Raw genomic sequence first — 72,089 nt, 5'->3', positions numbered from 1 at the left:
TAATATCGTGTCGTACCTCCTTTCCTCAGCATAGTGCAACAGCTCGTCGTAGCATCGTTTCGTTGGAAGTCTCTTGTAAAAATATTGGGCAATGCTGCCCCTATAGCCGTTCATAATTGCGAAAGTGTCTCCACTACATGATTTTGTGCATGAACTGACCTCTCGAGTAGATCACATAAATGTCCGATGGGAGTCATGTCGGGCAGTCTGGGTGGTCAAATCATCTGCTCGAAGTGTCCGGAACGTTCTTCAAAACAACTGCGAACAATTGTGGCCTGGTGACATGGTGCATTGACATCCATAAAAATTCCATTGTTGCTTGGGAACATGAAGTCCATGAATAGCTGCAAATGGTCTCCACGTAGCCAAACATAACCATTTCCAGTCAATGATAGTTTCAGTTGAACCAGAGAACACAGTCCATCCCGTGTAACCACAGCCCACGCCATTATGGAGCCACCACCAGTTTGCACAGTGCCTTGTCGACAACGTGGGATCTTTGCCACACTAGAACCCTACCATCAGCTCTTACCAACTGAAATCGGGACTCATATGACCAGACAGCGGTTTTCCAGTCGTTTAGAGTCCAACCAATATGGTCACGCACCCAGGAGAGGAGCTGCAGGCGATGTCCTGCATTTAGCAAAGGCCATCTGCTGCAGTAGCGCATTAACGACAAATTTCGGTGCGCTGTCCTAATGGATACGTTCGTCATACTCCCCACATTGATTTCTGCAGTTATTACACGCAGTGTTGCTTGTCTGCTAGCACTGAAAACTTTAAATAACTGTCTCTGTTTTCAGTCATTAAATGTAGAACGTCACCACTGCGTTGTTCGTGGTGAGAGGTAATGCCTGAAATTTGGTATTCTCGGCACCCTCTTGACACTGTGGATCTAGAAATATTTAATTTTCTGAACCTACACAATGTGATCAAAAATATCCGGACATCCCCAGAACCATACGTTTTTCATATTAGGTACATTGTACTGCCACCTATTGCCCGGTACTCCATATCAGCGACTCAGTAATCATTAGACATCGTGAGAGAGCAAAATAGGGCGATCTACGGAATTCAAGAACTTTGAACGTGACCAGATAATTGGGTGCCACTTCTGTCATACGTCGGTAAGCGAAATTTCCACACTCCTAAACGTCTCTAGGTCTACTGTTTCTGATGTGATAGTGAAGTGCAAACGTGAAGGGACATGTACAGCACAAAATCGTACAGGCCGACCTCATCTGTTGACTGACAGAGACTGCCGACAGCTGAAGAGGGTCATAGTGTGTAAGAGCAGACATCACACAGGAATTCCAAACTGCATCAGGATCCACTACAAGTACTACAACTGTTATGCAAGAGGTGAGACTACTTGGATTTCATGGTCGAGCGGGTGCTCATAAGGCATGCATCTCGCTGGTAAATGCCAACTGATGCCTCGCTTGGCGTAAGGAGCGTAGCCGCTGGACGATTGAACACTGGAAAACATTGTGTGTAGTGACGAATCATGGCGCATAATATGGTGATCCAATGGCAGAGTATGGGTATGGTGAATGCCCAGTGAACGTCATCTGAAAGTGTGTGCAGTGCCAACAGTAAAATTAGGAGGTGGTGGTGTTATGGTGCCGTCATGTTTTCCACTTTGGGGGCTTGCACCCGTTGTTGTTTTGTGTTTTACTATCATAGCACAGGCCTACATAGATGTTTTAAGCGCCTTCTTGCATCCCACTGTTGAAGACTAATTCAGGGATGGTGATTACATCTCTCAACACGATTGAGCACCTGTTTATAATGTACGACCTGTGGTGGAGTGGTTACACGACAATAACATCCCTGTAATGGACTATCCTGCCCAGAGTCCTGACCTGAATCCTATACAACACTTTTAGGATGTTTTAGAACGCCGACTTCGTGCCAGGTCTCACCGACTGACATCGATATCTCTCCTCAGTGCAGCACTCCGTCAGCATTGGGCTGCCATTCCCCAAAAAACCTTCCAGGACCTGACTGAACGTAACATCTGAGAGTGGAAGCTGTCAACAGTAGTAGGACAAAGTTCACACGGGACACTCTGTGTTGTTGCCAAATTTATAAAAGGTGGCACATCCAAGGTGGTGACGGTAGATATGGCAACGTCACAATGACGTCATGGTGGGAAGTTCAAATTTTGGCTGGAAAGTATGTCAGTTGGTCCACTAACATAAACCCCTCCCCTACCTCAGAAAATGGAGGGAAGTTCAAATTATGAAGGAAAAAAGGTGGCTCCAATAACCTACGAAAATGGAAGGAAAAAAGGTCACTTGGGCTACCTCCAATAACTTAAGTCATCTGACCGCCACCTCTTCCTTGAATTGGTGGGAAAAGGACTCAGTCTGTTCTGAGCTGCTGGATAGGAAGGGCTATACTTTATTTATTTTGAAACAATTTATTTCTGAATGGATTTGAAATGGTATATTTATTACACTGATACAAAACACTCACTCTGACGTGATTGCGGTCACAATACACAGCCTACAGATCTGCAAACTACTTGTAAATTATGAAAGTAATGCAGTACACTGATGTACAGACAAGCAAACAGCTCGTAAATTACCAAAATAATGCTTTGTACACCCTACAGATGTGCAAACTACTCGCAGATCACAGAAATAATGCATGTAAAACGATTTGCAGACACGCTAAACTGTTGAAATAATGCATTGCGCAGCCCACAGACTTGCAAACTACTCGTAAATCACCGAAATAATGCAGTACACTAATCTGCAGACACGAAAAGAACTCGTAAATTGTCAAAATAACGCATGTAAAAGGCTCTGCAAACAAGCTCACAACGCTTAAACAGCAAAAAATAAAGCAGTGCACAAACATACATTGCTTGTAAAAACGCTTTTGAAGTATCGTCAACCACAACGTTTCAGAGGCTCCAACGCTCGCTCACGCTGTCGCCTCTGTCAGCCACCACTGGACAGCTGAATGACGGGGTACAAATCATTGCTCTGAGGCTGCTGTCACCTACAGCCAGCACGTGAAAGTGGCATCTGTTTTCGGGGATACAGTTAGAATTCTTCGAGTGATGTACTGACGTCACGTGTTTATATGAATAAGAGCATAGTCACCCCCTGAACGCGCACATGTTTACTGTTGCTGACGCGATGCCTCTCTACCTGCGGTCCAGTGAAGACCTAATTGTCAAGTGAGTCACCCTCGTAGATGCAGCTAAAAGGTTCTCAATGTTATACTGACGTCACAGGTCTATGTAAATAAGAGCCAGGTCTCCACTCTGTACGCACTATGGAAATCTGTTGCAGTGCTTCCCTGAATATCACAGGGTGCAATCTTCAAAAAATGGTTCAAATGGCTCTAAGGAGTATGGGACTTAACATCTGAGGTCATCAAATCCCCTAGACTTATAACTACTTAAACTTAACTAACCTAAGGACATCACACACATCGATGCCCGAAGCAGGATTCGAGCCTGTGACCATAGCAGCAGCGCGGTTACGGACTGAAGCCCCTAGAACCGCTTGGCAATCTTTCTAGCGATCCTAATGGGTCATGTGAGACGTCTCTGGCCATGCTCATGTTTACTCTGGCTGATGCATAGCTGTGAAATGTCCACTTAGCGACTCACCATCGCAGGCACAGCTAAAAGGTTCTCAGTGTTGGACTGATGTCTCATGTGTCTGTAAATAACAGCCATATATACCTCTCAGAAATCATAAAGTGCTGTATGAATAGTACTCTGTCGCATTTGCAGGCGCTTTCGTGATGTCTCAGCTTGTCTGCGTGGAATATTCTTGTCCTAACAGGGCCCATTTACGAACATACCCCAGAATAATGCTGAATGCATTCCTCCTGATGGTCCTAACATGGAACCCCATCCATCATGTGTTACCCTTCCTGAAAATGGTTAAGTCCTGCTTTCAGCAAACATCTCACTGCTATGTAGACACTTGTATGTCCCAGCATGAAGGATGTCTTGCAAATGAATAGACATTCTGATTGTCTCTTACTGAATTTATCCTCCAAATTACTGATGCTGCTGGTGTGGAAGCACTGTCCGCTTTTTTCTTTCTGCAGACGAGACTTCCAGCGGCAGAACAATTTTGTACAGATCGCCATATTGCACTGACAGTTAAACCCTGCAAAAGTGTCCTACAGTCGTCAAATACGGAATAACTCTTGTTCAATTCTGCTACTGAGTACAGAAGCTTGAATATTTCAGCGTGAAACCGATCTCCAACCCAGCAATATATCAGTGCAAAATGTATCGATGTAGTAAACATACAATTCATATCCTGCGCCACATTAAATCGCCCCTTATGCATCATACAGACATTCGTACATATGCCACAAAGACAGATAGCACAAGCACATGCACCTCTTAGCACTAGATGTTTCCCACAAGGTCGGGTGACCATGCATCGTGGCCGCCGGCCTCATGTCAATGCGTGACCAGAGCGCCCTCAGTAGACCGTAGTCACTCTCAGAATTGTTGTTCAAAGTCGGAGTCGGTTCCCCTTGACACAAAGGCGTTACTGTTTCTGGCCCCAACCTGCTTGCTTGTTTGGTTTCTACACCCATCTCCAGACTCAGGGATTACAAGAACACTTGTATTTTCACATAGTTTGCCAGAATATTATACCACTTTCGCGATACTTCTCGATATCAAGCACATAGCAATATCGCCTTGCATAGCAATATCACTGGCACAGTATAATTCTGAAGATATAGATTGGAAATTATTTATCAAGGAACCTGAAACTTTAGCGAGGTGCAGCGTGCTGTAAACCACTGAGTAACTAGAAACATCTGCGAAGACCTTTACGTGAAACTTCGAAAAAAAAAAAAAATAGAGGAAATTGATATTTCCACTCACGAATACCGATTTCGGTGGTACAACAGATTCCAAATCATCCTTATAATTTACAAAGTCAACTAAGGTCTTTCTCAAGTCTAGAGAACCAGCAAACGTGTACTCCAACTATATTTGCCTGCTAGATGCACTCAACACACACCACAATCGATATTCTCTCAACTAAATAAAGACGGGAAATGTGAAGAAGCAGTCAATCGGACAATTTACATAGGAGGGAATAATGGTCCAGAGCAAACACATGTTCATATTGAATCTTCTCAAATATCCACGCAATCACGGAAGCTGTCCAACACATGCTAAGTATTAGTTCACTGTTCGCCAGTCTAGAGGACGACACGATTAAGTCAGCTGCATTCCTGCATCCCAACAGGCCTTTGCATTCGGACCGCTCCTCCTGTTAGCAGGAAAGGAGAATCATTCCCACCACAGGCCACCGCCGGCACGCCATGCACCCCTAGACAGAATCGTCTTAGTAAACATGGTTCAAACGGCTCTGAGCACTGCGGGACTCAACTTCTGAGGTCATCACTCCCCTAGAACTTAGAACCACTTAAACCAAACTAATCTAAGGACATCACACACATTCATGCCCAAGGCAAGATTCGAACCTGCGACCGCAGCGGTGGTCCTAGCAAACTGGCCACATACATATTTGATCACTATACTTAGAATTAAATATTACGTTCGCTATCTCAACTGAACGACATTCGGCAATGAGCGAAGTATCGGAAATAGACCCTGGTGACGGCTGTGGCTCTGGAAATATAAATATCTGTACCATTCTTATGACTTGACATACTTTCCCCTGTGCTATCACAGTATTCCACCTCAAATCCATACCTTCCTCACGACAGGACATAAGCATTCCCTTTGCACATGTCGGAACACACACTCACATACTTTATAAGCCTGATGCTCAAGGCGAACCTATCATGCATCCTCTACAACTATGTATAATTCTCCGCCAATAACTGATTACTGGCGATATGAAATAATACTGACCAAAAATCTGCGATAGGTGGACACGTCCATACGTTTTTCTTAAAAAGAGAGATGTAATCATCTTACAAAACGCCAGATGTTATAAAACACGATCGCAACACCTACTGTATGTTACAGTCACAAGCGGTCATGGTTCTACAGGTGCACACAAGTATCCATGTTAAAAGCTATACTGGTTTTATAAATCTAGATATGGCATTACCTCCAAATGAAGTGGGTTTTCCAAACAAATACCGCGACACTGAATGTAGACGGTGATCGCCGGAGTGTATATTATCAGACCTTCGCCGACTGTGTAACCTCGTAATAAAATTACCGAACTTAGAAAGTGATTTGGCTAAGGAACGTGGTATGAAACCGGTATCTGCAATTCCCTCATGCTCCCGCTAGATATTTCTCTAGCATTTGTAACACATTCTGTCTCAATGTCATGTCAGAGTTTCGGTGATATATCGACTGGGTTAAAGGCAGTGGTTGATTGAGAAGGATCATAAACAGTAGACGGTGTGGTGATTGAGGTCGTAAGAAATGTACAGGGGCTTTCCAGATTGCTAGTACTCCTCTCCCCATGAACCATGGACCTTGCCGTTGGTGGGGAGGCTTGCGTGCCTGAGCGATACAGATAGGTTCAACCACAACGGAGGGGTATCTGTTGAGAGGCCAGACAAACATGTGGTTCCTGAAGAGGGGCAGCAGCCTTTTCAGTAGTTGCAGGGGCAACAGTCTGGATGATTGACTAATCTGGCCTTGTAACAATAACCAAAACGCCCTTGCTGTGCTGGTACTATGAACGGCTGAAAGCAAGGGGAAACTACAGCCGTAATTCTTCTCGAGGGCATGCAGCTTTACTGTATGATTAAATGATGATGGCGTCCTCTTGGGTAAAATATTCCGGAGGTAAAATAATCCCCCATTCAGATCTCCGGGAAGGGACTACTCAAGAGGACATCGTTATCAGGAGAAAGGGAACTGGGGTTCTACGGATCGGAGCGTGGAATGTCAGATCCCTTAATCGGGCAGATAGGTTAGAAAATTTAAAAAGGGAAATGGATAGGTTAAAGTTAGATATAGTGGGAATTAGTGCAGTTCGGTGGCAGGAGGAACAAGACTTCTGATCAGGTGATTACAGGATTATAAACACAAAATCAAATAGGGGTAATGCAGGAGTAGGTTTAATAATGAATAGGAAAATAGGAATGCGGGTAAGCTACTACAAACAGCATAGTGAACGCATTATTGTGGCCAAGATAGATACGAAGCCCACACCTACTACAGTAGTACAAGTTTATATGCCAATTAGCTCTGCAGATTACGAAGGAATTGAAGAAATGTATGGTGAAACAAAAGAAATTATTCAGATAGTGAAGGGTGACGAAAATTCAATAGTCATGGGTGGCTGGAATTCGGTAGTGGAAAAGGTAGAGAAGGAAACGTAGTACGTGAATATGGGTTGGGGCTAAGAAATGAAAGAGGAAGCCGCCTGGTAGAATTTTGCACAGAGCACAACTTAATCATAGGTAGCACTTGGTTCAAGAATCATAAAAGAAGGTTATATACATGGAAGAAGCCTGAAGATACTGACAGGTTTCAGATAGATTATATAATGGTAAGACAGAGATTTAGGAAACAGGTTTTAAATTGTAAGACATTTCCAGGGGCAGATGTGGACTCTGACCACAATTTATTGGTTATGACCTGTAGATTAAAACTGAAGAAACTGCAAAAAGGTGGGAATTTAAGGAGATGGGACCTGGATAAACTGAAAGAACCAGACGGTGTACAGAGTTTCAGGGAGAGCATAAGGAACCAATTGACAGGAATGGGGGAAAGAAATAATGGGTAGCTTTGAGGCATGAAGTAGTGAAGACAGCAGAGGATCAAGAACGTAAAAAGACGAGGGCTAGTAGAAATCCTTGGGCAACAGAAGAAATATTGAATTTAATTGATGAAAGGAGAAAATATAAAAATGCACGAAATGAAGCAGGCAAAAAGGAATACAAACGTCTCATAAACGAGATCGACAGGAAGTGCAAAATGGCTAAGCACGGATGGCTAGAGGACAAATGTAAGGATGTAGAGGCTTATCTCACTAGGGGTAAGATAAATACTGCCTACAGGAAAATTAAAGAGACCTTTGGAGATAAGAGAATCACTTGTATGAACATCAAGAGCTCAGATGGAAACCCAGTTTTAAGCAAAGAAGGGAAAGCAGAAAGGTGGAAGGAGTATATAGAGGGTCTATTCAAGGGCGATGTACTTGAGGACAATATTATGGAAATGGAAGAGGATGTAGATGAATATGAAATGGGAGATACGATACTGCGTGAGGAGTTTGACAGAGCACAGACCTGAGTCGAAACAAGGCCCCCGGAGTATACAACATTCCATTAGAACTACTATCTGGTTTGCAAGATGTATGAAACAGGCGAAATACCCTCAGACTTTGAAGAATATAATAATTCCAATCCCAAAGAAAGCAAGTGTTGACAGATGTGAAAATTACCGAACTATCAGTTTAATAAGTCACAGCTGCAAAATACTAACGCGGATTCTTTACAGACGAATGGAAAAACTAGTAGAAGACAACCTCGGGGAGGATCAGTTTGGATTCCGTAGAAATGTTGAAACACGTGAGGCAATACTACGACTTATCCTAGAAGCTAGATTACGGAAGGGCAAACCTACGTTTCTAGCATTTGTAGACTTAGAGAAAGCTTTTGACAATGTTGACTGGAATACTCTCTTTCAAATTCTGAAGGTGTCAGGGGTAAAATACAGAGAGCGAAAGGCTATTTATAATTTGTACAGAAACCAGATGGCAGTTATAAGAGTCGAGGGACATGAAAGGGAAGCAGTTGTTGGGAAGGGAGTAAGACAGGGTTGTAGCCTCTCCCCGATGTTATTGAATCTGTATATTGAGCAAGCAGTAAAGGAAACAAAAGAAAAATTCGGCGTATGTATTAAAATCCATGGAGAAGAAATAAAAACTTTGAGGTTCGCTGATGACATCGTAATTCTGTCAGAGACAGCAAAGGACTTGGAAGAGCGGTTGAATGGAATGGATAGTGTCTTGAAAGGAGGATATAAGATGAACATCAACAAAAGCAAAACGAGGATAATGGAATGTAGTCGAATTAAGTCGGGTGCTACTGAGGGAATTAGATTAGGAAATGAGACACTTAAAGTAGTAAAGGAGTTTTGCTATTTGGGGAGAAAAATAACTGATGATGGTCGAAGTAGAGAGGATATAAAATGTAAACTGGCAATGTCAAGGAAAGCGTTTCTGAAGAAGAGAAATTTGTTAACATCGAGTATAGATTTAAGTGTCAGGAAGTCGTTTCTGAAAGTATTTGTATGGAGTATAGCCATGTATGGAAGCGAAACATGGACGATAAATAGTTTGGACAAGAAGAGAATAGAAGCTTTTGAAATGTGGTGCTACAGACGAATGCTGAAGATTAGATGGGTAGATCACATAACTAATGAGGAAGTATTGAATAGGAGAGAAGTTTGTGGCACATCTTGACCAGAAGAAGGGACCGATAGGTAGGACATGTTCTGAGGCATCAAGGGATCACCAATTTAATACTGGAGGGCTATGTGGAGGGTAAAAATCGTAGAGGGAGACCAAGAGATGAATACACTAAGCAGATTCTGAAGGATGTAGGTTGCAGTAGGTACTGGGAGATGAAGAGGCTTGCATAGGGTAGAGTTACATGGAGAGCTGCATCAAACCAGTCTCAGGACTGAAGACCGCAGCAACAACAACAGTACTACGCTTTCTGGTAGAAATTTCACCCAATCACATACCGTAAATGTATCCTATGGAGATGTCCTTTAATGATTACAGCAACTAGTGAACCATGTTTCATGCACTCTCATATCTCGATACGAGTCACCATTTTCGAAGCTATCTGCTACAGTAAAATCCCAATGTAGTCCCTATGCTTCTTGCACCTGCTGCCATTTATGCAAATTTGTGCATGTGATCATTTTAATTTAAGTCGGAACTGAGTAGAGGTCACAGATAGCTATATCTACCACCTCCTGCAACCTGTGTAGAAACAGAGTGACTTTAGTTAGTGCTACAGGACGGTGTTTTGACCATTTGGTGGAAATTGGAACATGTTGTCATAGCTCCGCCAACAGCGTACGATGAGTAAGGTCAGCGCCAAACGAAACCCATTCGTGCAACATGAGGTAGTATAAAAGAAAGTATGGGAAGGGGAGAGCGACGAGGACTTTGCTACTGCATTGTGGTGCATCTCCAAAGTACATACAGGTACTCCAGTCTGAAGCAGATCCGCATCTCTCATGTCCCATTCACGTCTATCAGCCCAACACGCTATCATCATTATCCTCTAGCGTCCAACAGAGAAAAATTACGAGCTATGAAAACTCCACTAACTACATCCGATAGAGAACTCGATAAGATTTTTACTGCATCTCTCTCCTCCCATATATAAAAAACAAATACTGTCTGCATGCTGGCACCGAGCACATGGGGCGATCCTATTAATTATACAGGAGTTGATCTACTGTGCGGACCAGTGTAAAGTTGCACTACCTGTGCTGCAGGAGGATGACCGTATCCCACAAACTATACTGTAAGTAGCAGGAGACCCTCCATGTGACCCTGTGTCGTTGTTTGAAACATTGTCTTTTGTGCCGTAACATGCTTCATACACTGCCATATCTTTTGGTTTTTCCGCCATGACTTTGAGGTCTTTGTCAGGTTCCAAACTGATCCATTGCTTCTCACAGAAAACTAGGCATCGCATGGTGTAAATTATTTTGTTACTGCTGCTACCATAACACACCACACACATACTGTATGATTTTAAATAAAAGACAGTTACAACATAAGGAAACTGGAACAGTTTTACGGTGTCGTGGATCGTTTCCAAACTGCTGTCTGAAGGTGATTGACGATCTCTACATTTAAACTCTTGTGCCACAATGACAGACTAGCTGATGGCTCTGCGTTCAATTTCGACGGATTCCTCATATTGAAGTCATGTACGCGATCACTGTTTCGGTGCTAGTCATCCCCAGAAGGTGTTGCCCCTCCACCAAAACTCTTTCTCCATCTTAAACAAGCGATGTCAGTCAATCATCACATGGTAACCAACAGGGTAACAGTGGACAGATGGAATGGAAAATGTAATAATAAGCATCACAGTAGATAGCGAGAACAACTTTAGAAATTTTACAGTACTTTCAACACTGACCAATAATGTGGCAGCAGGTTTTCTAATTTCAGTATCTCTACTTTGTGGGTATCATTGCGAATGTAGATAGATGACTGTGCAGTATGTCCATTCACTGTTAATTCTCGAACATATACATCATCAAAGTATACCAGACGGCGCTCTACATATTTCTAGCACCTCGAGCATAGTGCTTTATTTACAATATATCTCTATGAAGATGGGAGTCACAGAGCATTCCCGCAGTGTTAGGATAAAATTAGAGACTAAAAGACCACCTTGTACTGTCTTTCACCAGCCCATCCTGTAGCACCATTATCGAGTCAATCTGCAGCTAACCAGAAGCAGACCGCTACATTTCACATCTCGTGAATCAATGGAGCTTGCCGAGTCCTCGCCCATCCAAGTGCACAAGATTTCTCCAGATGCGCCCATGTCGAGGAGGTTATCACTTCTTATCGGTGCATAGTAACAGATTCCCAAGTGTTGTGATGTAATAGCAGACGGTTAAGAAGAAGAACAAGAAAGGGGTGATTTTTATACATGCTGGAACTCCAGACAGATGAAGTTTGAAACGTTTTACGTAAATCAACAACGCTGTCAGTTTTAAAGTATTATTCTAGTATCTGGGATCAGTACCAGGAGAGTACTGGTAAGAGAGAATATAAACACACACACTCCTAAGGATACATGGTTCTGTACTTAAAACAGGCTATAATATTAGATCGTTTGAGTTTCCGACCTTTCAGTCATGTGGAATGCAGCGCTGTTAATATTCCAATGTAAGAAATATATTTCCAGCGCATGACATACATCGTTCTTGCAGGTTTCTCTACGATAAACTATCGTAACAAACAGTAAAACGAAAAAACTACTTCCTTAAAACATCGGCTCTCTATGATACATACACAATATAGCTTTCCAGAGATGTATAGCGTCCACTGTTCACATCCGATCAGGGTTCAGAAATTATACTATGGCTACATCAGTCCTATATAAAATGACTGTTAGTAACGGAGAATACCTCTTACAAGGAAACAGATCAACGCATTGCAGTGGCGTCCGACATGCGAAAATACGTGTCATGCCGCCACTAACTCTGTAAACAGGACATCTGTCAAGTACATGTATACACGGGGATTGCAGTATCTCACAAACACCTATCGCTAACTTAGAGACATCTTAGTTATGAAACTGAAGTCTCGATTTTATATCCAAAATGCGACAGGGGAATGGAGTACATCGCATAAATCTTCGTTCGTTTAGAGGAATGTGTCGCAACAGGATGGTCACAGATTTCATCAGACATGAGATGGAAATCCTCTGATGACCGAGAGGTTAGTAGTTAACAATCGCAAGTAGGACAGTGCTCTATGTCACATACAGAACACGTGGTTGTATACGAGTCGAACGCAGGCTATGTCATCTGACTGATAGAACAGCGGAAAAAATGGTCAAATGACCTGCAGCAACATCTCCCTCTATAGAATGCATCATCGGTCTGCCATTAAATTGTACCTTGTTACAGCTTCACCTCAATCCATCACTCCGTCCACTTTCTGTTATCCTTCAGCGCAGATGCATATAAGTTCAGAGGCAGATGGTTCTCTGTTTTCCTGAAAAGCGTCAAATACAGTAGTCAACGCGCGTGTGTCACCATTGCCTCAACAGACATGCAGTAGAATGCTTCCCCGATAAAAAAAAGTGACTGTTTCCCTTGTTACCTTGGCTTCCATGTCGACGTTTTTTCGGATTCCTGTTACCTTGTGTGCAAGGTGTCCGTGGGAAGAAAGACGGCTGCACACAAAATAGTGCAATTCACCTAGGAGGGATGTATGACCCGAAGATCACGAGATTAGATGTGCCGCTATCGTGGATATTTAGAGTATAAAAGGATGCATGACAGCCGCAACCGATCAGTCTTCTGTGGTAGTTGAAAGTGTCAACATGGATTCCTCCAAAGTGCTTAACATGCCTCAGCTATTAGGGAGGAGGGCGAGACCAACCGTCCAAAGCTCTAGTTTATGGTTTCTACTGGAGAACCTTGACAGTCTTGTTTCTGACACTGGCAACATAAATTACACCGAAAATGGTACGCTCCTTAGCAAGAAGAATTAAAATGTGCTTACTCCTATTACAGAACCGCTTTGCGAAAACATTATGGTAGTTAAAATCTGTGATCAAGAGAGCTGTCAGGAGCAGTTAGAGAAGGGACGACCCGTAATGTTAAAGAAGGAGATGTGTGGCTCATGTAACTATTATCGACGTAGCAAATTCTCAAATTTCGTCACTGCAAGACATGGTGTCAAGGCGAAGCTACCATTTCTCCTACATGGAAGCGAAAGTGTGACAGCAAGAGGAATATTGGATAAAATCGGCAAGGAAGCACTGGAAACAATTTCGAAGAAATACAAAAATCCTGTAACTATACCATAGAAAGTGTAATAAGCCGACGTTAAAGTGGATGTTCTAATGGAAGAGATGCCCGGAAAATTGCAGCAGCTTTTGGAATTAGTCATAACGCAAGACTTTGCCGGAATTTTTAATAAACTGGAGATGTGCGATTGATTAATATCAACCCACGACTTCTGCATGGAAGGAGACCATCAAGGAAGCAGCAACGTGATTGTGAACAACGATAAGACAGCTGGAATAGACTGTTTAGTGTGGATGAGTTCCAGTTGTAGAGTAAATGTATATAACAAATTTATGTCAGATCACAAGTCCAGGAGTAAACAAAGTTATCGGTAACCATCTTATAGACTTTATAGCGGGAAACTTTTACGTCTTCTTTGGCTAAAGAGCATGACATTAACAGGCTGGAGGCCACTATATACAACTACAGAATGGATCGTGTGTTCGACCCGGTGCAAAGCTGTTTAAGTGTATTAGACATCAACAGGCAGTATTTACAATGTGCTCCACTTTACTCTGTGCCAATTGTGTCCATGTGAGGTCAACTAACTAATAATTTAGAGAACTGTGCCGTGTGGTGTTTAACAACGTTCTGCAATTTGTCTACTGGGGTAATAAGAACACCCGAAAATTGACTAGTGTGCAAGTAAGTCTGCCGGACGAGAAAAGCTTATAAGTTATGCTCTGTCTGCATACAGTTTTAATTATCTACCTGTAAACTACGTAGATGTTCTTAACACAGACTCAAACAAAGACAATATTAGTATTATGCATAAATGTTATGTTCAAGCAGGTGAAACTTATTTTTCTCAGTCTAAAACTCCGTTCTCCACAATACCGTCCGATATAGATATCGCCGAATTGGGAATATCGCCGAATTGGGACTGGTTTCTACAAATAATGTTATACCCCAAGTCTCAAGAAAAAGAACTAATGTATCAAACAGACTTAAAGCATTCCCCATTAACCCTACGACTCACTCTGCTAAAATTTCCCTAGTACTCCATCTGGGGTCATACATGACCCCAATCAATATATAATTGACTGTGTGTACTAATCATTCAGAGAACAACGTACTGTCGTTTAATACTGTTTGTTTACATTTTATTTATTATTTAGACTCATTTCACAGCTTTTTTAACCGGTATGTACATAGTAGAATTAAATGACATATGGCAGAGTAATTACATATCAGAAGTTACAATATTACTCTAAGTCATAATTTGTTTCACTCATAAATGTTTCACGATGGCTTCAAATTTACAGAAAATGTGATGAACAACTCAACAGGAAACATAATTCTAACCGGAATCCGTACCATAGTCATCTGCACATATTTTGCAAGTAGTAACTATTTCAGAATGTTCCTTGCCAATAAATTTGTTACACTTTTTGCATGTTGAACTGTATTTTGGGTCCTTTGATCGGGGGCGAATGGAGCATCTGCCTCGCTTTCTCTTATGATTGTCGGGTATTAAGTCTGGATGTCCATTGTCTAACAGATCATCAAATCCACACCGTTTGATACTGCGAATAATATCCTTCTTCCTTGCTTGTGGCAGACTCAAACGACGTTCCACTTGGGGCTTTGCCATTTCTTTGGCCAACTTCATTAGAAAAGACGTCTCTCTGTTTTTTCAACAGCAACACAGAAGAGTCTGTAGGCACTCAGTGCAGCTAGATCGACAAGATCATAAAATACTGCTAATGGGCAACGTTTTGTACCCTTTTTCACAGAATAGTAAGAGCTCATTTGATCTAGCGTATCAACGCCTGATTTTGTTGAGTTGTAATACAACACTACTTCTGGTTTTCGTTTCAAATTGTTTTCTTTGGGCACTTCAAATGATTGATGTTGTGTTGACAGGAGTAGCACAGCCTTATTTCTTTTTGGGACATACGAAACTAATAGGGTTTTACCACTGTATGCAAATCTGGTAGTGCATTCTTCCCTAGTTTTCGAAGGCAAAAACTCTTTTGGGACTTCTTTTCTTGTAGAACGTAGAGTACCTACAAGTGTCAACTTCGTTTTCAACAATTCTTGGCTAAGGTCATAGCTCGTGAAAAAAATGTCAGTGGTAATATTCCTACCACTGCCAGCCAGATGACGCTCTAAATCTAAGACCACTCTCTTGCCTTGATTCACTTCTCTCACATCACCACTCCTTCCAGTGTACATTTGAAGATTTGTCAGATAACCATGATCACAGTCTACTGCGCACCATATCTTGATGCCATACTTTCCTGGCTTTGAAAGAATGTAGACCTTGAGACTGCACCGATTTCTGTATACGCAAAGATGTTCATCAACAGTAATGTTGCTGGAAAGTATAAATGATGTTTGACATTGCACGGCACACAAATCAAATATTTCCTGTAGAGCTTCAGCCTTATTTCCAGTCCTGTCTTTCCTTTCAAGTCTTGTGATGTGGTCGTCAAAACGAAGTGAACGCAGAATGTCCTGATATCGCCTCCTCGACATAGTAGCACGGAATAGAGGAGTGCCATATTCAGAGTCCCACAATTCGTCAATAGGTTTCCCGCGGCTCTTCTGTACGCCATACATAATCAGCAAGCCTAAAAATGAAAGAAGCTCGCATCTGTCTGTATCACGCCAGTCAACTAATTTTCCAGACACTTTCAATTCATTTCCTCGTTGATTTGTGAACTGAACTATTATATCCAGCAGTTCATTAGTAATAAACTGCCTGAAACAGTCAACATCTGACCTAACACTAACTGTACTAGGAATACCTGCTGAAAATCGTTGTATGTTGCGGATTGGAAATCTACGAATTGATGGTTCTTTTGTACTCCATGCAATATCCGGACCCCTGCTTACCAGTACTGCACTTTCATCTTCTCCACTGTCGTCATTTTCAGGAAGAATATCATTTTCTTCTAATTCATGTAAACAAATTTCATCACTTTGGTCTACCTGTGTCTCTGCTCCATCATCTTCGGCGTCACTACCTTCTGAATCACTACTGCTACGAAATAAGTGTTCCATAGCTTGTTCTACCACTATAGCCAGGAGAAAAACGTATTCCATCCATGCCGAAATTACACTGCAACAACAAACGTACAACAAAAGTACAAAGGAACTTCCAGTTTGAGGTTAGTTCTGAGTAACACCTGAATAACACCTGAATTCAGTGTTACCAACTCAAAATACCTAAGAAAGAGATTGATAGTTGATAATCTATACATTCTATGAATGTTACATATAATCTATCTGGGGTCATAATTGACCCCAACAGTAGTTTTTGTTAATTATTGATTTAAATGTTGCGTCAAGCGCTCTAAAAATTTTTGAGAGAGCTACAATACTGTGTGGTAAAAGTCATAAAATTCTGGATTTTTACAACAAATAGAAATATTATTTTATCCATAGTAAAGATGATTGGGGTCACCTATGACCCCAGAGTGAGTCCTAGGGTTAAAGAAATTACTCCTTTAAGTGCAGTTAATGTGTTAAGGCCGGCAGTTGCGACCCAGCGGTTCTAGGCGCTTCAGTCTGGAACCGCGCTACCGCTACGGTCGCAGGTCCGAATCCTGCCTCGTGTATGGATGTGTCTAGGGGACTGATGACCTCAGCAGTCAAGTCCCAAAGTGCTCAGAGCCATTTGAACCATTTTTTGAATATATTAAGTGTACGGAAACGAAAACTGGAAACTGAAGACCTCGAAGTAAAGAAAAGCAAATTAGAATATATGGAGAAGACTACTGCCATAAAGGAAGAATATAAGCTGCAACTGGAAAAGGAAGAAGCTATTGCCGATGTGCAGGCCAGGTTTACGTACGGATTTAAACATTCTATATGGAAAAATCTGACTACGAAGGGGGAATACAAAATATTGGCACTTACAGTAAACAGCCATGGAAACTGGTCACGTGTTGGAGTACTGGCCGAAATCAGTGGAATCGAAAACGTTTACTATATTAAGGGATACACGAAAAATGTGTTTATTAAGCTCTATTCCCATTTTGATTGGCTTAAAAGTGTGGTGAGCTGGATGTTGTCCACCCACCAACAGAACAGCCATTTGCCGAGTTTAAAACTGATGGAATAACTACATTTAATGGCCATTCGTTCTCAAAAGTTATAAACTTAAAGTTCTATATAGAAATCCTGCAATAATGTGGATGTGGAGCAGAAGAGTCGCCGACATACACACAGCAAGACGTGGAACGCTGTAACAATAGCGTCATGGAGGAGATACGAGGAAAGATTAAAATCACGGAATGCTCTCGCCTAGAAGAACTGCAGGAAGGAACAGACCAAATAGTTAAAGCCATAAAACAAGTATTTTACAGGAAGAAAATTAGGTATGTATCGGAATTTGAGAATATACCTTCTCTGTATTTGTCAAATTACTGGTTGGAGAAAGAAGTAGATGATGTAGATGTGGATTTAAGTTATAAAAATTAAATTGGACATTATTAAAGCTATGCCTAACAAAAATAAGGAAAGAGTTTTTTTCTGTGTGTAAAAACACAGGCCAAGGTTGATAAATATTTTGTAAGAGGTTATTTACCTGTCTCATTCGCTACCTACCGAAAATCCTAAGACATTTCCTATATAAATCGATCTATGTGCCTGTATTTCGGATGTGGAAGTGAGTGGTTGGATAACCTTAAAAAGTAGTTGAAACTAGGTAGCTGAAAGCGTAGTGACTCCCTTTTCTTACCTATAGGAGAACGTTTGCGTTTCGGTGACGTTTGTTGAAAGCAGGACCTCACGATTTCCACGAAGGTAACACGTGATGGATGGGGTGGCACATTAGGACCATCAGGAAGAGTGAAATCGGTGTTATTCTAGGATATTTTCGTAAACAGATTCTGCTAGGACATTACGAAAGTTCCTACAAAAGCGACCGTTAACTATTTCTGTGACACTCTACAATTTCCAGGAGGTAGATTGGCTCTTGGTTACATAGCTGCATGACGTCAGTATAACACTGAGAATCTTTTACATGCATCTGCGATGGTGAGCATTTGATGGCGATGTGTCAGAGACGCTGGGCAGGTAAACACGTGCACGGCAAGATGCAGCTCGCATGTCCCACCAGGATCGCTAGGAACAATGCACCCTATGCTATTCTGGGAAGCATTGGAATAGCGTGACCTGGACGTCAGTATAACATTAAGAACCTTTTAGCTGCGTCTGTAAGGGTGAGCCGCTATACAGACATCTCTCTCAGCTCTGGACTGGCAGGTATGCTTCAGCCACCGTGGTTAGGTGAACACATGCACGTCCAGCGGGTGACTTGGAAATTATTTAAACAGACATGTGACATCAGTATAACACTCCAAGAATTCTAACAGTATGCCCGAAAATAGACGCAACCTTCAACTACTGGCGATTATGCAGAGGCCTCGCCCAACTGTGGTTTTCTTCACTGCCATGTCTCCATGGGTATTCTACAATGATGTGGTTTTGCGCCAAAAGAAACTGAAAGACAGTTCTCTGATTGGAGTGCCCTCCGTTACAGACGACATTTTGAAGACTACGTACACCGCCGTCACTTATCAGAACTTCATGAAAAAGTAGGAGTTGAAGCGTGAATATTCTCGGATGTCCCACAGCAAATTCCGCATTTTTTTCAACCAAACTTGGCCGATAAAAAAATTGTTGTATTACTTTTTGAACGACCCTCGTAACCATTTACCCTAGTTTGAACAGTTTCGGTTGGACATTGAATTAAACCTAAAATTTTGGAAAAGAAAAGCAAAATTCGTTTTTCCTCTAGAACTGAGACTCGATTACTTGCCGGTGGCTCTTGCGAACGTTCTAAAGACACCAACTGGACAACATCACATTCGTCTTTTTCTAATCTTTGACAGCAAGGCAGTGTAATACTTCCTCACTAAATGGTCCTTTTCCAGCACGGCCGTTGTCGCTAGGCGCTTTCTCGTCATCGCAAGGATCTCGGTCGTCGATGACACTAACAATACAATACCTGACAAGAAAAAGAACCACAAGGAAGACAAGCTCGGATGTCAGTGGAATTTCGTACGTAAATGATTACAGCAGCATTTTTCTGTTACAAGTAGAACGGCACCGGAGTGCGTTAGTGTTGTTCGTGTTTACTGCTGTTACCAGGGCACAACAGTATCACTGCGGATGTTTCCAGAATGAAGGTAGGAGACGAGGTACTAGTGGAATTAAAGCTGTGAGGAGGAATCGCGAGTCATGCTTGGGTAGCTCAGTTGGTAGAGCGCTTGCCTGCGAAAGGCAAAGGTCCGGAGTTCGAGTCTAGGTTCGGTATATTGTTATAATCTGCCAGGAAGTTTCATATCAGCGCACACTCCGCTGCAGAGTGAAAATTTCATTCTGGAAACATCCTCCAGGCTATGGCAAAGCCATGTCTCCGCAATATCCTTTCCTGCTGGAGTGCTAGTTCTGCAAGTTTCACAGGAGAGCTTCTGCGAAGTTTGGAAGGTAGGAGACGAGGTACTTGTGGAATTAAAGTTGTGAGGATGGGTCATGAAACATGCTTGGGTAGCTCAGTTGGTGGAGAACTTGGCAGCGAAAGGCAAAGATCCCGAGTTCGAGGTTTGGTCCGGTACACAGTTTTAATCTGTCAGGAGGTTTCAGTGGATAGCTTTTTCAAAGAGTAAATATTTTTACGAAATTCGCGTGATATTCTTCAAATAAATATCTTATACTACACACTTCCCAAAGTAGCCTATGTTCGTCCTCAGGATTCATTCTATCCCCTTACCAAATCCCATAGTAACAGGTTGAGCGGATTGGTGATAATAAATTTAAACGTCATGCATGGTGCGGCAGATTTTCATGCATCTCCGTGTTTATGACGTAATACCTCCTGAGAGTGGTCGTACAATTTTGCACGTGACAGTAATGTGCAGAAATGGTAAAAAGACGTTATTACTTTAGTTGCAGCTACAGAGATAGCTGGAAATTGAGCTCTCCAACAGTTACTAAAAGAGTGTATTACTACTGAAGTAATTAACTAAAGAAGTCCAAGCTAAACAAGTAAGAGTTACTACAAGAATAATTTATACTATAGTATGACGCTCGCCATGCGAACCAGTTTACGTTTAGTCGTCATTGTGAAACGCACTAAAGCATCACGATCTATCGAAACCTAAGACTGAGAAGTCGACGCAGAACGACAAGAATGACGGTTGTCAGGGAGGGGTAATCCGCCGTACTGCCCAGCTGAATATCCACATTGCAAGAGCAAATTTGAATCTGCTGACAGGGACGCTTTCGGTCACCCGCGTTTCGGTAGCTCGGTATTCCGGTAATCGCCCCTCTACTGTACTCTAACCATACCGGTACTACTTAAGAACCTACACCCTTGCCTATTATGTTATGAAGAAAAATGAAATGGTCGTGTGGCACTGTTAGCCGGGAGGCCCCTTTCGCGTTAGAGCGGCCGCCGGTTTGCAAGTCCTATCTGAAATGACGCCACATTCGGCGACTTGCGTGTCGGTGGTGATGAAATGACGATGAGTACAGCACAATACACAGTTCACGAGCAGAGAAAATCTCCAACCCGGCCGTGAATCGAACAAATCGAAAGAGAGAACAAAATGAATCTTAAATTCGTGTAGAGTTATTGCAAGATACAATTTTGTATTCTCAGCGTTTTGAGTATTCTAAAGAAACTGGCGATACATTTTACTTGTGTTCAAATAAAGTAGATAAACAATATTGTTGTGAGGTTTATGAAGGCATTCTCATGGACCTGAAGAGAGGTATTAACGCAAGTCAAAAAATTATATTTATAGACAACGTGTGTTTATTTTTCTAAGCGGAGTCGATAACTAATCGCAGAGTTAAACACAGTTCCAGTATAAGATGAATAGTTCAGACAATGTGAAATTTAAAATTTTCCCGGCGAACTGAATATTCGAAAAGATTTCGGGATTGCAGCCGGTCATCGTTAGCTTCCATCCACGATATTTCGACTGGACAACTGCTAGCCATCCTCAGATGACCCATCGAATACTGACGAAGACGCCCTCCGTTCCGTAATATATAGCACTGAGCACTGCATTTCCACTGGACACTCAATGGAGTATGACAAGACAACAATTTTGGCCACAGCAACATCCTTTTGGGACTCCGTCATAAGAGAATCAGTGGAAATTCGCATGACAGATAATCTTATCAACCGTGACAATGGCTACCAGCTAGATAATGCGTGGAACCCCGTCATCTCTAAGATCTGCTCCAGACGAAGACGTCAGAGTACTCCGATGGCCGCGGCAATTGACAACGCCGTAGACAGCTGAGTTCTACAGTTCCACCAGCGAGGGCGCTGCTGGCGAGCGGTGTGGTTCCTCTCTCCATATGATTTTGAAGCATGCACGGAATACTCGCTGCACGCTATATATTACAGAACGGAGGGCGTCTTCGTCAGTCTTCGATGGTTCACCTGAGGATGGCTGGCAGTTGTCCAGTCGAAATATCGTGGATGGAAGCCCGAAATCTTTTTGAAAGTTTAGTCAATGTTTCACGAAATATAGACAAGTGTGTCTTGAACAGATGCGCCTTCCAGAGCTTCGTTTTCCTCATTCTCTTGTTTCGCGCGGTGCATACTGGGTGTCGACGACACGCCTGTGGTTTGAGCGAACATTGGATTCCTCGCTGTGCTTTCTGCTCTTCTACGTCCGTTAGAGTACCTCTCTATGTCGGCTTCGTAAATAACGTTATTGATAGCGTGCTTCACTTGGGCTAAGGTTGTCGGGTCGTATTTTCTGAGCTCGTTGGCGATATGTTGACCGAATGTAACATAGGCGTCCGTCGATGCAGTGGCGCTGGGTTTGAGGATCTCGAACACCTCCCGGAGCAAAGTGCAGTTCTGCTCAGCTGTCCCGACGGCGGCCGGCGTGGGCTCTGTGAGCAGGCTCCTGATCCGATGCGATACCGAGGCTTCTGCGGACCTCAGTGCTCTAGTCTCTTCAGCGGCAACATCTGTTAAGGAGCCTTGACTGTCGACCTTTGAGGTGTCAGTGGTACGCGAAGCTCCATACACCTGTAACAAAAAATTTCTACACGTAAAACGTGTTTATTTTATTACAGGCTCTGTGCCTAGAGAAAAGACAGGCTGCACAAGGAGATGGAGCGAGTTTGACTTTTGATTGCTACAGATGATATGGTCAGAAAGCAAAATATGTTGCAAACATAATCACAAGCATTTTCAGCATTTTATGGTTTTCTCTCTCGGACTCAGCCCAGTATTTTTTCTGTGGCGGTACTGATAAGTAGGGGCGAGAAATGAGACTGCTTATCTGGAGAAGCTAGAGGACTTTTTCCGTAAAGCATGCCTCATGGAAATCTTTAGAAGACGTTTTTATTTTTATTCACTTTCAGAGTACATGCAGCGTAGCCAGCACTTTGCTGCGTAAAAAACAATAATGACATCCGATGCACATAACACATCACAATTACATATCAATGTAAGTGACAATAAACACAACTTTCTTTAATAATGTAGGAAATGAGTTAGTAATCGTACAAATGTACTAATTTGTTCTAAAATAAAATTACTGCAAAATTTCCTGGTTTTGCGGTGTATTCAAAAGGGAATGGTTAAACTTTATGTAGAGATGACACTATCGCCTGACAATTAGTCTATGCGATGACAGAGAAGCTCTTCGTGTTTTTTTACAATAATATTTCGATCAAAAAACTACGTAGAAAATCCATTTCATTGTGGATTTTACTTAAATATTCACGTGCAGTATAAGTTCGCCGCCACGCACGGCATGACCGACAATCGCATTAAACGCATACACTGGGGAGTCAATGAAGGAAATTCAAGTAGAAGTGTTTTTTTTTTAATGGTAGAGCTGGTGATTAAAAAAATGTAACTTAAGATCTGATAAGAGATCATAACAACAGAGCATGACAATTGGCAAATAATAAACTTCATTTAGTTTACTGCAAGGGGTGGGCAGTAACGAATAGTGGAAATACTCGTTAACTTATGAAGTTAAATTGCCACGTAATCTTCTGGTTACATCGTGGCTCCCTTCATATAAATATTAAACAATATGTATACACGTTAGTTTCACCAAACATACAGTCCCTGGGGTTAAATAGCAGCTCACGTGCTTTTCAAAATAATAGTTACACGAAAAAAATTAGAAGACAAACCGTTACACCATTGACTGTACTTATATTTCCATGTGCAATAAAAGCTCTCTACGGTGCATTATGTGATCGCCATGCGCATCAAATGCATACACACAGATAATCGAAGGACATTCAGATAGATGATATTTTAATAGTTTTACATTTGCTATTCAGACAGCTTACATAAACTTTAAAGCGTCTTGAAGAAATTAAACACCAAGAGGTGTGTCCGCCCCCGTTAGGTTAGAGGTCAGCGTTGCGGAATGCCACGCCAAGGTGCCCGGGTTAGATTTCCGGCTGGGGCAGGAGATTTTCTCCGTTCAGAGACTGGGTGTTGTGTTGTCCTGATCATCATTTTATCCCCATCTCCGACGTGCAAGTCGCCCAATGTGGCGTCGAATGCAATAAGTACTTGCCCTCGGCGGCCGAACTTCACCGAATGGGGGACTCCCGCCCCACAATGCCGTACGCTCAGTTCATTTCATCAATAGCTGTAATTTTATTTCGTTACCAGTTTCGGTGCCTCATGGACACGTCCCTATACACGAAACCAGGTAGGTCACACAGTCGTTTGTGTTATTATAGGGACCACTATATCCAACTGCTTTGCTTAGACAACCAGAAACCAGTTGGATACAGTGTCCCTACAAATAAGGCAAACGACTGGATGACTTACCTAGTATTGCGTATAGTGGCCTGAAGATCGTCACAATGAGGCACCGAAACTGGTAGCTAAATAAAATTACGGCTGGTGATATCTGTTTTCTTCAAGTCTTCTACCAGCTGCAGTCCCATTCCATTTACATAAGATGAAATTACAAAAAAAAAAAAAAGAAAAAAAAGTTCTAATGGCTCTGAGCACTATGGGACTTAACTGCAGTGGTCATCAATCCCCTAGAACTTAGAACTACTTAAACCTAACTAACCTAAGGACATCACACACATCCATGCCCGAGGCAGGATTCGAACCTGCGACCGTAGCGGTCGCGCGGCTCCAGACTGTATCGCTTAGAACCGCTCGGCTACTCCGGCCGGCATAAAATTACAGATGTTTAAAGAGTCTACTCGAGAGCGTAAAGACAACAGTTGCAAAGGGATGATGTATGTGAATGTGTTTGTCCTAGCGATCTCTTTACGAATAGCATCTCGATGGAAAATAATTGGTGTTTCATGAAGTGGGCGAGACTTAATAAAAACGGTTCCGTCGGTCTGTTGGTACCACGTCTCTTCGAAGCCCATAACATCAAACGAAGTTCATGAACGTATGAACACTACACAGATGAGCCAACATAGTATGAGCATATACTTAACATCTTGTTGTTCCAGCTTTGGAATGCAATATTGTGGAGATTTTGCATTCTATGCATTCGACAAGTCCTTGGTAGGTTTCTAGAGGAATGTGGAACCAGAAGTCCATGAACTGGTCATTGAATTCCAATAAATTACGATCCAATGGACTGTGGTGTTGGAGCAGGTGCCCGATAGTGCCATAGATGTATCCTGCGAATTTGCTGAATTCACTATCATACATCTCAAACCACTGTCGCACGATTCTGGCCTCCTGTCATGGACAGTTATGCTGCCGGAAGTACAATCGCTGTCAAAGCAGGCATCAAGCATGAATGGATCAGGTGGTCTGCAGTAAAGTTCATGTGGTCCACAGCTGTCTTGGTGCACGTTTCAAAGAGCACATCGCCTGGATGACTTCGTATCCAGACAAGGCCATCGACCTGATCCAACATTCATTCGATCAGGCGACTCGTTTCCATTGCTCCACGGTCCAGTTTCCATGATACCTGGTCCACTGCAATCCTCATAGACGATGTTGTTAGCTTAAAAGGGAGGCTCAGTTGAACAAGTGTGATGAATGGTGTGCTCCAGCACACTCGCGCCTATCTGTACCTACATTGCACTCTGTCGTCAGCACTGCCACAGATCGCCGCCTATCCTGTTTTACAGAACGCAAAAGTCTCCGGCCTGCACGCTCCGTGATGAGGCATGGGTGTCCAACACCTTGACGCCTACTCGTGGTATCACCATATCCAAGCACTTTCCATAGATGCTCACGACAGTAGCGCGCGAACACCCGCACCGTTGTCCCGTTTCCCAAATGCTCGTTTCCAGGTCTCAGGACATAACACTTGTCTTTTGTCAAAGTCGCTTATGTCAGTGTATTCCCTTATTTGCCGCCCGTATCGTCGCTAGGATGATTCCACATTCGTCTCTGATCTGCTTATATACTTTCCTTACTGTGTCACGTTCCTGCAACACCACAAGAAGGCTGTCGATCTGGCGGTGGGCAGCGATCATAATGTTTCGGCCCAGGGTATGTCACGATGTTCTCCAGTGGTTCTTGCTGCAGCACCAGCTTATATGAAGCGTTGCGCCGTCGTGGAGATCGAGAAGTTTGCTTGCATTTTCGTGGCGACGAACACGCTGAAGTCGTTTCTTCCATTTCCAGAAGGTAGCGTAGTGCACTTCACAGTTAATCGTTCCACCATGACGGAGGACATCAAACAGAATATATGAAATGAATTCGCTGTTGCTAATATGGACAGTTATCAGCTGTATAATGGAATGACTACAATGATAAAATCTAGCGAAGCTATCACGGATTCCTGAAGCGAATTAATCTGGGTGACATTGAATATCAAAGAACGGTCAAAAATAGTGATCGGATGCTTTTACAGACCACCTAGGTCGGGATCTGTAGTTGTAGAGCACTTCAGAGCGAGCTTGCAGAATATCATTAGTAACTTTCCTGATCATGCTGTTGTAATAGGGTATGACTTCAATTTGCCAGGTATACATTGGGAGTTTACGCCATCGAAACTGGTGCCAGAGACAGGGAATCGTGTCGCACTGTCCTGGATTTCTTGTCCGAAAATTACCTTGAGGAGATAGTTAGAGAACCAACTCGTGAGGGTAACGTCTTAGACCTCCTGGCAACAAACAGACCTGAACTCATCGAATCAGTTACCATAGAGGAAGGTATCAGTGATCATAAGGCTGTGACAGCATATATGACGACGGGTCCTATAAGGAATGTTAAGAAATTTAGGAAGATATATTTGCTCAGGAAGTGTGACAGGATACAAGTATCAGAATATCTCACCACTCAGCATCAAATATTCGGCAATGAGGACGAAGATGTGGAGAACAAATGGAAAAAATGAAATGCATCGTCCCATATGCTCTAGACAAGTACGATCCGAGTAAGATATTAAGGGATGGGAAAGATCCACCATGGTTTAATAGCCGTGTTAGAAAAACGCTACGTAAGCAAAGAGCATTCATCTCAGATTGAAGAGAAGTAAAAACCTAGCTGACAAACAAAAGCTAAACGAAGCGAAAATGAGCGTAAGGAGAACAATGAGAGAAGCGTTTAATAATTTTGAAAGTAAGACTTTATAAACCGACCTGATTAAAAACCCTAAGAGATTTTGGTCGTATGTAAACTCAGTAAATGGGTCAAAATCATCTACTCATTCTCTCAATGATCACACCGACATCGAAACGGAAGATAACACAGAGAATGCCGAAATACTGAATTCGCTCTTCCGAAGTTGTCACACAGTGGAAGATCGTAACACTATCCCTCCTTTCAATCGTCGTACGAACATGTAAATGGCAGTTACTGAGATAGCCAATCGTGGAATTGAAAAACTGCTACAATCGCTTAGTAGTGGAAATGCTTCAGGACCAGATAAGATACCTGTAAGAGTCTGTAAAGATTATGCGAAAGAACTTGCTCCCCTTCTAGTAGTAATTTATAGTAGATCGCTTGAGCGACGAAAGGTACCTATCGACTGGAAAAAAGCGCAGGTCATTCCCGTTTTTAAGAAAGGTCGTAAGACAGATCAGCACAGTTATAGACCTATATCGTTGACGTCAATCTGTTGTAGAATCATGGAACATGTTTCATGCTCAAGAATTATGACGTTCTTGGAAAATGAACAGCTCCTCTATAAAAATCAACATGGTTTCCGCAAACAGAGATCCTGCGAAACTCAGCTGGCTCTGTACCTCCAGGAGATCCAAAGTGCAGTGGAAGACGGCACTCAAGCTGATGCCGTGTTCCTTGTTTCAGTAAGGCATTTGACACCGTCCAGCACTGCCGTTTAATGAAACAATGAATCGTGCTCGGATAGCCAAATGTTAAGGGACCACTCGCATTCGAGTCCCGATCCGGGACAACTTTTCATTGTTTTCATTCCAATATGCACCTGATGGTTCTCCATATTCAGAGCTGCGAATTCGTTTCATTGCGGCTGTAGTCACCGCAGTGACTGTTCCTTCAGACATGTATGCTTGTCCGAAGGCACATTGCAACGTAATGTGGAATAACACAGGCACTACAATATCGTATCAAACGAACCCCTTCATAGTTCCAGAATACCGTCGCCATGAAATTACCATCTGAGGGTGCGGCTTTGAACTTTTTCTTCGGACGAGAGGTGGTGCCGTGCCACTCCATGGGTTGTGGTCTTATATCCGGCTCCAAACGATTAACCCATGCTTCACATCCTGCAAAGATGTTCGAAGAAAAACTGTCACGATCAGCCTCGTAACCAACAAGCAATTCCTTCGTTGCTCTTTATTTTCTTCTGTTAGGTGGTGAGGAACCTTGCGGTCACACATCTTTGAGAGTTTCAATGGTGGACGACCGACAGAGACGTCCAGTTGAACAGCGAGATGTTTGATTGTCATCCGTCGATCACCGCGAATGAGGGAGTCCGCATGTTCCAGTATTGCAGGACTCACAGCTGTGTGTGGCCGGCCAGCACGCCGGAGATCGGATAGTTTAGCGCGACCTTGATGCGATCATAATAGACGTCTCTTCCAACGACTCGCCGTGGTTTGGTTCTCTACCAGGTCTCCCCAGACATTCTGCAAGCGCCAATGACGATCTGCGATGGTGTGTTTTTCCGCCAAGAGAAACCAAATGACAGCCCTCTGTTTGGAACGCACCTTTGTTACAAACCCCATTTTGAAGACTACTACTAGGGTTGCCACCCATCGGAACTTCATGAAACTTCAGTCGCTGAAGTGAGAATATTCCATTATGCCCAACAACAAATTCCGCATCTTTCTCAACTTAAATTAACCGAGAAAAAAAACGTGTTGGATTACCTATCTAATAATAGCCTTGGTAAAACCAGTCGGAACAAAACTTCTTCAACTGTTGTGAAAGATGTTTGTGACTGGCGAAATACGTTCAGACTTCAAGAACACTGTACTAATTGCAATCCAAAAGAAAGCACTTGCTGACTGATAAAGAAGATCCAACGAAGAGCGACGAGTTTCGTCACGGGATCGTTTAGCTGGCGAGAAAGCGTTACGGAGATGCTAAACAATCTCTACTGGCAGACGTTACAAGAGAGGCGTTGTGCATCACTGTGAGATTTACTATTGAAATTTCGGGACAGCACTTTTCAGGAGGAGTCGGACAACTTATTACTTCCCCCACCCCCACCCTCCACCCCACTCGACATGCACCTCGCCTAGCGACCACGAGGAGAAAATTCGAGAAATTAGAGCAAATACAGAGGGTTACCGACAATCATTCTTTCCACGCACTATTCGCGAGTGGAACAGGGTCGAAGGGACCAGTTAGTGGTACCGAAAGAACTCTCGCCCAGTATGATGCAGATGTAGATGTAGAAGTGTAGGTGACTGTAATAGGAGTGTGCGTAGTGTTGTCTCATGATCGTGCTGGAGATGATGAGAGAAATGAGAGAGTGAAACACGGCGCCGCCACGTAGGCTGTTCCTTTGGAAGAGCACCAAGAGGGCTGCCGGGCTTAACGTCTCCATTCGACGGATGGATCACCATCAGTAGTCTCATATGCCTTCACTTCATGAAACACTGGGAAGAAGTCTGGAATTTAATCCCGTCCGCTCTACCGTAAAGGCAAAGGGGAAAATGTCAATAGCAGGTGGTGTACCGGGACACGGCGTGTCCGTACGCTCACCCATCCAAGTACAAGCCATGCCCGACCGTGATTAACTTCGGTGAACTGACGAGAACCGGTGTGTCCATCTCAGCACCGTCTTGGCACTGTTTGCAATGATTTATCGCCAGTTGTGTAATCGAACAGCAATGGATCTTGTTAGGTTGCATGGGATTTGTTTTTGCTTGCTTATTCTTGGATTGAGAACACTGTGTGAGGTGAAATGACAAGTTTAATGTCACAATAATTCTCACCACATTACAGCTTTTAACACAGTTTTCAATTCGCCAACATAAAAAGAGCGCAATGGATAACACATCTTGCCAGCAACAAAAAGTGAAATAAGTTTATACACAATAATGTTAAATATTAACTCTCTGAAAGAACATTAATCTTAAGCACAATATTATGAATGTTTCATTGGAAGTTTCTTTACATTAATCCTAACGACAATAATATGAAAGTTTAATTGGACGTTTCTTTACAAATTTGCTCCTGCACACACGTTATGATGTTGGTCAGTGCTACGAAAATCTTTCGATTCCGGTTCAAAGATCAGTACTATTTAAGATGACAATCAAGTCTACGGTGAATGGTTAGTCAAGTGACAAATTTGAGCGCAAGATTACCCAAGGCCGCTCGAGTTTACAGTGGACGTAAGGTGGTCAACCAACAAAGTTTACGCCTCTGCACGCTGTATTTACCTTAAGCTGCGACGTGTTGCTGTCTGCAAGGCCGCTCTCTCCCACTGAAATTCCTACAGAACTAATCTGGCCTTTGCAGAACTTTCCAGCAGAAACTTTCCCTATGTTTCTCGTTATGCGAGAAAACATGTACTCAGCCCTAGTCTTCTTATGTAGCGATATACACGTGCATGGTTGGAGCAGCGTGCATATTATAGTGCCCTCTCAGTTCTCGCAAGAACAATTAACTAATTTGGCTGGTTCGTTTCTCCACAGTTGGAGCTAAACGTTGCTACAGCTAATTTTAGCTGGAGTGCAGCCGCTGTGAACACAGTGTCCACACCACTTCCTTCTCTGCGTCATACGAAACGTTAAGTGCTCCATTCTCCACTTGACACCAGTTCAGAGAAGAGTTCACCTCCTAAATTTCTCTCCTACTCATGGCAGAACTGCCTCCCTCCACTTGGGTTCCTTTTTCACGTCACGGCTTTTTTCGACCAATAGGAGCATTCCTCTCATTTTGTAGAAACACCCTCTACTAATCGCAACGTCCCTTCTATCAGACTGCGTCGAAACTTCAGTAGTTTTCTCCTCCCTAGTGAGTTTCCGCCAATCGGACGTTTTGTGCTTGTTCTAGACGCCTAAAGTACATTGACCTTTCCATGTGTCACACTCGGTGGACGAAAATGCGTCACTTGCTTTTGTTCGTATCCCGTTGGAATTTCGAAACGCAGTTTTCTAAAGCTTCTTCTCTGCCCTTGTACCGATGCCCTCGCTACAGGCGGCCCTCCAGCTTGAATTACCTGGCCCGGGGTCGCTGACATCTTTCCTGCCACCCCCTTTTTAAGTGGTCCCCGGCGTAACTCCCACAGCGCGGTTTCACTATGCTGTTGTGGAGCTGGCTTTTCAAAACTAAAAGCGACTCGACTCGCATTCCCTGTTCTACCTTCCACTCAAAGACATGCATTGTAGAGGAATGGTGTGTTAATTACCATCGATTGACTGTCATCCCTTTTTGCATTACATATTGACAGGAAAATGTTCTCATAACTGTCGATTTACGTTAGGTGTCATCTTCACCTTCTCATTGCGATTTGTAGAGGTCTCATGTAAGGTGCGATCTGACCATTTATTCTGCCACCTTACAATCTATTTGTAGTGGATCTGTGACTCTCCCATAGGGTACACCCGAAATTAACTCCCCCTTAATTTACATTTGTTGACCTTGTTCCGTTAAGAACGACGTATTAAGTTCTATCCGTAAGGAAGTCCTGTATCCAATCACGAAGCTTTCTTTTTCGCTAAACAACAGTGCCCAACAGTATCAAAAGCTCCTCGAAAGTCGAGGAAGACGTATCGACCTGTGCGCCCGTGTCTACGGTATTGTGGATCTCATGTAAGAAAAGAGCGAACTGAATTTCTCGATATCACTGCCTGCGGAACCTCAGGATTTTTCCAAGAGGATATTTTCGTTGTCAATGAAGGTCTCAATGCATGAACGTAATACATGTTTCGTAATTCTACAGCAGACTGACGTCAGCGATATAGCCTCTTAGTTAAGCGCATTTATCCGACGGCGGGAATGGACTGCAGCATTTTTCCGACCTGTTGGTACATTTCGTTGCTACAGCGATATACAATGAAAGGGACTAGACCTGAGCAAAGGTGGCGGAGCATCCTTCACGAGTAGCGTATACATTGGTGTATAAAAATGAATATGATTTAAATTTACACCTCAGACGTGGTGTAGAGCCCTGTATATCGAAATACATCGACCAAAAGTATTAGGGGAACATGACATTGGGATTTGCCACACTCCACTGAGCAATAAATGAGGACTGGGTATACCTTTATCTTTCACAAGTTAAGTAAACAAAACACCACTGTATCCCCTTTCATTTACATAACAAGAACTGAAATGTCCGACAGGCGTCGAAAAGAAAGTGGAAACCGTCATTCATTCTGTCATCCTGTGTTTTTTCACTGCAATTAGAGAGCTTCAGCGTTTATCGCTGCCTGCCACCTATGTGGTATGTTCCAAATAAGCCAACGGAGATCACCCTGCAGTATCAGTTCCCATTATTCAATGACAGTTCTTGAGAGTTCTTGGAGAGTCTGTCGTGGAACAGTACGACCAGGAACACGTCCATAAAGCATGTGTCACATAGGTTCGATGGGGTTTCGGTGGGATTCACGTCGCTTTTCTATGCAAGGCTTGGTGACGCGCGTCACGTGTGCTCTGGCATTATCGTGCACGAGAAGGAATTCAGGGCCAGTCCCACATGCAGCAGCCACCACGCGTTTCAGCAGGATCTGATCGATGTACTGCCTGGCGGTAAGGCGGCTATGGACAACGACAAGATGTCACCCCACATCATCACAGAACCTTGGCCGAATCTGTCAGTTTCCTGGACAATATTTGGCAGGTACCACCCACCAAGGCGTCTCCACACACGAACACGGCCACTGAGTTGCATCAGAGGCAATCTGGACTCCCCTGTGAATAACACGTTTCGCCACCGACGGAGCTGCGAGTTTACACGGGAACAGCAAAATTGGATGAGAACTGCGAGATGCTGTCGTGTCAAGAGAGGTACCCACTCAGCCGAAAAGGGTGTCTGAGTAGTAAGGTCCTTTTTCCTAAGATGTTCCTTACAGTGTGATCGGACAGAGCGGTTCCTGTGCTCCTTCTGAGGTAGGCTTTAAGTGCTCAGGCGGTAGCCGTACGATACTGTAATGCAGAGGTGGCCAGATAACGATTTCCACATTCAGTACAACTGCGTTGGTGACCTTGCTGAACTCGCCTAGCGTACTGACCTATCTCCCTGTAGAATCACAGCTGGAGAGACATTGGCATCAGCAGCAACACGACGGACAGTCCGTCCTCCTTGGATCAAACAGACTGCCCTTGAAACTTCCACTGCATTCAAATGTTGCATTTCTAGTGCTTGGTTGAAGACAAGGTCCACAAATGACAACTGCCGTTCGTGTATCTCACTAGCGAACACTAGGTCACAGCAACTCACTTCTTTCTGCGGGTTCACCTGATATTGCACTGCAAAACGCAGCCGATAGATCGCGAATGACTTTAGTTGTTGCTTACATTGAAAACAAAGATCTATGGCTGTGCTATATGAGCACGGGTACCGCCTGTATCAACAATATATTTAGCACACCAGACGTTGATACACATGTTCCCCTAATTCTTTTGGGCATTGTATTTGAGAACATCTACAGATTATTTGGCCACAGAATACTGTTGCGATAGCTTTTAAAAACTGGTACGTATTTCTAAGGTAATCTGAAGTAACTCTACCCATTCAACGAGCTGGGCTGGGCTATATTATTCCTGTTAGACACTTATTGACGTTCTTAAGTTATAAAAAACAGTTCTTGTTAGTAGGAAATACAATGGACGAATGGTAGTAATAAGTCTTAAAAAGAAAACTTTAACCCACAGCTCAGATGTTTTAAACACTCAAAGCAAAGCGCTAGAAAAGAAATCAGTATGGCTTACCATTCCGATAGTATGAACTTTGTAGCTGCACTTGGCCTCTTAGGAACGGCAATGTCAGAAATAGCTAGCATCAAAGAATCATTCGACAAACTGTTTGATGAATCTTTCCAACGTCTGTCAAAAAAAAAGGTAGCCTAATGTAGGTACCATTGCAAGTAAATAATAACAGTTAAACACTTGAATGCGCTTTGATAGTACGAGACTCATCACTGAAGACAGCTCTACTCCAGTGTATGGTATTCCAGGCCGAAAACATGTCTGGATACGCACCAGACACCTTTGAATCATGCACCAAATCATTTATAACAAATGAATTATTTTACTTCTAGACAAATTATTTCACAAGACATCTGACCTTTCTTTAATTTTCTTTTAATTGTCTGGTTTTACTCGAAAATTATGAAATATATATGTAAGTATCAACCTATATTCCGTTATTATTAAAGGTGTATAGATAAGGAAAAAGCTGAGAAGATCCAATTTATGCTGTAATTTGTAATTTATTTTTTAAACACAAATTAAGGTATTCCACAATTGCTACTTCAGTGTAAGTTTGCATGCGCAAAACAGCTAGACTTTGAAAAGATGAGCTTTTGTGTATTTGATTTACAGACCTAGCAGCAGTAGTTTGTGAAATATTTCAAATTTCTCCCAAATCACTGATTAAGTTTCTCTTAATTACCGTGATTAATTTAAAGCAATTTTCTTTTTTCTTTTTTTTTTTTTTACAAAACTAGACATGCCACTGCTTACTTTGATACCCCATTTGTGCATTACCCTTTTGATTCTCTAACAAATGTACTACTTTTTTTCATTTTTTTTTACAATCGTATTGCCCTACTAGGATCACGTTAACAACTTCAGTTCCTCTTTTTCGTTTGTCGTTATTTTCTATTTTTTCAGTATTCCCTCATTTTCTCCCTATGAAGTCTCTTCCTTTCTTCTGTCCATGTTGTTCCCTATTTATTTATTGCTTCTGCTTTGAAAGCCCCCCAAATTTAGTATTTTATTGTTAAAACGTTTTCTTTCTGCTATTTCTGATTCTTTGATGTTGTTTTTTTTCTCGATCTTTCCTTACTTCTGTTATCCATGCTATTTTCGATTTCTTCTTCCAGAAAGCCAGAGTGGCCATGCGGTTCTGGGCGCTACAGTCTGTAACCGAGCGACCCCTACAGTCGCAGGTTCGAATCCTGCCTCGGGCATGGATGTGTGTGATGTCCTTAGGTTAGTTAGGTTTAATTAGTTCTAAGTTCTAGGCGACTAATGACCTCAGAAGTTAAGTCGCATAGTGCTCAGAGCCGTTTCTCCTTCCAGAAATATAGGAGTATTTGTTTTGTTAGTCCGAAAAAGATTAATCTTCGATTGACCATTACTTCAGATATTTTCTCTATATTATTGTAGCTCTCCTCATTACTTCTTATTTTCCAACCATCTGCAGTTTTTATTTGCACCCAGTTTTTTTTCTAATAAACCTTCTTTCCAGTACCTCTAGTTTGTCCATCTTACACTTCATCGTTAGGCATTCACATCAATATAAACATTCTGTTCGTACCATTGTGGTGTGGTATTTTTGTTTTGTTTTTCTAGGTATATATTTTTGTTGTAAATATTTTTGGTCAAACCATATGCTCTTTCCATTTTGTTAATTCTTACATCTACTGCAGATTTTTCTAGTCCATTCTGTTGTATAGTTTCTCCAAGATATTTAAATTTATTTACTCACCCTATTTTACATATTTTTGTTCCTATGAATTTTGGCGCATTTTTTGTATTTGCAATGAATTTTGTTTTTTCAACTGAAATTTTGAGACCAGTTCTGTTTGCTATTTTTTCCAGAAGGTTTATTTTAATAAATGTTTCTGTCAGGTTTTCTGAAAGTATTGCAAAATCATCTGCAAAACCCAAGCAGTCTACCTTAATTCCATTTTTTTCGTTCCCAGAGTTACTGGTTTAATTTTGCACTTTTTTAGCTCCAAATTCCAGATCCTTGTCATTTTTTCTAGAATGCATTTAAACAGAAAAGGTGATAAGCCATCACATTGTCTAATACCAGTTTTTATTTCAAGTGGCTGAGATACTTATCCCATACATTTTACATTAGATATTGTACCTCTTAGTGTTTCATGAATTATATTTGCTAATTTTGATTTAACACCATATTTTCTAATCACCTTATCTATTGTTTCTCTGTATATACAATCAAATGCTTCTTGCAATCAATAAATTATACTATTATTGGTTTGCTGGTTAACATTCTATGGCGAATTATTGACTTTAAGTTAAAAATTTGTTCTGCAAAGGATCTTCCCTTTCGAAAACCATCCTGATATTCTCCCAGTTGTTTGTCTAAAGTATGTATCACTTTGTTCAGGAGAGTTTTTCATAATATTTTGTATGCCACTGGCAGAAGTGACACTCCTCTATAATTATTGACTTTTCGTTTGTCTCCCTTTTTATGTAGCAGGTGGATTAATGCTGTTTTCCATTCAACTGGAATCTTTATAGTTTTCCAAATGTTCACAAAAAGCAGCTGTAGATCCTTTATTATTTTTGGTTCTGTCCACTTCAATAATTCTGCTGTAATGGAGTCTTCATCACATGCTTTATTGTTTTTGAGTGTTTTGATGGCTTCATGAATTTCTAAGTCTGTAGGTGGGAAATCTTCTTCTAGTTTTTGAGGTGTCACTGGAAATTCTAATTTATATGTTGGAACTCGACAGATTAACAAATTTTCAAAACATTTTGCTAAAATTTCACAATTTTCTTTGTTATTTACTCCCATTTTGCCATTTTCATTTTTAAAACAAATACTTGGTGCCTGATATCCTTTTATTTGCATCTGGCGTTCACACCAATCACCTTCTTTACTTATCTCAATTTCTTCTCTAAATTTTTCTATATTTTCTTTTGTGATATTAGCTGTAGCGGTTTTGTATCTGATCACTTTCTTGGTCTCCTTTTTTGTTTTAGATGGGACAAATTCTATTTTAATCTTAGAGAGATAATGATCTGAATCGAATTCCCCATTGCTGACTATTTTTAACATTCAAAATTTCTGTGATATACATTTTAAATATAGCTACATGATCCAGTTGAAATTCTCCTAGATTTTGATTTGAATGTCTCCAAGTTTTGGCTTTTCTTGGCTGTTTGCAGAAATGTGTGGACATGAGTTTTAACTGGAACATTTTACACGTATTGATCAGTCAGTCACCATTTCGGTTTGTTCTTGAGTGTGCCTTGATATTCACCTACAATAGTCATAAATTCATTTTCCCTCCCAATTTGTGCATTGAAGTCACCAAGAAGTATTTTAACACTCTTTTTAGGTATGATAGAAATTTCAGATTCTAAAAGATCCCAGAATTGATTTACTTCCTCCAGATTTCTTCTGTTGTCAGCATTTATAGGTGCATGACAGTTTATGAGGATGTAACATTTATTCTTCCATTTTATTATTAACACAGATTTTCCTTCGTAATTCGATCTAAATTCTGTTACACTGTTTACAATTTTTTTGTTTACATAAAATGCTGTTCCAAACATCGGCATGTTTTCCATTATTCTCACTGCTGGTTTCCCTTTATAAATTCTATAATGTTGTGTATCAACTACCTGACTCCAATTATTCACAAAAGGATGAAAAAATTGGTAGAAGATGACCTAGGCGAACATCAGATTGAACTCTGGAGAAATGTACAAATACACGAAGCAATACTGGCCCTATCTTGGAAGACAAGTTGCATAAAAGGCGAACCTATGTTTATAGAATTTTTGCAGACTTTCAGATAGCTCCTGAAAATGTTGACTGGAATAGACTCTTTGAAATTCTGAAGATAGCAGGGATAAAATTCAGAGAGCGACAGGTTATTTGCAACTTTTACAGAAACCGGACGGCGGTTAGGCCGGTTGTAAGACTCGAAGGGCAAGAAAGAAAAGACACAGTTGAGAAGCGAGTGAGACAGGTTGTAGCTTATCCCAAATGGTATTCGATCTGTACATCGAGCAAATAGTAAGGAAACCAAAGAAAAATTTCAAAAAGGAATTGGAGTACAGGAAGAAGAAATAAAAACTTTGAGGTTGATGGATGACATTGCAGTTCTGTAAAAGGTGGCAAAGGACTTGGAAGAGCAGTTGATCGGAATGGACGGCGTCTTGAAAGGAGGATATCAGATGAACAGCAAGAAAGATAGAACATGGGCAATAGAAAGCAGTTGGATTAAATCAGGTGATGCTAAGCGAATCGGATTAGCAAGTGGGATACTAAAAACTGTAGTAGGCGCGTTGTGGGGGCCCATAGGAGCATGGTTGCCCAGGAGGGAAGAAAGCCAATGTTCATTCCGTGTGCATACCGGGTGGAGACATTTCAGATGTGAAACAGGTCCTTCCGGATGCCGTGAAGAGCACTGGGTGCAGCCAACTGCGAATGGTGGCTCACGTCGGTACCAAGGATGTGGATCGCTTTGGATCGGAAGAGATTCTCTCTGGTTTTGAGTAAAGGCTGCCAGTCTTGCTTGCGAGATAAGGGTAGAGTTCAGCTTCTGCAGAATTGTCGACAGGACCGATTGCGGACCTCTGGTACGCAGCAGGTCGAAGGCCCGAATGAGAGGCTCAGGCGGTTCAGCAACCGTGTAGGCGGCAGATCTAGCGACTTGCACGAAAGGATGGAGGGATTTAGGGTTCCGCTAAATAGGTCAGGAGTCCATTACACGCATAAGGCGGTTACACGGGTAACATGGTCTGGCTAGCGCGGACTGGGCGGCTTTTTAGGTGAGAGGACCTCGGGAAAACACAGAAAGGGCTACAGTCTCAGAGGGTGCAGGTCAAACACAGGAAGAACGTAGATCTAGGAACGACTGGTATAAAAGTTGTAAATTGTCATAGCTGTGTTTGAAAGTACCAGAGCTCCAAGCGCTAATAGAAAGCACTGATGCTCATATCGTTATAGGCACTGAAAGCTGGCTAAAGTCTGAAATAAGTTCAGCCGAAATTTTTGCGAAGGATCTAACGATCTTGAGAAAGGATAGGCTAAACGCAATTGACGGTGTTGCCTTTATTGCTGTTACAAATAGTTTATCTTGTAGTAAACTGAAGTAGATAGGTCCTGTGAGTTTGTATGTGCAGAGATCATTTTTGGCAAGCAGAATAAAATGATAAATTGATCCTTTTGCTGACCTCCCACCTCAGATGATACAATTACTGAAGATGCAAAGAAAATTTGACTCTTATGCTGGTGGTGACTTCAATTTACCTTCGATATGTTGGTGAAAATTCGAGTTTAAATCCGAAGGTAAGCAAAATCATCCTAAATTGTGCTAAACGCATTCTCCGGAAATTATTTCGAGCGGCTAGTTCATGAGCCCAGTCAAACAGTAAACGGTTGTGAAAACACACTTGACCTCTTAGCAACAAATAATCCTGAACTAATAACGACCATCCAAACAGGATTTAGTGAGCACAGGGTTGTTGTAGCGCGACTGAATATTGTAACTTCCAAATGCTCCAAAACTAAACGAAAAATATACCTATTCAAAAAAGCAGATAAGTATTCAATTGACGCCTTCCTGAGAGACAATCTCCACTCCTTCCAAATGAACAGTGGACTGATAAGTGTAGACCAAATGTGGCTTGAATTTAAAGAAATACACTCCTGGAAATTGAAATAAGAACACCGTGAATTCATTGTCCCAGGAAGGGGAAACTTTATTGACACATTCCTGGGGTCAGATACATCACATGATCACACTGACAAAACCACAGGCACATAGACACAGGCAACAGAGCATGCACAATGTCGGCACTAGTACAGTGTATATCCACCTTTCGCAGCAATGCAGGCTGCTATTCTCCCATGGAGACGATAGTAGAGATGCTGGATGTAGTCCTGTGGAATGGCTTGCCATGCCTTTTCCACCTGGCGCCTCAGTTGGACCAGCGTTCGTGCTGGACGTGCAGACCGCGTGAGACGACGCTTCATTCAGTCCCAAACATGCTCAATGGGGGACAGATCCGGAGATCTTGCTGGCCAGGGTAGTTGACTTACACCTTCTAGAGCACGTTGGGTGGCACGGGATACGTGCGGACGTGCACTGTCCTGTTGGAACAGCAAGTTCCCTTGCCGGTCTAGGAATGATAGAACGATGGGTTCGATGACGGTTTGGATGTACCGTGCACTATTCAGTGTCCCCTCGACGATCACCAGAGGTGTACGGCCAGTGTAGGAGATCGCTTCCCACACCATGATGCCGGGTGTTGGCCCTGTGTGTCTCGGTCGTATGCAGTCCTGATTGTGGCGCTCACCTGCACGGCGCCAAACACGCATACGACCATTATTGGCACCAAGGCAGAAGCGACTCTCATCGCTGAAGACGATACGTCTCCATTCGTCCCTCCATTCACGCCTGTCGCGACACCACTGGAGGCGGGCTGCACGATGTTGGGGCGTGAGCGGAAGACGGCGTAACGGTGTGCGGGACCGTAGCCCAGCTTCATGGAGACGGTTGCGAATGGTCCTCGCCGATACCCCAGGAGCAACAGTGTCCCTAATTTGCTGGGAAGTGGCGGTGCGGTCCCCTACGGCACTGCGTAGGATCCTACGGTCTTGGCGTGCATCCGTGCGTCGCTGCGGTCCGGTCCCAGGTCGACGGGCACGTGCACCTTCCGCCGACCACTGGCGACAACATCGATGTACTGTGGAGACCTCACGCCCCACGTGTTGAGCAATTCGGCGGTACGTCCACCCGGCGTCCCGCATGCCCACTATACGCCCTCGCTCAAAGTCCGTCAACTGCACATACGGTTCACGTCCACGCTGTCGCGGCATGCTACCAGTGTTAAAGACTGCGATGGAGCTCCGTATGCCACGGCAAACTGGCTGACACTGACGGCGGCGGTGCACAAATGCTGCGCAGCTAGCGCCATTCGACGTCCAACACCGCGGTTCCTGGTGTGTCCGCTGTGCGGTGCGTGTGATCATTGCTTGTACAGCCCTCTCGCAGTGTCCGGAGCAAGTATGGTGGGTCTGACACACCGGTGTCAATGTGTTCTTTTTTCCATTTCCAGGAGTGTAGTATCGATAGCAATTGAGAGGTTTATACAAATAAATTAACTAACGACAGAACTGATCCCCTTTGATACACAAAACGGGTCATAACACTATTGCAGAAACAATGCAACAACAAATTTAAACGAACCGAGATTGGCGATCTTTTACAAAAGCAAAGCTCTACATTGAGCGCGGACTTCAATGCTAGATGCACAAAATAGTTTCCACAACGGAACTTTACGTCGAAACCTGGCAGAAAATCCAGAGATTCCGGTCATATGCAAAGTATGCGAGAGGCAAGATACAATCAACGCTTTCTCTACGCGATAACAATGAACATACTGTCAATGACAACTCTGCTAAAGCACAGTTACTAAACACAGTCTTCCAAAATTACTTCACAAAAGAAGACGGGATAAATATGCAAGAAATCGAATCAAGAACAGCTGCCATCATGAGTAACTTAGAAGTAGAGATCTTCGGAGTACTGAAGCAACTCAAATCACTTTATAGAAGAAAGTCTTCCGGTCCAGACTGCACACCAGTTAGATTCCCTTGAGAGTATGCTGATGCAATAGCCCCATAATTAACGATCATATACAACAGCTCGCTCCACATAGGTCCGTACCGAAAGACTGCAAAGTTGCACAGGTCACTCCAATATTCAAGAAAGACAGTAGGAGAAATCCACTAAATTACAGGCCCGAATCACTAAAGTCATTATGCAGCAGGATTTTTGTATTAGTACGTTAAGAATTACCTCGAAGAGCACGGTCTGTTGATATACAGTCAATATGGATTCAGAAAACATCGTGCTCGTGAAACACAACTAGCTCTTTACTCACATGATGTATTGAGTGCTATTGTCAAGGAATTTCAAATTGATTCGCATTTCTAGATTTGCGGAAGGTTTTCGATACTCTACCTCACACGCGGCTTCTTATCGAATTGCGTACTTATAGAATATGCTTATAGAATATCGACTCAGTTATGCAACTGGATTCGTGATTTCCTGTCACAGAGGTCACAGTTCGTAGTAACTGTCGGAAAGTCAATGAATAAAACAACAGAGTAAAACAGAAGTGATTTCTGACGTTCCCCCACGTAGTATTATAGGCCCTCTTAAGCCCTCTGCTGTTCCTTATCTATATAAACGATTTAGGTGGCCAATCTCAGTACCCCTCTTAGGTTATTTGCAAACGATGCTGTTATTTATCGAATAGCAAAGTCATCAGAAGAGCAAAACAAATTGCAAAACGATTTAGAAAAGATATCTGTATGACGTAGAAATCGGCAATTGACCCCAAATAATGAAAAGTGTGCTGTCATCCACATGAGTGCTAAAATAAATCCGTTAAACTTCGGTTACATGATAAATCAATCAAATCTAAAGGCCATAAATTCAACTAAATACCTAGGAGTTACAGTTACAAACAACTTTAATTGGAAAGAACAAATAGAAAATGTTGAGGGAAAGACGAACCAAAGACTGCGATTCATTGGCAGAAAATTTAGAAGATGCAGCAGATCTACTAAGGAGACAACCTACACTACGCTCATGGGACCTCTTTTGGAATACTGCTGTACCGTGTGGGGTCCTTATCAGAGAGGATTAATGGAGTACATCGAGAAAATTAAGAGAAGAGCACTACGTTTAATATTATCGAGAAATAGGGCAGACAGACATGATACAGGATTTGGGGTGGACTTCATTAAAACAAAGGCGTTTTCCGTTGCGTCAGGATCTTCTCACTGAATTTCAATAACCAACTTCCTCCTCCAAATGCCAAAATATTTTTTTTTCACAGATCTACATAGGGAGAAACGATCATCATAATAAAATAAGGGAAATCAGAGCTTGCATGGAAATATGTAAGTGTTCGTTTTTTTTTTTTTTTTCGCGCGCTGTTCGAGAGTGGAATAATATAGAATTACCGTGAAAATGGTTCGATGAACGCTCTGCCAGTACAGATGTAGATGTAGATGAGTTTTGCTATCTGGTCTGCAAAATAAATGATGGCCCTTAGTAGAGAGAATATAAAATGTAGATTGACAAGGGAAGCACAACTGAAAAAAACATCGAATGTAAATTTAAGAATTAGGAAGTCTATTATGAAGGTTACTGTATGGAGTGTAGACTTGTACCGAAGTGAAACGTGGACGATGAGCAGAAAAGATAAGAAAAAAATAGAAGTTGTTGTAATATAGTGCAATAGAATAATGCTGAAGATTAAATGGTTAGATCGTGTAACTAATTAAAAGTATTTATTCGAAATGGGGAGAAAAGAAACTTATGGTACAACAACTAAAAGAAGGGAGCAGTTGATAGAAGAGCTCATCTTTTCAATGCGTAGCTATTTTTAACATAAAAAGTTACACTGATGTAGAAATTGTGGAATACTTTCTTTTGTGTTTAAAAAATAAAATAAATGTCAAATTACAGCAAAAATTATGTGTATCATTTTGATAGTAATAGAATATCTGTCAATATTTACATATATATTTCATTATTTCTGAACAAAACTAAAACATTAAAAAAAGCCTGAAAGGAAAGTCAATTGTTTTGTGAAAGGAAGTGTCTAAAAAAACAAAATACATTAGAGAAACATTTGACATATGTCATTTGCTACAATTTATTTTATTTCTCACTTTTAGACAATTAATTTCACAAGATATTTCAACACATTTTTTCAAAACACTTTTTAATTTTTTTTTCCTATCTCCGTCACTTTTTGAGCTTAGAGGGTGGAGAGTGGAAATGGTGATGGTGATGATGATGGTGTGTGGATAGAGGTTGGACTGGCTGTTATGAAAAGCGAGAAGTGTGAAAGGGGATGGGGAAGGAGAACAAAAGTGGAGAAAAGAAAGGAAGCCGTCCACTATAGGTACTTGCGCCATGCCTGCTTCAGTGTAGCTACGATCCTGGACAGACATTTTGCTTTTCCAATCAAGCCCAACACGTTTCGGAGTTACAACTCCATTATCGAGGTCTATGCTGACACTTGTTGGGTTTTACATCTGCTTCAGTTTATCAGTTTCATTTGGCCACAAAATGTTTGTCTTCTGTGTAGATTGAAACTTCCACATAACTCTCACAAATATGTTAAACCATTTGAAGCGTAAGTGCAAATGTGGAAGTTGATTGACGCATAATTGTTAATTATAAACTTAGCAAGATGTAATGCTCAAAGAACGCCAGTGTATTTCTTGATAATGGAGCGATAACTCCGAAACGCGTTGGACTTAAGCGCACGTAATTAAAATATTTTTTGTGCTGAAGAAGATAAATAATGCGATAGGAAATACGTACATCTGGTAAAGAATCAGCAGTATCATTGGTCGTTGAATTTGCAGCCATAAAGTTGAATTCTTTGAATGCAAAACAACTTAGATTCATAAGCATTAACTGCTGCTGTAAGCAAACAATAAATTATTAACGTATTAGTAAAATACAGAAAAAGACAAATATACACTGTACAGTTATGTAAACAATGAGAACTTACCAGAACCAGAGTTGTGAGATTTCTTCATTCTATACCTTTCACTTCTGTATGACGCCAGTAAAATTGTCATCTTCCTTTTTAACAAGTGTAAAGGCATCTTCATTTCGTCGCTGATCTCCTTCCACGCCTGTTCACGTACAGATTTCACACGGTAGTAAGGGTTTCTAACATTCCACAACGGCTCCTTGGATTTATAAAGCTTTATCAGAGCTATACACTTAGCGTGGTCCATTCTTAGCGTGAAAGAAATTGCACACCACTCCTCTAGTGAGTAAGCGATCACTGCCAGCAGCAGTATATTGAAATCGAAATTCAAAATTGAAATCGAGTGGGCTGTACACGTCACAAACTCGAGCGCGGCAGAGTTGGAGGTGCCTCACGCGGCAGCGAGGCATCGACTGCGCGAGGCAAATTCCTCTCGCGACAGCCGCGCGAATCGATCCCGCACAGCTTTAAAGCGACGCACTTCATGTGTAGCGCAACGTCGCGCTCTGCGGCTAAACAGCTGCTAGCAAGAGGTCCGTTTACGCTATGTTTTTGATACAAAAGCTACACTTAGTTCGGTTGTAGTAATTTTTATATGTTATTGTTGTTGTTGTTGTTGTTGTGGTCTTCAGTCCTGAGACTGGTTTGATGCAGCTCTCCATGCTACTCTATCCTGTACAAGCTTCTTCATCTCCCAGAACCCACTGAAACCCACATCCTTCTGAATCTGCTTAGTGTAGTCATCTCTTGGTCTCCCTCTACGATTTTTACCCTCTACGCTGCCCTCCAATACTAAATTGGTGATCCCTTGATGCCTCAGAACATGTCCTACCAACCGTCCCTTCTTCTGGTCAAGCTGTGCCACAAACTTCTCTTCTCCTCAATCCTATTCAATACTTCCTCATTAGTTATGTGATCTACCCATCTAATCTTCAGCATTCTTCTGTAGCACCACATTTCGAAAGCTTCTATTCTCTTCTTGTCCAACTATTTATCGTCCATGTTTCACTTCCATACATGGCTACACTCCATACAAATACTTTCAGAAATGACTTTCTGACACTTAAATCTATTCTCGATGTTAACAAATTTTTCTTCTTCAGAAACGCTTTCCTTGCCATTGCCAGTCTACATTTTATATCCTCTCTACTTCGACCAAAATAGCAAAACTCCTTTACTACAATTGTCTCATTTCCTAATCTAATTCCCTCAGCATCACCCAACTTAATTCGACTACATTCCATTACCCTCGTTTTGCTTTTGTTGATGTTCATCTTATATCCTCCTTTCAAGACACTATCCATTCCGTTCAACTGCTCTTCCAAGTCCTTTGCTGTCTCTGACAGAATTACGATGTCATCGGCGAACCTCAAAGTTTTTATTTCTTCTCCATGGATTTTAATACCTACTCCAAATTTATCTTTTGTTTCCTTTACTGCTTGCTCAATATACAGATCGAATAACATCGGGGAGAGACTACAATCCTGTCTCACTCCCTTCCCAACCACTGCTTCCCTTTCATGTCCCTTGACTCTTATAAATGCCATCTGGTTCCTGTACAAATTGTAAATAGCCTTTGGCTCCCTATATTTTACCCCTGCCACCTTCAGAATTTGAAAGAAAGTATTCCAGTCAACATTGTCAAAAGCTTTCTCTAAGTCTACAAATGCTAGAAACGTAGGTTTGCCCTTCCTTAATCTAGCTTCTAAGATAAGTCGTAGGGTCAGTATTGCCTCACGTGTTCCAACATTTCTACGGAATCCAAACTGATCTTCCCCGAGGTTGGCTTCTACTTGTTTTTCCATTCGTCTGTAAAGAATTCGCAGTAGTATTTTGCAGCTGTGACTTATTAAACTGATAGTTCGGTAATTTTCACATCTGTCAACACCTGCTTTCTTTGGGATTAGAATTATTATATTCTTCTTGAAGTCTGAGGATATTTCGCCTGTCTCATACATCTTGCTCACCATATGGTAGAGTATTGTCAGGACTGCCTCTCCCAAGGCCGTCAGTAGTTCCAATGGAATGTTCTCTATTCCGGGGGTCTTGTTTCGACTCAGGTCTTTCAGTGCTCTGTCAAACTCTTCACGCAGTATCGTATCTCCCATTTCGTCTTCATCTACATCCTCTTCCATTTCCGTAATATTGTCCTCAAGTACATCGCCCTTGTATAGACCCTCTATATACTCCTTCCACCTTTCTGCTTTCCCTTCTTTGCTTAGAACTGGGTTTCCATTTGAGCTCTTGATATTCATACACGTGGTTCTCTTCTCTCCAAAGGTCTCTTTAATTTTCCTGTAGGCAGTATCTATCTTACCCCTAGTGAGATAAGCCTCTACATCCTTACATTTGTTCTCTAGCCATCCCTGCTTAGCCATTTTGCACTTCCTGTCGATCTCATTTTTGAGACGTTTGTATTCCTTTTTGCCTGCTTCATTCACTGCATTTTTATATTTTCTCCTTTCATCAATTAAATTCAATATTTCTTCTGTTACCCAAGGATTTCTACTAGCCCTCGTCTTTTTACCTACTTGATCCTCTGCTGCCTTCACTACTTCATCCCTCAAAGCTACCCATTCTTCTTCCACCGTATTTCTTTCCCCCATTCCTGTCAATTGCTCCCTTATGCTCTCCCTGAAACTCTCTACAACCTCTGGTTCTTTTAGTTTATCCAGGTCCCATCTCCTTAAATTCCCACCTTTTTGCAGTTTCTTTAGTTTTAATCTACCGGTCATAACTAATAGATTGTGGTCCGAGTCCACATCTGCCCCTGGAAATGTCTTACAATATAAAACCTGGTTCCTAAATCTCTGTCTTACCATTATATAATCTATCTGAAACCTGTCAATATCTCCAGGCTTCTTCCATGTATACAGCCTCCTTTTATGATTCTTGAACGAAGTGTTACCTATGATTAATTTGTTCTCTGTGCAAAATTCTACCAGGCGGCTTCTTCTTTCATTTCTTTGCCCCAGTCCATATTCACCTACTACGTTTCCTCCTCTCCCTTTTCCTACTACCGAATTCCAGTCACCCATGACTATTAAATTTTCAACTCCCTTCACTATCTGAATAATTTCTTTTATTTGATCATACATTTCTTCAATTTCTTCGTCATCTGCAGAGCTAGTTGGCATATAAACTTGTACTACTGTAGTAGGTGTGGGCTTCGTATCTATCTTGGCCACAATAATGTGTTCACCATTTAGTTATACAGTAAAGCTGAATGCCCCCGGGAAAAATTACGGCCGTAGTTTCCCCTTGCTTTCAGCCGTTCGCAGTACCAGCACAGCAAGGCCGTTTTGGTTATTGTTACAAGGCCACATCAGTCAATCATCCAGACTGTTGCCCTTGCAACTACTGAAAAGGCTGCTGCCCCTCTTCAGGAACCACAGGTTTGTCTGGCCTCTCAACAGATACCCCTCCGTTGTGGTTGCACCTACGGTACGGCTATCTGTATCGCTGAGGCACGCAAGCCTCCCCACCAGCGTCAAGGTCCATGGTTAATGGGGGGGGGGGGGAATAACATTCAATATTTGTGTGTCGTGTGCTGCTAGGTACACTTGAGAAATCAGTTAAAATTCACAACTGGTCAATAGTGTTTAATAAAGCACTTAATTTAAACCCAACAATCTGGTGGGACTGATGCCTTCGTTTGAAAGAGGGATTGTATTTGTTTATTTGCAGGTTAACAGGTGCACCATGAAATATTCGTAAGTTGGCTACAGTTGAAAAATTCAGCCTTCGCCAAAAACTGGCGGTCAAGATCTCTCATTTCTGCTTTGTTCGTCGAAGGTCAAACCTAGTGTAAATAAACGGCGCTCAGGAACTGGACGCCCTCCGGATAACACATCCAACGAGTTTTGTAATACGATAGAAGTAAGCTTTACTGACGTATGGTTTTTTTTGTTGTAGCGTGAGTGGTACACTGAGCCACGCTGCAACGTTTAAAATTGCCATACTTTTCACTAATCACCGCTGTAAATTTTTATCCGACATAGTTCTTGTTTCAATTCATGTTGAACAGTCGCTTTCTCTGCTTCGAAACTCGTACCTATATCGTCTTTTCGACCGTATGCGCTGTAAAAGCTGTGAAATTGCTTTGTCTTCCGCACTGAAACACAGATGCGGAAAACTGTTAAAAAGTTGTTGTTGTATTTGTGACCTGCAGTCCGAAGACTGGTTTGACGCAGCTCTCCTCGCTACTCTACCCTTACAGCCTCTTCATCTCCGAATACCTACAGCAACCCACAGCCATTTAAGTCTCATTACTGTATTCATCCTTAGTCCCCCTCTGCAATTTTTACGCCAAACTCTCCCCTTCAGTACCAAACAATTCCTTGATGTCTCACAATGTCTCCTATCAATCGATCCCTTCTTTTAGTCAAGTTGTGCCATACATTTCTTTTCTCCCCATTTCGAATCAGTACTTTTAATTAGTCACGCGATCTAACCATCTGATCTTCAGAATTCTTCTGTAGCAACACATTTCAACAGATTCTATTTACTTCTCGTCTATGTTTCACTTCCATATAAGACTACACTCCACACAAATACCGTGAGAAAAGACGTCCTAATACTTAAATTTACACTTGATATGAAAATTCCTCTTTTTCAGTATTGCTTCCCTTGCCAGTCTACATTTTATATTCTATGTACTACGGTCATCATTTATCTTGCTATCCAAATAGAAAAACATATATACTACCGTTGGTATTCAATTTCCTAATCTGGTTCCCTCGGCGTCACCCGATTTAATCCCACTACGTTGCATTGCTCTTATGTTCATCTCATATCCTCCTTTCAAGACGCTGTTCATTACGCTCAATTGCTCTTCCAAGTCCTCTGTTGTGTCTTACAGAATTACAATGTCACTGGCAAATCTCAAAGTTTTTACTTCTTCTTCCTGAACTCACATTCCTTCTTGAGAATTTTCTTTGTTTTTTTTCTTTTTTTGGTTTTTCGTACCAAAGGCAGGTTTATAACTGATTTTGTTTATAATGGTACAATGTAACTCTTTCGCTGGTAGGTACCGTAATAAGGAGCAGGAAAGGCTGACACTACTGGAAGTACAGGAACACTGTCCTTATGTAATTTAGGTAAGCCATATAATCTAGGAGTCACAGGATTCATATGAAACATCGTACGACTGTTGATTTCAGATATAATACTTTTATATAATTTGCTGGTGGTTTTAATTTGTTCGTTGAAAGCTGCAGTTGGATCTTTCTGAAGACTTTTGAAGTTGGAACTACCAAAGAAGTGGTTCACTTTGGTAGCGTAATCACCGTTGTTCAAAATAAATTGTTTGATTTATTGGCTTCGGCAATGACGACACTTGGGGTTTATTTTCTTCTTGAACTTGCTTAACGAACTTATTCCATTGCATGAGAGTTCGTCAGTAAGAATGTCAGGGCTTGTTAAATCGTGGACTACCAAATGTCTCTTGGAAACATCGTCACGTAACGCGTGCACAAGATCTACTATTAGCGCATCTAGTTGTTTTCCGGAGTTGTGCGTTTGTGGAACGTATTTAATGTCTTTATTTAACACTCTGAGCTCATCCGTACTAACTGTTACATTTGATAAGTTCGTTATTCTGTCAGCAAACTGCTGATTTTGAACAGGTTTTATCAGCTATTTATCATTTGTTAACTGGAGCAGTTACTCTTTTTTGCACAGTTGCATTTGGTGGACAACTGCATTTACGTCTACGAGCACGCTGCGATCGAAACTGCCGAAAGTACGTGACAAACTTTGAAAGGTGAACTTTCGTTATCATGGGTTCTGTACCACTTTCACATTTTTTCTCTTACCCTTGTTCAATTGCCGATCTTGACAGCTCTCACGGCAGTTGAGGCCGTACTCTTTGATCAACGTTGACGTATACTGTAGTAATGTTTCGATGTAAACATTCCCTGTTGAACCAAATACACTCCTGGAAATTGAAATAAGAACACCGTGAATTCATTGTCCCAGGAAGGGGAAACTTTATTCACACATTCCTGGGGTCAGATACATCACATGATCACACTGACAGAACCACAGGCACATAGACATAGGCAACAGAGCATGCACAATGTCGGCACTAGTACAGTGTATATCCACCTTTCGCAGCAATGCAGGCAGCTATTCTCCCATGGAGACGGTCGAAGAGATGCTGGATGTAGTCCTATGGAACGGCTTGCATGCCATTTCCACCTGGCGCCTCAGTTGGACCAGCGTTCGTGCTGGACGTGCAGACCGCGTGAGACGACGCTTCATCCAGTCCCAAACATGCTCAATGGGGTGCAGATCCGGAGATCTTGCTGGCCAGGGTAGTTGACTTACACCTTCTAGAGCACGTTGGGTGGCACGGGATACATGCGGACGTGTATTGTCCTGTTGGAACAGCAAGTTCCCTTGCCGGTCTAGGAATGGTAGAACGATGGGTTCGATGACGGTTTGGATGTACCGTGCACTATTCAGTGTCCCCTCGACGATCACCAGAGGTGTACGGCCAGTGTAGGAGATCGCTCCCCACACCATGATGCCGGGTGTTGGCCCTGTGTTCCTCGGTTGTATGTAGTCCTGATTGTGGCGCTCAGCTGCACGGCGCCAATCACGCATACGTCCATCATTGGCACCAAGGCAGAAGCGACTCTCATCGCTGAAGATGACACGTCTCCATTCGTCCCTCCATTCACGCCTGTCGCGACACCACTGGAGGCGGGCTGCACGATGTTGGGGCGTGAGCGGAAAACGGCCTAACGGTGTGCGGGACCATAGCCCAGCTTCATGAAGACGGTTGTGAATGGTCCTCGCCGATACCCCAGGAGTAACAGTGTCCCTAATTTGCTGGGAAGTGGTGGTGCGGTCCCCTACGGCATTGCGTAGGATCCTACGGTCTTGGCGTGCATCCGTGCGTCGCTGCGGTCTGGTCCCAGGTCGACGGGCACGTGCACCTTCCGCCGACCACTGGCGACAACATCGATGTACTGTGGAGACCTCACGCCCCTCGTGTTGAGCAATTCGGCGGTACGTCCACCCGGCGTCCCGCATGCCCACTATACGCCCTCGCTCAAAGTCCGTCAACTGCACATACGGTTCACGTCCACGCTGTCGCGTCATGCTACCAGTGTTAAAGACTGCGATGGAGCTCCGTATGCCACGGCAAACTGGCTGACACTGACGGCGGCGGTGCGCAAATGCTGCGCAGCTAGCGCCATTCGACGGCCAACACCGCGGTTCCTGGTGTGTCCGCTGTGCCGTGTGTGTGATCATTGCTTGTACAGCCCTGTCGCAGTGTCCGGAGCAAGTATGGTGGGTCTGACACACCAGTGTCAATGTGTTCTTTTTTCCATTTCCAGGAGTGTATTTTGTGTGGCAGTTAGCTTCGGTTTCAATAATCCCCTATAAATGCCGATTAACTGCACTTTGTTGGTACGCTTTACAACATTAACTGAATTTTCTGCTGTATTTATACCGCTCAATTTCAACAGAAACTTCGTTGAAATTATATAAACACCTTATGACACATAATTCTGTCTGTTCGTTCAACATATTAACCTGCAGTATAAACGTAGCAAATAAGGTGCAGATCGCCTGCTGTTGCGTGTATGTTGTTACACGATAGCTTACAACTTCGTCAAACTTGTGAAAGTTTTAAATTTATATGGTTGAGTTCCTTTTTCCGGGTTCGACTTCGTTATTATAAATTGACTTCCTATATTTAATGACATAAGCCTAAACAAATTTGTGTATGCGAGGTAAAATATGCATGTGAAAATAATGTTACAGTCTCCGACAAAAGAGAAATAACAGTGAGGAAAAGAGAAATAACAATGAGGCCTGTCCCCGGCACTATCAATATACACTCCTGGAAATGGAAAAAAGAACACATTGACACCGGTGTGTCAGACCCACCATACTGTAATTATGTAATAGGCGTATTTAAACTGTTTTAGCATGTAATTATCTGAACTGTTTCTTATTTAAATTGTTTTGTTAATTAAATTACATTGTGTATTATTGATAAAGAGCGGGAAACCGCCCATAGATACATTTTGAGAAAGAGCGGGAAACAGCGCGCAGTAATACATCTGTAATGGTAGCAGGGATTGTCTGCACCAAAAACCATTGTTGGCGGCGAGACCGCACTTTTGTAGCATTGAGCGTTGGAAGCGAGCAGTTGCGAGTAAGATGTGAGACGAGGCAGTCGTAGCTAGCGAGACATGAGAGGAGGTCGCTGTAAGCGAGGTATGAATTAACACTTTGAAAGAAGCGGTGTGCTCGCCAGCCACTCGCTATATGTAGCGCAATGCTAGTTTTTAAGAATTTTTGTAAAGAACTATGCCCTTGTAATTGTTTGTCAAGATCGTTCTCAGAATATAGTTATGTAATTTTGATGGAAAATTAGGTATGTAGCGTAACGCTACTTTTTAAGAATTTTTGTAAAGAATTATACCCCTTGTAATTGTTTGTCAAGATCGTTCTCAGAATATAGTTAACTTCTACCAGATTAAATGCATTAAGAATTTTCTATCCCAAAATCATTCACGTAAATGCTTTACGGAATTTATTGTTATCTTAAAAGAAAAGTCTAAACTGAGCTTCAGCTTTTATCAAATCTAAATTAACTTCAACTTAAAGAATTCCAGTCACAAAGTATTATGAAACTCCACCAGCAGCTTATAATTATGTTAAAGAGAAGTAAGTATATTCATTCCACAGTTTGCTGTAGCAGTCAGATGGCGATCCAGTATAAATAATTAAAGGTAAGAATCAGTCTTAATAATTTCAGGTAACGACTGAGGGCCACGGCAACAACACATTTTATGTTTCGTCGTAATAATCAGCAGGTAGTCTTGACAGAGCAGCAGTTAAAAGATTTTAAGAGACGCAGCGTTCAGTCAGCAAGCAAGTGTTCATCCAATATTAGACGGGAAGGTTTCACTTGGCGATATCCATTCAGTACGACATTTTAGTGAATCCACTGTGGATATGAATATACTGACTTTGATAACAGTGTGAATAAGTTACTGTTAAGTGGCGCAACGCATATACTAAAGTGTATAACTTTTATTCACAGGTCATCGGCAATTCTGTTTGCTTTATTGATTCGGCGTTGAAAAGTGTTTGTTCATTGTTGAATCCGTTTTGAACAGTGATATATTTTGTTGCGTGTGATGATTATAGACAATGTCCCGCAGAATAATTACTCGTTCTCAAACTGATAAAACTTTTTGTTGCGTGTGATGATTATAGACAATGTCCCGCAGAATAATTACTCGTTCTCAAACTGATAAAACTGTACAAAATACTGACGAGAGATTCTTTTCTGGAATAGGCAGTAATAATACGTGTGAAAACCCTGATTCTGAAACGTTAGGTGAACAGACATTTAATAACTGTAACAATATGGAAGCGTTTAACGAACAAGTAACTTCAGAAATGCCCACAGACAATGAAACGGTAGTGCAAAATAATTTGGCATTAAATGCAACAGACGGTACACAGTCACAAATTCCGCATAGTAGACATAACAGTTTCAGTAACGAAACCACTACAATGCAGTCAGACAGAGAGACTCCATTAAGCACTGATTTAGATTCAAACGGTACACAGCTACACAACCTGCGTAGCAGATCCAACAGTTCTCATGACCAAAATTCCGAAATTACGGAAAACGTGTCGCAGTCACAATCATCTGAGGATGTTCAAATGAACACAGATCTACAGCCTTTAACAACGAATACAAATACACACAGAAGTCAATCCGAAACGGATCCAATAATGGCATTTTTGCTACAAATGAGACAAGACATGAATCAAAACTTTAACAGAGGGTCACAAGAATTAGAAAAAAGGTCACAAGATCTAAAAAACGAAATTAAGGCAGAACACGCACACACAGATCAGAAATTAGACAACATGTACCAAAATCTAAAACACGAAATCAAAGTAGAAATTCAAACAGTCGCTGAAAAATGTTCACAATCAACACAAGAATTACGCGACAAAATTCAAGAAATATCCGATAACCAAGCAACATTTGCAGTTAGTATACGGGAAACAATGACAGAAAACTTTGCTAAACAAAACGCTCAGATTGATGAACGTTTTAACAATCACACAGAAAACTGTTTGATATGTCACCGTAAACTGGTGCGATCGCAGGATAAAGAACGAAAAGAATTACTACAAACAATCACTAAACAGCGTCAGGACGACAAAAAGAAAGTGTTTGCCCAGGGCAAAACATATGTAGGCAATCACATACAGTCGATCTCGGAAGAAATCGAAACGGTCAAAGAAACAAATAATCAAATACAAGACAGGCTTACAGAAATCCAAACACAGACAATCGATGTGAAAACTTCTACAGACACTGAAATCCAGAATGTTAAAGATAAATTAACAGAGGACGTTCAGACACTAACTGACAAAATAGAACACATAGAAATTAACCATGACACAGAAAATTTAAAGGCAGATTTTAAGAAAGTCACCAAAAGCAACCGTAAATTACGAAACGAACTGACAGAAAAGATCAATGAACTCACTACAAGAATAGATCTTTTAGATACTAACAATGACGAGAGATCAGACGACACTGCACCAGTCCCAGTGCAACAGAACTCTAATAGTAATAACACGCCATTGACAAATATACAACAAACTATCACAGATCTAAAATCGCGTAATGATTCATTGCATCAGCAAATAAATTCTCTACAGCAAGAGATAGCGGACGCACAAGAAACCGGCGCACATAATCATTTTCAACAGAACACACACCGTTACGAAATGCCTCAGATCCATAATACATATAATGTTGGTAGACTTCAGAGAGTAAGAGATTTTACCCAGGAAGAAAGACACCCGAATCCATATTCAAGACAATACGACAACACTTACACACACAGACATGACAGTTTTGATCACAAACATTTTCTTTCAGTTAGAAAGTTTAAAACATTTAAAAACGACAGGGCGCAAATACATCCGTTGGATTTTATCCAACAGTTCAGGGGAGCACTTCCACCATCATGGCCAGTACAACATAAGTTAGAATTTATTGTCAGTTTTCTTGAAGGAGAACCAGCACGACGAATGCGACCAATTGCTAGACAATGTTTTTCCGTAGAAGCATTTGAGGAAGCATTTTTATCAGCATATTGGTCTGACACTACACAAAACAGCATCAAAGATCGGCTACTTAGTTTGCCAAACTTTGAAAATTCTACCTTTCCAACAATCACACAATTTTTCGAGTACATGGTGGAACAGAACCAGTACCTCAACGAGCCATACAGTCAATCGGCATTAATACAGCTTTGCATTTCAAAACTGCCCAGAGCTTTGAAAGTGTCATTACTGACAGGGCAACAAAAGGACAATGTATCCGCTTTTAGAGACATCTTACAACTATTAGAAGCACACCAGGCAGACTACGCATTTGTTAACAAAAATTTTTCACGACAGAACGGAAAACAAACAAACTCAGCTACTTTTGAACAAACACGATTTGGTAATAACAATCCGAGTAAACGCTTTCGCAGCGAAAATGACAACGAAAACAGGAGTAATGAAAAGCATTATACTGACACGGTAAATTTATATTCAGGACAGCAACAGAATCCGAGACTTAACACGCAACCGAATAGGTCAAATTTCCATATGAATCATCGCTCAGATAATGCGACCGGGGAAGGCCATTACGAGGGTCGACCGCAAAATGAACAAAAACAAACGCTTCTACGGGGTGCAGGTGGGCTGCCGTACAGTCACAGTTATAACGACAGGAGAAAAGAAAACGAACACAGACCGCCGAGGACGTTCCACAATGACAATTTTAACGGAAACTACAACAGGGCACAACAGCTGCGTTACCGTATGAATGTACCAGACACCAGATTTCACCCACCAGACACTGCTAATAATCAAAACGGCAGAACTGTACAGTTGATAGAACACATACCAAACTCCCAAGCTGAAAATCACATATCGGAAGAATTATGACTAGAGAAAACCTGCAATGAATCTCTTAATGTCGATACTATGAAATCACACAGAGAAAACATAACGACCGAAAATGCCATTACATTTGACGACGTGAGAGACACATTGTTACAGGAAAAACCAATCCTACAGAAAACAATATATCACCCAATAATAGAGATAAATTTACAGTCGCACAATATTTTAGCGATAATTGATTCAGGTTCACCTATGTGCGTAATTAACGAAGACACATTTAACAGATGCAATAGCAATAATGATTACCCAGTATTTCCTTTAAACAGAACGAAGGTCAAGGGAGCTTTTGCAGGAAAAGGCATTGAAGTTAAAAGACAGACACAATTAACATTTGTTTTTGCAGGGGAAACGTTCCACAGTGATTGTTGGATAGTTCCGAATTTAACAACAGACATGATATTAGGAATAAATTTTCTTGTTCAGTACGATGCGAAGATTGACTTCAAATCGTCATACCTCACGCTACAAAAGGAAAACAGGGAAGTGATCGTAAGATTTCAAAACACAGTATCCTCCGAAGAACAAAATATGCACAGGATCGAGATTATTACGGATTCTCAAGATAACGATTGTTATAACGCACTATACACGAACACACTTAATAATGACTTGGTAGAGGAACAGGAGTACAATATGTTCGAGACAATTACACGCAAGGTAGACAATAGTGTAGCAAAATGCGACGCAGAACGCACAGAACTTGAAAATATTCTGGTACAACACAAAGCAGTTTTTGCCAATGTTCCAGGAACAATGACAGGATTTATGTACGAATTTCAGGTGAAACCACACGAGACTTTCAAAGCAAAGCATTATCCAATCCCACACATACACACAGAAGCAGTTAAGAAAGAATTACGAGTAATGATCGATCAAGGAATAATAGAACCAGCAGCCAGCCAATATATAAATCCACTACACATTGTTGAAAAGAAGGATGGATCACTACGTTTAGTTTTAGATTCACGTCAAGTTAATAAAATAATCATTACAGAAACCGACCGACCACAGACGTTAGAAGAGTTACTGCAAAAATTTCATGGCACCTCCATTTATACTACACTCGACCTCAAATCAGGGTTTTGGCAAATCCAACTACACCCAAATTGCCGAAAATATACGGCATTCCTTTGCTTTGGGGAATGCTATCAATTTTGTAAACTTCCGTTTGGACTAACGATTTCGTCTGCCGCCTTTATACGAGGCATGAATACTATTCTACCACAAGATCTGAAAAACAAAATTACTACATATGTCGATGACATTTTAATTGCAGCAGAAAACTGGGAACAACACAATCATACTCTTCAACAATTACTGAATACATTCGAGCAGAATGGTATAACTATAAACTTGCGTAAATCTGAATTTGGTAAAGCGTCAATAAAATTTCTAGGGCACATTATCTCACAAACAGGTATCGCACCAGACCCTGACAAATTGCAAGCACTGAAAGACATCGACGTGCCAACAAACAAAAAGGAACTTCGGAGCTTTTTAGGTCTTATCAATTATTTTAGAAAATTTATCCACTACAAAGCATTAGACACGCCCTTGCTATACCAGCTTACAAGTAAAAACACACTTTGGTCATGGAATGAAGACGTTGAAGCTGAATTCAAGAACTTGAAAGAAGCATTATTAAAAGCACCTTTGTTATCACACCCTGACCCAACACAAAACTTTTCCGTTGCAACAGATAGTTCAACCACAGCACTAGGAGTACATATTTTCCAAGAAAGAAAGGAAGAAGATAAGACAGTCGTGAAACACATTGCTTTTGCAAGCAGGATACTTTCTCCAGCAGAGCGCAATTATTCTGTAACAGAATTAGAGACACTATGTGTAATTTACGCTTTTAAGCGATTCCGTCATTTTCTATATGGCCGACATACAACAATATATACCGATCACCGAGCAATCCAGTTTTTATTGTCAGCAAAACTTACGCACGATAGATTAAGCCGCTGGAAATTATACTTACAAGAGTTTGATTTTACCATTATACACATTCCAGGCACGCAGAATACTGTTGCCGACGCATTGTCGAGGTCCATTCACAATAAACGCATGGAGAAAGAAAATACCTTTTGCTACAACAACCATAGTATTATGTATATTAAACAAGTAGCTTTCGAAAACTTTATATCAGCAGCATTACAGGATATAGAGAGAGAACAGCAGAAAGATGAAACACTGAAAGAGATTGTAACGCTTTGGAAAGACAGAAGTAACGCTAAAGTCAGACTTCATTACACTGTACATCAAAATATACTCTTTATTCGATCATACCGAGACGGTAATAATTGGCTTTTATGCATTCCGGAAGGGATCGTAAATAAACTGATATGGTATACACATCTAAGTTATGGACACTACGGAGCGAGGAAATGCTTTCTGATTCTGCGACAAAATTGCCACTTTAATAACATGGAAAAACACATAAGAAAAGTAATAGCATCATGCAAGATATGTCAAAAAGCTAAATCATCAACAGTGTCACACATTCCACCATTGTATCCCATCATACCGGTTAAGTTAAGACACATGGCAGCAGTGGATCTTTTCGGTCCAATCCCCAGAACAAATAATGGTTATAGTTATATTTTTGTAGCTGTAGAACTAACATCCAAATTTGTAACATTTTCTCCACTAAGGAAAGCAACAGCAAGAACAGTATCAAGAGCGTTTGTAAGAGATTTTCTATCAGTAGTAGGACGTGTACAGAAGGTTATTTCGGATAACGGTCCGCAGTTTAGGTCAGACGTATGGAAGAAAATGTTAGAAAGTAAGAACATAACACCTATTTACATATCAAGATATCACAGTTCTTCCAACCCATCAGAAAGAATAATGAAAGAGATCGGGAAGTTATGCAGAATTTATTGTCATAAAAGACATACAACATGGGATAAATATATTTTACAGTTTCAAGAAGTGATAAATGCAATACCCAATGAATCTACGATGCTATCACCAACCGTAATACTGACAAATAAAGACCCACCGAACAAAATTACCGAACTAATTACTTTTCCTAAGACGCGTAGGCTTCGACATTGTGAAATAATAGACACAGCATTAGCAAACACTAAAAGAGCTGCAGATCGGCGGAAGAAACAACAGAAGCAGGTAAGTCGACTACAGAAGTACGAGATTGGCGACAAGTACTGATTCGCACTCATTTTCTTTCCAACAAAGGTAAGCACAGATGCCGTAAATTCGAACTTCTGTATGCAGGCCCTTACAGAGTTCGTAATATTCCACACGCTAATGTAGTGCATGTGGAAACGCTACGTAAGAAGAAATCATTAGGGAATCATCATGTATCCAACGTGAAACATTTCTTGACTTAAATTTTTGCATTTCAGCTGAGGAAAGGACGGCGTGACACGTAAGTATGCAACAATGGTAGTTTCAGCGCGCTTCAGTAACAAACAAAGCCGCGACACGCAGCGGGCCGCTAATATTTCACCGTACCTTAAAGAACACAGCAGTACTTTAATGATGCTACGCCAGCCAAGACAAATAAAAACACGAGAAACATTTCCTAACTTAAAGAGAACATGCAGACAACGACACGACGTATGAATTTGTGCACTGAGAGCTCATAAATGAAAGAAATTTTTTTTATAACTTTGACATAATTACTTAAGAAAATGTCGATTTTTGCAATAGCTAAACTGATAATATAGATCGTTCATTAATCAATTATTTTAGTGGTAACATTAACATGTACTCTTTATTCCAGAATGCAGCATTGTTGTCACGAGTCATCAAAATGAAACGTAGTTTTAGTTAGAATAAGGATGTGAATCTTTAGGTCACGCAGATAGCTGACGCTAATTGTCATTACAGAAATTTTATAGGTCATGCCGGGAGCTGACGTGATTTTGCAGCAGTTAATATTATGATAAAGTGTTTTATAGGTCATGCCAGGAGCGGACGAGAAGTACCAGAAGATGTTTATTGAAGTCATGCCGTGCACTGACGATAATTAATACTGAATGTTTTATAATAAGTCATGCCGTGCGCTGACGTTAATTAATGCTGAATGTTTATAACAGGTTATGCAGAGAGTTGACACAGATGCAGAAGAAGAATGTGTATGTTATGTTAGTATATAAGAAATGTATAATGTTAAGAAATAATTTTGCTAGCATGTGACACATTGCAACACTATGGATGGGGACCACACATTACAATGTCTAACCAAAATAATGTTTACCTTAATTTTCAGCTGCAAAAGAATACTTTAAATAATTTTATGACAGTAATTTTATTGTATATTATGACCTGACATTTGACGACTCATAACTGACGACTACACCCCTGAATGGAAGATAAAATTTTAGGACAGTAAGTCAAGAAATGCATTGTCAACAAAATTTATAATTAATGATGTAAGAAACTAAGATATGTAAATACAGAATAAGTAATAATGTACTTGTCTATAACAAATCTGTATACTATCAAATACTGAATAAGTAGGAACTTTTATGTCTTTTATATATGGGAATAATTTTCTGGAAGAATTCTTAAATTAAAACTACATATTGTTACAAATTACGACACAACATATTTTGTCATAGGGAAAATTATTTGGTAGTCAAATTATGGTACCAACAATGTCCGTGAACCCATTGCCAAAACAATTTTACCCGTACCTTAATTCCTGTGCATTCCCATGGTTATTGAGCACAGAATCAGTGAATTGTGAAACACGTGACTTCAACCAATGATGTTCTCGACGAGGTGTTTGCATACCTACATGCACACCACAGCCCGATGTATGTCAATTGGTGCCTGCATACCTAGATACACACCACAGTATGATGTACGACAATAGGTGTTTGCATACCAAGATGCACACCACCAACCTTAATGGACCATTGGAGATGGAACTTAATCCTGATGTGGCTGCGGCAACTCAGGCTATTCGACGACGTACTTAGTGTTTGGGTACACTAAAACTATGGAGCAAGGCGATGATGGAACCACATGGCGAAACCTGGTGTTGTGCTATGTGAGGGAAAGGAACAGACTTTTGAGTGCATTCACAGACAGTTGCCAGCGCTTTGACCATGCTATCCAATTCCTTTTGTACCTTCCTTAATTGTGGTACTAAGAGATGCCAATTTGAATTAAATGTTTCATAATGTAAACTTTCAATTGCTTCATATGATCTGTATATTGATTTTCACATTTACTCTTATTCTTGTTGTTAAATTTAAGGGAACCAAATTTTACTTGATGTACAATTCGTACTAAAACCCTTTCTATTTACATATTCTCTTTATTAGAGATAGACAAATCATTTCGTATGACAGCATTTGTGTATACACTTTGTTCAAACTATTTTCTATAATCAAATTTTATACTTATGTTGAGTCCATATGACTCAACAACGTAGTAAAATTTTAAGAGAGCCGAGTAGCGGCATATGTAATTATGTAATAGGCGTATTTAAACTGTTTTAGCATGTAATTATCTGAACTGTTTCTTATTTAAATTGTTTTGTTAATTAAATTGCATTGTGTATTATTGAGAAAGAGCGGGAAACCGCCCATAGATACATTTTGAGAAAGAGCGGGAAACAGCGCGCAGTAATACATCTGTAATGGTAGCAGGGATTGTCTGCACCAAAAACCATTGTTGGCGGCGAGACCGCACTTTTGTAGCATTGAGCGTTGGAAGCGAGCAGTTGCGAGTAAGATGTGAGACGAGGCAGTCGTAGCTAGCGAGACATGAGAGGAGGTCGCTGTAAGCGAGGTATGAATTAACACTTTGAAAGAAGCGGTGTGCTCGCCAGCCACTCGCTATATGTAGCGCAATGCTAGTTTTTAAGAATTTTTGTAAAGAACTATGCCCCTTGTAATTGTTTGTCAAGATCGTTCTCAGAATATAGTTATGTAATTTTGATGGAAAATTAGGTATGTAGCGCAACGCTACTTTTTAAGAATTTTTGTAAAGAACTATACCCCTTGTAATTGTTTGTCAAGATCGTTCTCAGAATACAGTTAACTTCTACCAGATTAAATGCATTAAGAATTTTCTATCCCAAAATCATTCACGTAAATGCTTTACGGAATTTATTGTTATCTTAAAAGAAAAGTCTAAACTGAGCTTCAGCTTTTATCAAATCTAAATTAACTTCAACTTAAAGAATTCCAGTCACAAAGTATTATGAAACTCCACCAGCAGCTTATAATTATGTTAAAGAGAAGTAAGTATATTCATTCCACAGTTTGCTGTAGCAGTCAGATGGCGATCCAGTATAAATAATTAAAGGTAAGAATCAGTCTTAATAATTTCAGGTAACGACTGAGGGCCACGGCAACAACACACTTTATGTTTCGTCGTAATAATCAGCAGGTAGTCTTGACAGAGCAGCAGTTAAAAGATTTTAAGAGACGCAGCGTTCAGTCAGCAAGCAAGTGTTCATCCAATATTAGACGGGAAGGTTTCAATACTTGCTCCGGACACTGCGAGAGGGCTGTACAAGCAATGATCACACGCACGGCACAGCGGACACACCAGGAACCGCGGTGTTGGCCGTCGAATGGCGCTAGCTGCGCAGCATTTGTGCACCGCCGCCGTCAGTGTCAGCCAGTTTGCCGTGGCGTACGGAGCTCCATCGCAGTCTTTAACACTGGTAGCATGCCTCGACAGCGTGGACGTGAACCGTATGTGCAGTTGACGGACTTTGAGCGAGGGCGTATAGTGGGCATGCGGGACGCCGGGTGGACGTACCGCCGAATTGCTCAACACGAGGGGCGTGAGGTCTCCACAGTACATCGACGTTGTCGCCAGTGGTCGGCGGAAGGTGCACGTGCCCGTCGACCTGGGACCGGACCACAGCGACGCACGGATGCACGCCAAGACCGTAGGATCCTACGCAGTGCCGTAGGGGACCGCACCGCCACTTCCCAGCAAATTAGGGACACTGTTGCTCCTGGGGTATCGGCGAGGACCATTTGCAACCGTCTCCATGAAGCTGGGCTACGGTCCCGCACACCGTTAGGCCGTCTTCCGCTCACACCCCAACATCGTGCAGCCCGCCTTTAGTGGTGTCGCGACAGGCGTGAATGGAGGGACGAATGGAGACGTGTCGTCTTCTGCGATGAGAGTCGCTTCTGCCTTGATGCCAATGATGGTCGTATGCGTGTTTGGCGCCGTGCAGGTGAGCGCCACAATCAGGACTGCATACGACCGAGACACACAGGGCCAACACCCGGCATCATGGTGTGGGAAGCGATCTCCTACACTGGCCGTACACCTCTGGTGATCGTCGAGGGGACACTGAATAGTGCACGGTACATCCAAACCGTCATCGAACCCATCGTTCTACCATTCCTAGACCGGCAAGGGAACTTGCTGTTCCAACAGGACAATGCACGTCCGCATGTATCCCGTGCCACCCAACGTGCTCTAGAAGGTGTAAGTCAACTACCCTGGCCAGCAAGATCTCCGGATCTGTCCCCTATTGAGCATATTTGGGACTGGATGAAGGGTCGTCCCACGCGGTCTGCACGTCCAGCACGAACGCTGTTCCAACTGAGGCGCCAGGTGGAAATGGCATGGCAAGCCATTCCACAGGACTACATCCAGCATCTCTACGATCGTCTCCATGGGAGAATAGCAGCCTGCATTGCTGCGAAAGGTGGATATACACTGTACTAGTGCCGACATTGTGCATGCTCTGTTGCCTGTGTCTATGTGCCTGTGGTTCTGTCAGTGTGATCATGTGATGTATCTGACCACAGGAATGTGTGAATAAAGTTTCCCCTTCCTGGGACAATGAATTCACGGTGTTCTTATTTCAATTTCCAGGAGTGTATGTGAGCAGCTGACCAGTGCTGGCTGTTTTTTTTTTTTGGGAAGAGATGAGCAATGCAATGTTCAACATACTGTATGTGGAGAAGAGCTGACAAGTAAGATCATAGAGCACCAGTGAGACACTTTAATTGGAGGAGAACGGGCAAAGGCTACCAAATACGTGGATGATCAAGGAAAACTTGTAAAATCAGAAGAGACGTTACAGCAGATGCTGTACCTGATAGTTTCGTGTCGTGGAACGGAAATTGTACAGAACAAAGAAGGAGGATATCCACAGGAAAGAGATAATTTGAAAAGCTGAAGTAGTTACTAGTAGCTCAAATGGCTCTGAGTAGTGTGGGACTTAACATCTGAGGTCATCAGTCCCTAGAACTTAGAACTACCTAAACCTAAGCAACCTAAGGACATTACACATATCCATGCTCGAGGCAGGATTCGAACCTGCGACCGTAGCGGTCGCGCGGTTCCAGACTGAAGCACCTGGATCCGCTCGGTCACATCGGCCGGCAGTTACTAGTAGCCAAAATTCCAATGAAGCTGAGGAAAATTTTTTGCTAAATGTGTGTCTGGAGTATGGTGTCACACCGTAGTGAATAATGGATAATGGACCGTAAGAAAGACAGAGAAAAATATTTAGATACTTTCGAAATGTGCTTATGCAGTAGAATGTTTAATGTGAAGTGGACTGACAGAGTTAAGAATGAAGAAGCAATGAAGAAAATAGGCGAAGAAAGAAGATTATTGTTAGTGAAAGGAAAGAGGAAATGATCTTGGCTGGAACATATACTGTGTAGGAGTTACCTGCAACAATGAATTATAGAGGGAAAAGTTAAAGGAATGGGTGGAAGAGGCAGGAAGACAATTGGAACAATGAACGACATTATAAATGGACTGACATACAAACAGATGAAGGAAGATGCTCAGAACAGTACATGGTGGAGAGCCTCTAGTACAAACACGTCATAAGAGAGATACATTAAAGAAAAAGACGAAGAAAAGCTTTTAGGATTACATAAATTTTTTGCTGCAGGTTAAGCAGTTAATCCTCTTGTGTGACACTGACAGGAACTGCTGCACTCAAATAACATTTTTATAACGAAGCAATACATAAGTAATATAAATTACCTTCTCAACTGTGACAGTACGATAAATCCATCATCACTAGTTTCCCGATGTGAATCAAATAGAAGTGTCACTACAGTAGCTATCAACGCCAGGTACAAAACGTTTCACCTACTCCTTGTATACGCTGAAATTCGTATCTTACTCGATTAAAAAGAGAGAGAGAAGCTAAATGTCTTTCTACATTTTATTAATAACTGAATCCAGTAATATCTATGTATTACATCTTCTACTGCGAATGGTGTGTTATAATTAATTTGATTACCTGCTGTACTGGTTATCAGGTTCCCAATCGTCGTTGACGAGCTGATAAGTTTGTTGACGGCGGACCGTGTTAGTAGAAAATACCTTGCAACAGATAATTTTGCATTACGGTTTGTAGCACGAATCGGACTTCATATAATAAATTTAGACTGCAAAGGTTCGACTTTGCATTGTGTGCAAATTTGCATGCAGTAGCGCCAAACTTGGCGCGAAAATTCGACACGTCACCAAACTGATATCCTTTCAAGTGAAATAGAGAAACTTTTTATATCATTAGTGACAAAAAGTAACAACAGTGATCTACAAATTATTCATGGAGAAAAGTGGTTATTACTATTATTAGTACAAAACTTCTTAGGTATAAATAAAAACAAGGATGCCTACCTGCTATCGCTGCTGAAAGACGGAGCCGAAAGGAAAGTGACAAAAAATAGAAGGCGAATCGTGCCTCTCTTATTGACAAAAGAATGTCGTAGTCCACATCATTTGTGGCTGCAGGAAAGTAACTGCAACGTCTTAGGTTTACTTTGCTGTCGAAAAATTTACTTACATGCTCCAAATGGTGTCAGTAACATTTTCTTCTGCCCCCTCTACCCCAGTTCTCACAACACTAATCACATTTGCACATCAACAAACACGACCACTCTTACTGCTCAGCGCTCAAGAAACGTTACATGAGTTTTTCTTCAGGAATTGACAACCAAGCAGGAGATTTATGCAGCATGTCTGATTCAGGCCTGGGTTGAAGCCGAAGGCAAACATACGTCGACACAGCAGAGCAGAACTTGTTTAGCTCGCTGACAGCGCACGCGTCGTTAGTGAAAGGGTCGCGTTTGTTCGCATGTGGCAGCTTCTACGGCATCAACAGGCCTTCACTGAGACAGCATTCTCTTACGTGACTTGGCAGAAAAAGGAGGGTCAGTTGGGTGGACAGAGGCTGCTTAGCGCCTTAGCGAATCGAGACCACCTGGAAGGGTTTGCACGAATGCGGATTAAGGTTTGACATCGGATAGCGATATATCGAAATATGGTTTTGTAGCAATCAGAAACTTTTCCTTTTTAATCGATATTAGTCCACTACTCTATCAATAAAATCGATATTTTGTGACGATATAATCTGATATTGTTATTATTATTAACACCCTACTTACAATAATGGCATTTCAACTGTATCGTCTTTATAATATTGAAATCTTTACAACATAAGAATGGTGCCAACAGTTTTTTGCTTTGAAGATCTTAGAAAAATTTTGACTGTTCTCAAATGTGTATTTTCATAACTTCCTCTCAGTCGAAAGAAAGATGGACAGAAATATTTGAAATGTAGTTCACGATACCTCTACTGTTCCTTCATCAATTTAGACAACATTGTGTGTGGAGTGCACCGAACTGGTGCTATACGTACAAAGGGAACTCCCCATTACAACCCATTCAGATTTAGTGGTAAAATGATCCAATGGCTAGACTTCAAAAACTGAACACAGATCAAGCATGAAAACAGGTAGAAGGTGTACTGAACTGCGGAAAAAAAGCAAAATAGAAACAATTAACGGTTTCAGAACAAGTATAATACAAAGCAGCATGATACTGCATCGGCGGCGTGGTTTTAGCCGGCACGGTAGATTGATTGATTGATTGGTTGATTTGTGGGAGGGGACCAAACAGCGAGGTCATCGGTTCCATCGGATTAGGGAACGATGGGGAAGGAAGTCGGCCGTGCCCTTTCAAACGAACCATCCCAGCATTTGCCTGAAGTGATTCAGGGAAATCACGGAAAACCTAAATCAGGATGCCAGGACGCGGGTTTGAACCGTCGTCCTGTCGAGTCGGCACTTAGCTCAGCGTGTTCGGTCAGAGAACTGCTTGCCGTCTGTAATATATATAACGGTGTAAAAGAATCAACGATCAACTTGTCCGTCATGTGACGTCCGCCCGGACTAAAACACGGAGAGAACTGGAAAAAAAGAAAAAAGTGGCCACGGTGCTTGACTGTAAACCAAACAAGCAATGTTCAACACTTCCTCGTACCTTATTTATTTTAATGTTATTTTCTCATAACATTATGAACTGTCCGTCCAGTCACTGAAATGTTGGTCATAGAAAATGAGTCATGTGGTGAAATGAAATGTTGTGTGGCCAGGGCCTCCAGTCAGGTAGACCGATCGCCTGGTGCAACTCTTTTTAGTTGACGCCACTTCGGCGACTTGCGCGTCGATGAGGACGTGATGATGGTGATGATGACGACAAAAGAATACGATACGTAGCAAGTAAATGTGATGAACAGCGAGAGCAGGCGAGATACCACGCAGACGTCTCACAGAAATGAAAATAACAAACAAACGGATGTGAACTACGCTACGGCAAAAGAATTCAAGAGTAAAAACTTCCAAAACGGAACGCAACCTCAAAAACGTTAAAAACTTATGTTTTGATAGAACACAGAGGAACTGTGATAGTGAAACTGTTGCGTTCATTTGTAGGAGCTTTTGTGACAAGCTATTATGTTTTTATCATTTATGTGGGAGTGATCACATTTACATCCATACGGACACCTAAATCGCGGAAGAGGCGTATCTCACTCACTTACCAGGGGTACAAGTTAGGTGCGTCGATAAGAGATTCCTGTTATGTGATCCATGTACTGTCACGCTGTGTATGACACACCAGACGTGTTTTCCGGTGGAAAATTCGGTTGACTTGTCGCCTTGTCATCAAACGTTTGCGTTCCCTATTCGAAAGCCGTTTCCTTTCGGCTGCTAATAGAGTAATTGTGCAGAATCAAGTATCATTATTGGTCCTATTGTACACCTCGCTATCGCAAACGGACATTACCCTACGACACAAACACAACTTGGAATATAGCGGACAGCGGAGGAAAAAAAAAAATTCAAGAGGACTGAGCATGGCTCCCCGCTTGGTAGTCCAACACTGTGTTCACTTAAGAACGTCGCCGATGGTGTTTGGCTCTGAGCACTATGGGACTTAACTTCTGAGGTCATCAGTCCCCTAGAACTTAGAACTACTTAAACCTAACTAACCTAAGGACATCACACACATCCATGCCAGAGGCAGGATTCTAACCTGCGACCGTAACGGTCGCGTGGTTCCAGACTGAAGCCCCTAGAACCGCTCGGTCACAGCGGCCGGTTCGATGGTGTTTGAAGCTGCTCTATATTACACTTCTTATTCTTGGTCCAGTCGCTATTACTATCTTGCTTTTTTTTACAGTTAAGTACACCTTTTCATACTTGATCTGTGTTCAGTTTTTGAAGAGTTGTCCACTGGGCCCTCTCATCACTGAATCTGAAGGGGGTGCGATGGGGAGTTTCCTTTTCTAGGTTAAAATCAACAGTCGAGATCGCAATAACATTTGTTTATTGACCGGTTTCGGCTTATGTTAAAGCCATCCTTACAATTCTCGTGTGCACGATCGTGGTTATCATGTGAAAAACCGAGGAGCCGCGAGCACAAACAATAGGGGGCCCCAAAAATGTGAGGATGGCTTTAACATAAGCCGAAACTGATCAGTAAAGAAATGTTGCGAACTCGACTGTTGATTTTAACCTGTCTACTGTTTCTATTGTTCCTTGATCGTTGTGTCTATATTTGTGATTTTGGTTATCTATTTTTTTCTGTCTATTTTCTCATATTACTTTTTGTTTTTCTCCTAACATTTCTTTATTTTTGTGTTTAATAATAAACAATTAAATTTGGTTTTTGTTAATTATCTATTAATCATAAAACGTAATTCTCACAGTTTTAAATAACATGTGCAATCGCAAGTTATGCTCTGAGTTTTAAAACTAAATTTGTGACACCAACATACCGAAATATCGTTAGGTTCAATCGGATTAATCGTAGCAGTCGGTATTTAGTAAAGCGACTTTCGATCATATCGAATATCGATATTTATCTTTTGATGTCATGTTCTTAAAGCGGTTCCAACAGTATTATATGTAGCGGGTGGTTATAATTCATTTTCCATATTTAACACGTTATACTTGTAAGTAGGCTGTTTAGGTTTTTATATTGGTAACGCCATGTAGCGCTCTATATGAAAATCACTGGCTGTGCTGTGTGCAGTCAGTGGCTGGTTGGCATTGTTGTAATACTCGCCATTGTAATGTTGGGCAGTTGGCTGTTAACAGCGCATAGCGTTGCGCAGTTGGAGGTGAGCCGCCAGCAGTGGTGGATGTGGGGAGAGAGATGGCACAGTTTTGAAATTTGTAAGACTGGATGTCATGAACCGCTATATATATTATGACTATTAAGGTAAATACATTGTTTGTTCTCTATTAAAATCTTTCATTCGCTAACTATGTCTATCAGTAGTTAGTGCCTTCCGTAGTTTGAATCTTTTATTTAGCTGGCAGTAGTGGCGCTCGCTGTATTGCAGTAGTTCGAGTAACGAAGATTTTTGGTGAGGTAAGTGATTTGCGAAAGGTATACGTTAATGTTAGTCAGGGCCATTCTTTTGTAGGGATTTTTGAAAGTCAGATTGCGTTGCGCTAAAAATATTGTGTGTCAGTTTAAGCACAGTTATGTATAATTTTTCTAAGGGGACGTTACATATGTCGACCCTTAGCCGAGGATACCTCACTGATTTTTTTCTTGCAGTTTGTGTAATTAGTGTAGATTTTGTTTATTGCTAGCGCGTAATTGTAAAGAAAATCTCCTTTGTAGTTGTAGTCTTTCATTGTTGTACAGTAAAACAGTTGTGGCATGCATGTAGATTTGCACCAAGTATTTCGCAGCTGCGCTTGCAATTAACTAGATATTATTTTCAGTGCTATGTTAATGTGTTCTCTTATTTTTGCTCTTCAAATTGTGTTTTTCTGTGTTGTCGTGTGAAATATTGTGACAATAATGGCGTGTGAAAAACGTAATACTAGGCTCCAAAGTAAACGGAGAAATGACAGTGAAGACGAAAGCAGTGTGTTAGCGCCACCATGTAATGAATTAACTAATGCTCAAAGTAGTAGTTTGGCAATAGTGAATAGGGAAATGGAGCGGGCTGCAAATAATGGTGTAGGCAGTGAAACAATTAGTGAACAGGGAAGGATTATCGATCGATTGGTCGGCAACAGATCGCGTCAGGAATCCGAAATGACATGACACAATCTAGGAAATACTGTACATTCAGGTTTTGCGTCCTCACCGTTTTCTCAAATAAGTCAAGACACATTTTGTGCTTGTTGCCGGTGCAAATGCACTGCCGAAAAGCATAGAGGAACAGATTCCAGACACTAATACATTATTATTGCAATTAATGCAACAAATGAAACAAAATCAGAGACAAACACATCAACAGTTAGACACAATGGAACAAAATCTTCAAAAGTTAGACACAATGGAACAAAATCAAAGACAAACACAGCAAAAGCTTCAAATGTTAGACACAATGGAACAAAATCAGAGACAAACACAGCAAAAGCTTGAAAAGTTAGACACAATGGAACAACACCAGAGACAAACACAGCAACAGTTAGACACAATGGAACAAAATCTTCGGAAGTTCGACACCACACTTGAACAAACAGGTGAAGATTTAACTACTGAGTTACATAACATTGAATCGAAATGTTAAAAAAATCTGTAATGACGTAAAAACACAAATTTGCGAGCATTTTAAACCTATTTTTTCGCGGCATGAAAATGCACTACAGAATCACGAAGCAGACCTAAAAGAACTGCAAACTATTGTTCGTGAAAATCACGACACCTTGCAAGCTAAAATGGACTCAGTTGCATCCACCGATTCGGTTACGCAACTTGCAAGAACTCAGGAGAACTTAAAGGACACAGTAGATTCGCTTTCAACACAAATGGGCACGCTGAAACTTGGTTCAGAAAAGCACACTGAGGAAATGTGTTCACTATCGGAGAAAGTAGCCGAACTTTCGGATCAGTTCACTAACTTATCTGCAAAGGTAGATGATGATCTGAATGACGCAAGACCTGTAGCCATCACTGACACAGAAGAGTATGAACAAATTAAGAAATTCAAACAAAATCAGAATCAAATTAATACGCAATACAAAAGAGAAATCCTGGAAGTACAAGATCAGTTGACGCAGGTACTACAAAAATTACATATTTCAGAGGACACTCGCGCTCCAACACGGGAAGAGGAACTTAGAAATACGGAAAAGCCACAAAATAATAACACAGGGCATTTCGGAAATCATGAAAGAAATTGGCAAGGTGCGCCGAATTTTGGTTTGAACATTTCTTCGGCAGCATTCATTCGCCGTCTAAATTCCATATTTCCTGAGTTCTTAAAACGTCACATCACCTTATATGTGGACGATATTCTGATAGCAGAAGCCTCATGGGAACAACATAATCGCATCCTCAACAGCGTGTTACGTATTTTTGCAGAATCTGGATTTACAGTTAACTTGGAAAAGTCTGAATTCGGTAGGACAAAAGATGAAGCGTTTGGGACATATTATTTCTTCTGAAGGCATTCAGTCGGATCCTGAAAAGTTAGAAGCAATCAGAGCCATTCCAGTTCCATCCACAAAAAAACAA

General features: G+C 41.6%; 1 long non-coding RNA gene across 1 annotated transcript; it reads right to left on the bottom strand.

Moving 5' to 3' along the window:
• Window positions 1-21,306: 21,306 nt before the first annotated feature.
• On the bottom strand, window positions 21,307-44,705 carry LOC126281264 (uncharacterized). The gene is made up of 3 exons (XR_007551245.1): window positions 44,325-44,705; window positions 44,132-44,233; window positions 21,307-22,520 (listed from the first exon to the last, which is right to left on the bottom strand). It is a non-coding gene; the product is annotated as an uncharacterized LOC126281264 (long non-coding RNA).
• Between the last annotated feature and the right edge of the window lie 27,384 nt (window positions 44,706-72,089).

The sequence above is a fragment of the Schistocerca gregaria genome, chromosome 1 (genome assembly GCF_023897955.1).
Source record: "Schistocerca gregaria isolate iqSchGreg1 chromosome 1, iqSchGreg1.2, whole genome shotgun sequence".
Taxonomy (NCBI): domain Eukaryota; kingdom Metazoa; phylum Arthropoda; class Insecta; order Orthoptera; family Acrididae; genus Schistocerca; species Schistocerca gregaria.
This window is presented reverse-complemented; position numbering and strand designations above follow the sequence as displayed.